The sequence below is a fragment of the Sebastes fasciatus genome, chromosome 23 (genome assembly GCF_043250625.1).
Source record: "Sebastes fasciatus isolate fSebFas1 chromosome 23, fSebFas1.pri, whole genome shotgun sequence".
NCBI classification, from domain to species: Eukaryota; Metazoa; Chordata; class Actinopteri; order Perciformes; family Sebastidae; genus Sebastes; species Sebastes fasciatus.
The window spans coordinates 1,724,779-1,796,867 of NC_133817.1; the positions used below are offsets into that span (position 1 = coordinate 1,724,779).

Here is a 72,089-nt window from a genome sequence, read left to right on the forward strand (position 1 = left end):
ATTTATAAATCCACAGGGAGCCTCTGGAGAGGAGCTGAAGACCTAAAGACCTAAAGACTCTGGACCCCCCTAAAGAAGACAAAAACGGGCCTCAGAAGGTTAAACTATTAGTTCTCCCCTAAGAGTGTATTATTTAGGAATCCAGTCGGAGTGAAACTTGAGTCATACGTGATTATTTATAGTGATCTTAAATATAACAAAGGGAGGGGCGGAGAGGAAGGATGAACTGTAGAAAAGGAGGAAAAGGAAAGGGAGGAGGAGGCTGGGCTGTGTGATGGGAGTCGCTCCTCAGACAGAAGATCGATGTGCTGCCATGAGTGTCTATTTGTCTGTCCGTCGAGGGACGCAGGACACCGAGCTGTTTATTCAAAGAGTCGGCGGCGGCTCAGGAAACAGCCAGGAGGAGGAACAGGGAGCTTCCCAGGGAAAAATGCCCGGGGCCGATCTCTGCGGAGGTTCTATAGGAGGAAATGAGCCACGTGGGCGTGGTGCGCCTGATGGAGACTATTTGCAGCCCATGGGCCCTGAGGTGGGGGCCACCCACAGGAAATATGCCATCTTACATTTACATTACACGTACATTGAGGTATTTAGCTTATCGAGATGACCGAGCACAATGAACGTCAGGGACTGACCGAGATTACAAGAAAAGAATGATAAGGAGAGAACGGTTCACGGGATGTGACCCCAAAATGGTTTTTAAAGTAAGATTAAAAAAAGACTGTTGAGAACAAGTTACACAAAGAAGATCAGAGCATGAGAAGGATGAGCTGGACCCACGAGGGACCTGCAAGGTCAGGGTCAGGTAACCGACAAATCCTCCTGGAGGTGTCAGGAGGCGACTAACAAGCTCAGCAACGGCATTTTCTAGGCTTTGTTTTAACCCTCTGAGACCCACAATAGAGCCGTTTTAGTCTTCTTTAGAGGGGTCAAGGGGGTAGTAAATAAGATAAATAAAATAAAAAGGTAAAGTAAGCTAAAAAACAGAAAAAGAAGCAATATTGCATGTGATGAGAACAGAAGTAGTATTGGACATGTTGGACATTATTATTGCACACAATGAACAGTGATGTTGCACATGATATTGATATTATATTTGTTGTCAGTGTGTCCGGTGTTTTCAGTTGTCCTTCCTGCAGAAGATGGAGGAGTTATAAAATCTGATGGCCGCTGGTAGGAAAGACCTCTCGTGGCGTTCTGTGGTGCACCTCGGTGGTCTCAGTCTACGGCTGAAGGTGCTCTGGTGTGACTCCAGTGTGGCGTGCAGAGGATGAGAGGCGTTGTCTCTAATACTGAGTAGTTTCCTCAGCATTCTCCTCTCCTCTCCGACACCTCCACCTCCACCAAAGACTCCAATTCAACTCCCGAGTCATAAAACATCTGCAGCATGGTTCTGCAGACGTTGAATATATATATATATATATATATATATCTGATGATCATTCCCATGCTCTATTATGTCTCATAAATTGTTGCAGCAATTTTTGCAGTTGATACCATTTGTTACACAGATTTATAGCTAAATGTAACCTTTTTTTCTCACTCAATAATTGATAAAAATGATCAATAATCACTCCAAAATACCACATTAAGACACCGACTTCTGACATTTGGAGATTTCTGCAAGAATTGCATTTTTCGTGTGATTGGATGGCGAGCACTTCTGTTGTGTAAACTGCTCAGAAAAAAAATTATTATAAAATTATTATTGTCAATCTACCTATCTAAAGCCATCCATCCTCTGAATGCTCTAGGTCTCTAGTTTGATCCATCCATCCTCTGAATGCTCTAGGTCTCTAGTTTGATCCATCCATCATCTGAATGCTCTAGGTCTCTAGTTTGATCCATCCATCCTGAATGCTCTAGGTCTCTAGCCTGATCCATCCATCCTCTGAATGCTCTAGGTCTCTAGTTTGATCCATCCATCCTCTGAATGCTCTAGGTCTCTAGCCTGATCCATCCATCCTCTGAATGCTCTAGGTCTCTAGCCTGATCCATCCATCCTCTGAATGCTCTAGGTCTCTAGTTTGATCCATCCATCCCCTGAATGCTCTAGGTCTCTAGTTTGATCCATCCATCCTCTGAATGCTCTAGGTCTCTAGTCTGATCCATCCATCCTCTGAATGTTCTAGGTCTCTAGTCTGATCCATCCATCCTCTGAATGCTCTAGGTCTCTAGTTTGATCCATCCATCCTCTGAATGCTCTAGGTCTCTAGTCTGATCCATCCATCCTCTGAATGCTCTAGGTCTCTAGTTTGATCCATCCATCCTCTGAATGCTCTAGGTCTCTAGTTTGATCCATCCATCCTCTGAATGCTCTAGGTCTCTAGTCTGATGGACAACATGCAAAGTGTCTCCTCAGAGCTTATGAAGAACTGAACTATATGATGCTGACCCCTAGAGCTACTATGGAAGAGTGCAGTCTTATATATTTATTTATTTATGCATTTCTTTTTTTTGTTCCTTTAATTATTTTCTACCATCTTTTATTTTTGTTATTATATAATTTTTTTCATAATTTAAGTTATCTTTCCTATCCAATTGTGCCTTGTATGTTAGAAGTATTGAGTTTAGATTATAATGCCTTAATGTTTGTAAATGAATTATCTTCAATACAAAAAAAAAATTAAAAAATGTAGTTATTCCCTTCCAAATACAACGTCTAATGATCTGTAATATTACTGTGTGGATAATAATAATCATAATAATAATCATAATTATTATAATTAAAAAGGTTGTTTGAAAAACTCCCTCTGAGGATGTTTGCAGGGTGCAGCTGTTGCCTAGCAACGGTTGCTGCGCTGCGGTAGCTGCTGGAATGGGCGGGGCCCTCATGGAACGCTGTGAAGTGATGACGCAATTCGAATGGCTTTAATGGCTTTATGACATCATAGGTGACGTCATGAAAATGGCTTTGATGTGTGAAATGAGAGCTTATGAATAGAAGCTGATTTGAACCTTTAGGACCAAACTAGACAGGAAGACATCCACAGAGAGAAGCAGGGAAGTCATCTCCAACTCCACGAGGCAGCGAATATAACTGAGGATAAATCAGTATCATTGAATCATCAAAATGTCTGACTTCAATGTACGTCCTGCCATTACCCAGCTGCTCCGCTCCTTTTTTGAAGGGATGACAGAAGAACAGTGGGTATCACTGAAAACCTGCCGACCCGATGATACCGCCATGACCATGATGGGAGAGTTGATGTTAGACATCGTAGCAACGGTGCTAAAGAACTTCATGAAGTCTCTCGGGAGTACAACCGCGGTGTCTGAGGAAGACGTGAAAACCCATCTGGGCGACACAATCGGGGAATGTTTTGCCGAAGCTCTGGGCGTGGACGCCTCGGTGTCGTGTCCCAGCTCACGAAGCTTGACGAGCTTGATCTCTCAAGAGGTTTCAGACAGCGTCCAAAGTGCCCTCTCCAGTCCCGAGGGCGTCATCCAGCGCTTCACTCCTCCCAGCAAACTCAATAGCATGATCCTGAATGCTTGCAAAGTGTGCCAGGCACTCATCAGCAAGATGCCCACTGTGTTTTCAGCTCGACCACGCAAGCACAGGGCAAGTCTGTCCACTGTCAAAGAACTGGTCCCGGAAGATATCGAGTCGTACGAAGAAGACGTTTCATCAGACGTTTCATCAGACGTTGTGACTGAGTTGAAAGAAACAAATTCGATCGAAGATATCATCAGACATGAGTTGAATGATATCACACAACGTCTCTTGGTTGACGTACCAGACTCTGAGTACACGCTGCTGCAGTCTCAAAACTCTCGGGAGATTGAAGACGTTGCAGAGGACATCACTCGGACCATCGCTGAAGATGCTGCAGACCCGACTCCGTCGGAACAGAGGAGCAAACGCTCTAAGAAAAGCATCTGGAGCAAAATCAAGAAGCTTTTGGGAAAGTGTTTTGCCAAAGCGTGGTTCCATCGAATCGTTGCACAAATAACGAAGAGTTTCCACCGCGGCAAGAAAGTTCCCAGCCAGGAGTCGGTGAATGCTCTCATAAAGAAGTTTAACTCTCTGCTTAAAAAGCAAGAGACATGCAAACTTCTGGGACTTGCTTCTCCGGGCTTAAACATTCCCGCCGATCGAGTATTGGTTTTCACAAACCTCTTGAGTGAACTCCTCTACACGCACATCGCAGACGGGCCAGAGATCATCCCCGAGCCGGTGATACGTGCAAACATTCTCGCTGACTTGAGGCGGAAGGTGCTCAACTTCCTGTCTCTGGCCAGATGGTGGCAGATCTTTCAGGCGGGCGACCTCGCCGACAAGGTGAAAGACGCCATAATGGCCGCTGAGTTCAGGGCCAACAAACCTGTCGCCATCGCTGCACCGCCTCGCCAAGTAACCATGACGATAAGTCGTGAAGACTTCGCACGGCAAGCGCGGGACAAACAAAACAAATTGTGCGTCGAGGTCCTCATGGAGAGGCTCGTGTCGAGGATCTTCAAGAAGGCCAAAGTCAGCTGGTCCCTTTCAAACGTCAAGGACCTCATCGAGGGTCTTCTTGAGAGAACGTGGGCCGAACTCGAGGGTATCGATTTTGATTGCGACCTGACAACGTTCGAAAACCTCGAAAAGACCATTTGCCGGGACCTTTGTAAGAAGTGGTGCAATATATCATGTGTAATGATGTCCTTGAAAACGGATGATCCAGGACTTGGAGACTATATTGCCCGCGCTGTCAAAGGTCACCTTAAGACACCGCAGAGAGAGTGTTGCTGCATGTGCAGGTTCTTCACCTCTATGTTCAACGCCGTCACGAGGCGTTAAGGTGCTTTATTGGGTTTTCTCCGGGAGCTCCGGTTTATCCCACATATAGTGAATAATCTGATTCATTATAGATAAAAAAAATCTCTTGAATTTGTCATTCATTTAGAAGGAAAAATTGACTTTTTCCTTCTAAATGAATGTGAATTCTTGAGCTCTCAGCGCCACCTCAGTAGTCAGTGTCGTCTATTATTGTGGTATAGATGTGCTTTATGGGTTTTCTCCGGGGGTTACGGTTTATCCCACATATAATGAACAATCTGATTTATTATAGATAAAAAAATCCGTTGAATGTGTCATTCATCTTGAAGAAAAAATTGACTTTTTCCTTCTAAATGACTGCGAGGGATCTGGGTGGTCCAGTTCTCCCACATTCAGTGCATAAGAAACATCTAATTAAATAAAAAAATAATAAAAAAATCTGCATATTAATATGTATTAATATATACATTTTATTTATTAATAAATAAAAATTAAACAATTAAAAGTGTGTTGTTTTGTAACAGTATTTTATCTCACCAAAGAAGAAGAAGCATTTCCGGATGTGGTTGTGGACATATTGGATGTAGGTGGACATAGACATATATATATATATATATATATATTAACATGTATTCATATATACATTTTTTATTTTATTTATAAATAAATAAAAAATATTATTTATTCTGCTCATTCTGCTCATTTCTCAACTCTTGAATGAATCAGCCTTAAAGTTCTAGTGACAACCCAGAACAGTGAGTAGATCTGTTAGGGTTAGGGCTGTTCAGATAACGTGTTTACAACACTCATTTAATTTCATTTTTACAGAACCAATCAACCTTCTGGAGCTCCCAGTTTGCTCCAATACTATTGCTTTATTGTTATAAAGTCACTCTCACTCCAATTGATCAAATAGATGTTGAAAAGTTGCATGAAAAGAATAAAAGGTTTGACCCGCTGGTGGCCCTCGAGAGAGAGATACAGGGCACCAAAGTCAGCAAGATTCATCCTCTGGGCAGCAGATCCATCCAACAGCTGCTGAGATATTTCAGTCTGAACTAAAGTACTCGACCAACTGAGGCCGACACCGACATCCATCGAGCTGCATCCATCGAGCTGCATCCATCAAGCTGCATCCACCGAGCTCCATCCACCGAGCTGCATCCATCGAGCTGCATCCATGGAGCTGCATCCATCGAGCTGCATCCACCGAGCTGCATCCAGCGAGCTGCATCCATCGAGCTGCATCCACTGAGCTCCATCCATCGAGCTGCATCCACTGAGCTCCATCCATCGAGCTGCATCCACTGAGCTCCATCCATCGAGCTGCATCCATCGAGCTGCATCCATGGCGTGGCTAAAAAAAGCTAAAATATCTTGTACCCTTGCTTTTCTAAACTATAAATGTTTGTTTTTGCAAAAAGATCAAGAATGCTCCTTTAATGTTCAGTTACGGGGAGACACCCGAGCTGAACGGAGGACATTTTTAACAAATAAATACCACCATCAAACTTCCTCAGTTGATTAATCATGTTTTTATATTACAAGTTTTCTGAAATCCTATGTTTAATTATGTATATGATGCATTATCTTATCATTTATGTGCTAATTTGTTGAACATTGACATATTAGAGTCAAAGGTTTTTACAGAGGGAATCTCTTTTTATCTCCATCTCCATTCCATAAATCAGAAAATACTGTCAACAGTCATAAAAAGATTCATTTTCACCATGTTTTTAGGAATAAAATATGTAAATCAGGCTGTGAATGATACATGAGCAAACCCCTCGGTGGAAACCTTCAGAGGTGAATTGAGGATAAATCTACAGAACAGACAAAGTAGTATATTACCAATGGATTCATTAGGTGTTCTAGTTTCATATGATACCAGTATCTTCACTCGAGCTTTAAAGCTGAGCTCGCTACAACCTCAAAATCACAAGTTGTGTTAATGCGTTAAAGAAGTTAGACTAATCAGACCACAGTGAACCAGACAACATGGTATTTAATTATGACTATTAGGGGGTTATTTCAGCTCGCTAACGTGTTAGAAGAATCCACACATCTGGATGTAGCAGGGTATGTGTACAAAGGCTTTATTTATTCATTGCCTTATATTTAATAACATCTCTTTACCGCCTAGACTGATGTAAGAATGTGCTGAAGTTCATGCAAACAAAGGTCAAACAAAGAAAACAAGGTGATCCAGAGAGTTACACCTAAACATGAACAATGAGAGGTCAGCTGACTGGAGGTCATCACAGCATCTCTTCTGGCTCCAAAAGCACTTTTATTATAAAATGTACAAAATCATATTTACAGTTGTTCCTATTAGTGTTGTCACGATACCAAAATACCCTGCCGACATATCTCCATACCAAATACTGAAAGGATACCACGGCAAAAATCTAACAAAAAGTAATGGAATAATAGATGACAGATCATGGAACTGAAAAATATTTTATTTTTATTAATTAAAAATGTGTAAATATAAAAAAATATTCATTAAAAAACTGAAATGGTATGCAGTAATCTGAAGTCCCCGATAATTAAAGCTTCAGAAGGCAAAACATTTTTTTGTCATCATTGGGCAAAAATTCCATAATAACCTTTCAGCATATTGTAATTCAAGTGTTCTTCTAGTCCCGTGACGGAAGATTTTGTGCAATCACAGGCCACTTCAGAGAGAGAGAGCGTTCCTATTGGCCTATTGTCAATCTACCTATCTAAAGCCATCCATCCTCTGAATGCTCTAGGTCTCTAGTTTTGTTGGAAAACATGCAAAGTGTCTCATCAGAGCTGATGAAGAACTGAACTATATGATGCTGACCCCTAGAGCTACTATGGAAGAGTGCAGTCATATTATTTATTTATTTATGCATTTTTTTTTTGTTCCTTTAATTATTTTCTACCATCTTTTATTTTTGTTATTATATTATTTTTGTATGATTTAAGTTATCTTTCCTATCCAATTGTGCCTTGTATGTTAGAAGTATTGAGTTTAGATTATAATGCCTTCATGTTTGTAAATGAATTATCTTCAATAACAAAAAAAATAAAAAATATTTAGTTATTCCCTTCCAAATACAACGTCTAATGATCTGTAATATTACTGTGTGGATAATAATAATCATAATAATAATCATAATTAAAGCTGCGAGCAGCAATGAACGGGCCCTCACACCTATAAACACGGCCTATAAAACGCTAAAAATGGGCGAAAATCGCACATTAAATTAAAAATGTCTGACTTCGGCACAATGGCATATTCGTGTGTCTCCACATGTTACATCTGTCTGCCAAATTTCATACATGTAGCTGAATTCGGAGCGGGGAGCTCAATTTTTCCAACTTTCTAGGGGGCGCTAGCGAGCACCCGAGACCCTTAAAATACTACATGTTTCACCGATAAGTGTGCCAAGTGAAACAACGTTTTGAGCATGTTGAGGTCCTCAAAAAGGCGATTCATTTCAAGAAAAAGAAAAATAATTCCTACAGTTTCAATCGGGCCTTCGCTGGCCCGACGTTGTCGCTGCTCGGGCCTGATAAAGGGCAAACTAATGCAGTTCAAGCAGTAGCTCTCTGCAGAAGGCCCTGCAGAGAGGGCTTCACTCTACTGTATTGTTCAGTGTGTTTGTCTGTCTGAGGCTGTGTAGTGGTGGTGTTGTAAGGGTTGTGAAAAATCAAACATCTCCATCCAAGACTGTTTTAATCATTTAGTCATGAAATTGAAAAATGTAAGTGGTTTAGTGTCCATGTGAATATTGCAAAAGCAAGATTGACTGTCCTGAACTATCCACACAGCAGAACAGCTTTATATAATGTCTGCGTTCCTCCAGCAGGAGGAGCCGTTATCTTGTCCCTGCAGGTTCAGTGTAGGAGGCTGATGATGAGAAGTCTCTGGGTCTTTCCCATTTGTTCTTTTATACGGCTTGACTCCTCTCCTCGACTCCTCTCCTCGCGTCTTAGTCCCGCCCACGGGAGATGCGAGCAGAGGAGGCGAGGAAAAGACTCGAGGAGAGAGGAAACGAGGAAATATGCTTTTAGAGACATGAGACGTCGTTTCCTTTTAAGCGTCACGTGAAGCGACGTCCGTTTCTGATGACAGCAGCAGCTGATCACATCTGGATCAGCTGTCAGTCAGCTTCAACAGCTGTAGAGACTTTAGATGGAGTTTGTGTCTGAACTGATCTAATACTAATAAAGAAACAGAGTTATCAGAGCAGCAGTGTTTCTCTCTGTAGCCTGTTATCTGTTTAACAAACACCTGCACATGAATAACAGCTGCAGTCTGTATTTATACTGTGGACTGAGTCCTGCTTAGAGGACCAGGAACCATCTCTACTGTGGACTGAGTCCTGCTTAGAGGACCAGGAACCATCTCTACTGTGAACTGAGTCCTGCTTAGAGGACCAGGAACCATCTCTACTGTGGACTGAGTCCTGCTTAGAGGACCAGGAACCATCTCTACTGTGAACTGAGTCCTGCTTAGAGGACCAGGAACCATCTCTACTGTGGACTGAGTCCTGCTTAGAGGACCAGGAACCATCTCTACTGTGGACTGAGTCCTGCTTAGAGGACCAGGAACCATCTCTACTGGATCAATATCTTTATATTATGTATTCATTATGAGCGTCTGTAGTTATTGATATTCTGACAGTAGAAGTTATGTATCAGGCTGAATGTTTCAGGGAAAATGTAAATGATGTAACTCATATCAAACCCGACGTTCAGGAATTATCAGCCTCAAGTGACTGAATGGAAATGACTTAAATGATGTAAAAGGTGTAAAAGACAAACTCTCCTTCTCTCTCTGACTTTAACTGGATCCTTAATAAAAGTGAATGAGTGAAATAACAGATCATCAAAAGAAAACTCTTTCTAATAAATGCAGAAAGTTGTTTGAGGTGTGTTAGTTGTCAGCTCTTATAAACCCCTTTCAGTGTCAGACTCCTTCAGTGACGGTGTGTGAAGCAGAGATCCTGCAGGTCCTCCTGCTGCTGGATCACTTCACCATCAACATGCTCCGTCTGCTGTTCACTCCTACAGTTAACACAGATTATAACTAGATGGTGAATCAGAAGACAACTAAACAATAAAACGTTTAATCTGTGATCTGTCTTCACTCTGGTATAAAACTCCAGTAATGTTGATGTATCAGATCAAACCGATCAGCAGAAGTGTGTTTCGTTCTCATTGAGGTAAGTCTGCTGGTTTGGGTATGGCGGGTGTTGAGGATTTTCTAAAAGCCCCATCAGAGGAGGTTTTGGAGCATTGTAGTCGAGAGCAGCTGTTGAAAATTGCAGAGCATTTTGAAGTGGACGCTGGTGACAAACGGAGCTAACTTGATTGAGGATGGCGTTTTCAAAGTCATGGTGCATCCTGTCAGGTCTGTTCCAGGTTTAGCTTGTGGCAGCTGCCAATTCTCTGGTGTTTGCTGTTGTTTCCCTTTTCCCTGGTGTTTTTCTGGTTGAGTTGCTGAGTGATTAGAGGGTTATTCAGTTCACCTGTTGCAGGGTGTGGGGACTGGCTCTTAAATGATAGTTGAGAGCAGCTTGGTGCATTCCCCTCTTGGCCAATCAGGGTGTAACGACGCCCTTTCTGTAGGGCTTAAAAGAGGAGGGAAACGGCACACCCAGGGTCATTCTGATCTCTCCTTCACTCAATGCAACATGTGTTATCAGCTTTACCAGAAACTCTGGTCTGTTTTGGGCCCTTTTGGGATTCTGTGATCTTTGTGTTTTGTTTGTTGAGAGTGTTGACTCCTAGTTGGGGAAACAAGTTAAGTGCCAACCAATTGGGTTACCTGCACTGGGACGATTAGGTGCTATTTGTGCAACAGCTGGCTTGCCTTACGATAGCCTAACGCCTGCAGGCTGTATTTTTGTATTCTATTCATTTGTTGATTTTCAATGAAACCCTTTATACCCATTTCTTTTAGTGTATTTTATTTGGGAAAACTTTAAAGGAGGGTAAAAGGAAAAACACAAACCAATATTTCAGTTTCCTTAATTGTTTGTTAATATAGAGGCATTTGTTCATTATTATTATTAAGAAGGCATGTTATTTTATATTATTATGTGGATGGGAACTGTTTTTCAGTCTTCTGACTGAACAACTAAAGTCTGGGGAACTCAGTACCGCCACAAGCTGAGTTGTCTGCTCCTGGTGTTGCTGGTCTAAGTCCTGGCGTAACTTTTGAGCAGCAAAAGGAAGTGCTGTTGTTACAGTTAGAGCATGGTAGGTTTCAGCAGCAAGTTGAAAGGGAGAAATTGGCTGTAGAAAAGGTTAAGCACGAGACAGAACTTAGAACCATTGAGTTGGAACAGTACAAGCTAAGTTTGATTCGGGATGGTCGGGTCACAGCGGACTCTGTTTTCAATGTTGCTCCTGTGTCTTCAGAGTGTTCACGGTTTGATGTGGCTGGCAATTTGCGCCTGCTTCCCAGGTTTTGTGAGAGTGATCCTGATACCTTTTTGTTGCTGTTTGAGCGGGTAGCTGACAGTAGAAATTGGCCTGATTCTGAGCGTACGCTGCTGCTGCAATGTGTCTTAACCGGCAAGGCTCAAGTAGCGTATTGTTCCCTTCCTGTAGGTGAAAGCCAAAATTACTCTTCAGTCAAGGCTGCTGTGTTAAAAGCATACGAGTTGGTGCCAGAAGCTTAAAGACAGAGGTTCAGAACGTGGGAAAAGTCGGACAGGCAGACACATATGGAGTTTGCCAGGGAGTTGGGTACTCACTTTAATCGGTGGTGTACGGCTCTTGAAGTCAAAACGTTTGATAACAATTTGATGGTCTTGGAGCAGTTTAAAAATTCTCTGCCGAGCAATGTGGCTATCTACATTAATGAACGTAAAGTCAAAACTGCTGCCGAGGCTGCTGCGCTTGCAGATGAGTATGTCCTGACGCACAAGGTTGACTTTGTGTCCCATGTCTATGATGTCTATGATGATATTAAAGTGCGTTCAGGGAAGTGGTCAGATGACTGGGCTGCTAGGCCAGAACGGTTGTCAGGGGGACAATCAGATGCTGAAGTATGTAATTATTGTAAGGAAAAGGGGCACTGGGAAGCTGAATGTCCTGCGCTTAGGGTAAAGAACAAGCGTAATAGAGATGTGAATGTTAGATCTACCGCGCTGACCGCATCTATTCGTACGGTGCCGAGTTCTTCTTTGTCTTGCGGCCGGGTAGATGTGAAAGCAGGTACTCAGGGTAAGCTTTCAGATTACCTTCCGTTTGTGTCTGCTGGGTTTTTGTGGTTGGTAGGGTGTCCTGCAAGAGTGCCAGTTAAAATCTTGAGGGATACTGGTTCCTTGGATTCCTTTGTTTTGGGCTCAGTTCTGCCGTTCTCTCAGGAGAGTAGTAATCAGATGATCAACGCACCACTTATACCCGGACATCTCAGACCCTCGTCGCCAGTTCGTTGATTCAACCCAAGTGGTGCGCTGCCTGTGTAGCACACAGCTCCTATCACTATAATTATACTGGACTAGAATCAGAAGATACCAAACTCGAACAGGAGGCAGAAAAAGTTATTTGCAATATCAAAAGACCACAATAGACAAAAAGCTATAAACTGGTACAACAAACAAAATGAATACCCATGAGTTCAGTAAAGAGATAAATTGCACAAAGATGCTTCAGTTTCAACTCAGCAACAAAATCTTTCTTTTGTCACACTCTGGGTTTGAACCACTGAGTTTTACCCACTATGTTCTCTGACTGGGTGCACCCTAATATCAATATCTCAAAATCTCAATTCTCAATATTTGGATCCAACATTCAATGAGTAACAATATTAAAACAATAACCCGGTTCAATATTAGCACTTCTCAGTTTGTTTCAACCTTACTGTCATGATATCACTTTGGCAGTCTGTCTTTCCTTGTGTTTCCTCTGTTTCCCTGCCCTTTTGTCTCCTGTGTGTTTTTCCCTGTTTGTTTAGTCTGTCAGTGTGTTGGGAGGTGTGGGCTTCCTCCTCCTCCTCCTTCTCCTGGGCGGGCACTGCTGGAGCAGCTGACAGCAATCAACCTATCATCACACACACCTGCAGTATATCTACCCCGGTCTTCCTGCCAGTCATTGCCAGATCGTTCTGTCGCCCTCAGTGGTGCATGACGTATTCAGGCTCTCCTTGTATTTTGCTTCTTGACTTTGCTCATGCTCGTTTTTGGATTTTTGGATTCATGCTGTTTTGGTCTCTGTTCAGTAGTGATGGCGAGATGAAGCCTCGTGAAGCTTTGAAGCTTTCCAGCAAATTGGTTCGAAAAAGGGTTCATTGCTCGAGGCTTCATGTGCTCACGAAACCACCTGGTGGTCAAAGAGTGTAAAACAGACAAATATGATCTTAACCATGTGATAAGATAAGATAACATATTCCTTTATTAGTCCCGCAGTGGGGAAATTTGCAATGTACAGCAGCAAAGGGGATAGTGCAAGAAACAAGATGCATAAGCTAACACAGTAAAAAAGAGCTAAACAAAGTGTAACAAAATATGAACCAAGTATAAAGATTGGAAGTATAAAAATAGGAGTCTATACAGTATTGACAATAAACAGACTATTAACAAAATTGCACAAGTGGAAAATGATATTGCACAGTGAGAATTAAATGAAAATCCACCTGAAAATATCAGGTTATTGTCAGTTTGTCAGTTTTTGGTGTGTAAGTGCTCTACTGGGATCAGTGCTGGTTGTGGTCTACTGGGAACACAGATCTGTGATATACTGTATTTTGCGCCAGTAAAGGCTTTTGGGAATGACTATAAACAATGAAAAAAAATCTATTACCATGTAATCAATTTATATATATACATATATATATCATATTTAATAAAATGTCTATTTAGTAAGTATATTATGAGTATATAAGATACATGTATAATAAACTGTAATGTTTTGTGAGTAATTCATCTTATGTGTGCAAACCAATCCTAAGTTAATAATTGTATTGTAGTGTAGTGTAATATAATATAATAATTGCAGGAGGGTTAATATTAGTGTTCTGTGTCACTTCTTGGTTGAACCAGTGAAGATCTGAAACACTTCATGAACCAGTGGGCGGTACGGCCGGGCAGCGAGGCTTCGGATGTCATCAATGACGTCATTGGTCTAAAACGAAACAAGCCTCGATACGCGCATCGCAGGAAACTTCCTGGATTACTCGACACACGCTCCGAAGCCTCGGCACAGCACGTAACATCACTACTGTTCAGGTCTGTTCAGCCGTCAGCTGTTGCTGCTTCCTGGTTCCAACCTGCCTGCTCACTCCTACACGCTCTCCTCCTCGACCTGGATCCTTACCTTAGTTACTACCATGCCTGTTCACTCTCCGACGTCATTCCACCTCTCGGAGCTCAAGTGGTTTCATCTGTTCCTCTGGAAGGATTCCTGGACACCCCCTCCCCGTGCCCCCCGTTCCGTGAGTTCAGTATTGACTCTATTACTGCCACGTTTCGGACCTCCAGGAACCCCAGCCCTGTTCACAGTTCCTTTAATATTATTGTAATAAATTATATTTGTTACACCTTTAAAAGACTTGTCTGCATTTGAGTCCACGCTTTTGTTGAACCAAACATAACACTTACAATAATTCTATATCAACTGTTCCAGTAATAGACATCGTTACCAAGGCATCACAATACACCATATCCATAATATGAATATTCAGTCCATTCACTTTAACCAGTGTGATGGTTAACACTCAGTCCTTTCACCGGCACAGGGAATGTGTTTCAGGGAGCATGAAGAGGGTAAATGTTTTCCAAGTCAAGTCAAAAAAAGGGGTTAAGTCAGAGTCTGGGGTTTGAGGTTGTGCACGATGCTGGGAGTTGGGTGTAAAGGGTGGTGTAGCCTTGTACAGGTTGTGATGTTTACCCTACCGCCGTGGCAGAAGAGGGGTAAGGTTGACAGCTCTTGGCTCAGGGATCTTCAACCCAGGATCTAGAGGTCTCGTCTGGGTTAGCTCGCCATCAACTTTGAATCACTCCAAACAAACCTGACCTGCAGTTATTGACATGGCCAGAATGGTTCATGAATCAATTGCATTTCTGATTAATCAGGAATTAATAATTCCTTTAACTTCTACAACACATATTCATATAATGTAGATTTTACAATCAACATATTATAAATAACCTTCACAGTACATGAGTTACAAATGAAACTATGGTAAAATGAGACTATCTTAACTTAACATACTTTTTAAATTAAAGCAAATGTTACATGAATTATAAATGATAGTGTAAACCTGACACATTACTATTTCCTTCTTCTATGTCTGTCTTTTTAGCGTTTGAGTAGGGTATGCTGTCTAGCCTGCCTTGGGTGCAGTAAACCTCCGTGTGTTAACTCTTTGTGACCTGGGTTACACCTGCCCTCTACAATATCTGCCTGCCTGGTTTAACCCCAGCCCCCTTTCTGCCTTGATCATTTCATCTGCACAATTTTTGGCAATAAAGCCTTTTAGTTAATTTTTCATCTGCCTCCTGTGTCTGCATCTGGGTCCGCTTCAACTGGTCTTTACATTTTAGGGACGCTCCAACAGGAATCGACAGCTCTGAAGAGACTTTTGGACTGTTGGACGGACAAAACAAGACATTTAAAGACGTCACCTTAGACTCTGACAGACTGTGCTGCACATGTTTCACTGTTTCCTGATGTTTCCCTTCCTCACTGATTGATTCCATGAATAACAGAACGGACAGGTTCATCAACTATTGGTATAACGGTTAGTTGCAGCTGTAGTTCAGTCTGCTCTGAACGACTCTCTGCTGAGGTCGACTTATTTAACCTGGAAACGATAAGAACACTCTGACAGCATTAATCTGACAGCAGCATCTCAGCCTGCCCTGGTTGTAACGGTAACAGAAACCACAGTGCTATAATTAGTAATCTGTCAGCAGCTTCTTATCAAAACATCAGTTCCTCAGACACGCAGCTCAGAGGAGTTAACGACTACTACTAGAGTTCACAGTCTGTAAAGATCATCTTTAATGGACAGAATTTAACAAACGCAAAGGCTGCGACAAAGAGACTCAAAACAACCTCAAAGACACTCAAAACAACCACAAAGACACTCAAAACAACCACAAAGAGACTCAAAACAACCTCAAAGACACTCAAAACAACCACAAAGACACTCAAAACAACCTCAAAGACACTCAAAACAACCTCAAAGACACTCAAAACAACCACAAAGAGACTCAAAACAACCACAAAGAGACTCAAACACAATAAGTAGCAGTGTTAGGGGTAGCCTATAGATTGAAAGCATGATTGCTGAAACGGAGGATGACATTTCATTATATTACATTATATTATATTATATTATATTACATTAGACTTCATTATATCATATTATACAGGGATATCTCTACAAGTATTAACCTTAAAGAGGGAAAATAAGTCAAAGCCATACTGGACAAACGTGAGTTTTAACAGTTCCTTCTGATAAATGAATTATTTTCTATCAGGTCAGTAATTCAGTTCATGTCAGCCTACGGTACACACTCGTCTCCTGAGCGTCTAGCAGCGATTAGAGATGAACTATCCAGATTCTAAGTAACTGGAGACTAAACTTTATTTTTCTACTCCTCGTACATCATAAACCCTTTAATATAATAACGACTGGTTGAAATCGGTTGAGGAATGTAGACGTTATAGTGCTTTTTATCCAGAAAAACGGCAGCTCCCCCATTCACTAGTACAGGGTTACAGCCCAGTCTGGCCAGGTCCATAAAGGCTACGTTGACGTATCACTGCAACGGCCTGAAGCGTCCAATGCGGCGTCTATGTATATAGTTCTATGGGAGATTTCATGACTCGCTGGGCGAGCCGACCCAGTGTGCCCGACCCTACTCTGCCTCTGTTTGGCTATACCCTTTGTGACGGCCCCTCTGTGTTTGGATCTTGTACTGTGTTTGCTTTCTCTCATCAGGGCTGCAGACCTGATGATGAGGCTAATCAGCAGCATGAGACACACCTGGGCCAGGTGTGCTACCTGCTTAAAGCCAGAGCCTGCAGCAGTCTGGGTCCGGCAGACCTCCTCATGCACATTTCACCTTTGTTAAATGGTTTTGGTTCTTTGTCTTTGTTTTACAGCACAACATCCATGCAGCACAATTTCACACATCCCCTCCCTACACTACTGACTCTACAGACTCCTCCCAGACATTCTTTTGACTTTTTACAGTTTTAGGTTAATAAATCTCTTTATGTATTCAGTATACCTGCGTGTCTCCCGTTTTGGTCACAGCTCTAGAGCCGGGCTGTGACACCTTCCAGACGTCTGCTAAACACTAACATCTATAAAAGATTCTTTTCTCACACACTATGAACATTGTTTTAACGTTTGTATAATGCTAACCAGAGCAATGAACTAGAAAGGCCCGAATATTGGCAGTTTTATGAAAATTGATGTTGAATCAGAGTGACTTTAATAATGAAATAGCATACGAAACGTTGGTCTGTTTCATTGCTGCTTTGGTGCTCGGCCCTCGGGTATCTTCAGACCGAGTACCTTTGGACTACAGGAACAAAACCGTGAGCTGCCGGGTCTAGCATGCTCTCTTTCTCCTTCTAAACACATAGACATGTAAACTGAGAGAGATTTACTCAGTGATGCGGCCTACATACAATTCTCTCCAATATTAGCTAATAGTTAGTTTAGATCAGGAAATGTCTCAGTTCATGTGGCCGGCCACCCACGTTTTCTTTTTTTCTAAAAGGTTTGCATACAGAGCCGGTCCTGACCTGATCACACACACACACATCAAGTTTTTATTCACAGCTCCAGACCCACTGAAACACTAAAATATCCTCCTGCACCATGTCGTATCTCAGCATCGTTTTACAGCTAACAGTTTTAGGGACGCTCCAACAGGAATCGACAGCTCTGAAGAGACTTTTGGACTGTTGGACGGACTAAACAAGACATTTAAAGACGTCACCTTAGACTCTGACAGACTGTGCTGCACATGTTTCACTGTTTCCTGATGTTTCCCTTCCTCACTGATTGATTCCATGAATAACAGAACGGACAGATTCATCAACTATTAATATAACGGTTAGTTGCAGCGGTAGTTCAGTCTGCTCTGAAGGACTCTCTGCTGAGGTCGACTCATTTACCTGGAAATGATAAGATCTCTCTGACAGCATTAATCTGACCGCAGCATCTCAGCCTGCCCTGGTTGTCACGGTAACAGAAAACCACAGTGCTATAATTAGTAATCTGTCAACAGCTTCTTATCAACACATCAGTTCCTCAGACACGCAGCTCAGAGGAGGATAAATATCATGTGTAAAACTAAAGAAGAGTAAATGATGAGTGAAGCTGCAGCTCTTCCAATGAGGACAGCACACACAGAGCAGAGAGACGGTCTACCTGGACATCATGGATCACCTGTTGGTGCTGCTGCTGCTGCTGCTGTGGAGCTCAGGTAGGACTCTGCTTTACACATCATGTGTTCTTATTCACACCTTTATATTGATCTTTAAATCAGTGAACCACCTGATCACACACACACCCTCATATTATACTATACTAGTAATACAACCTCATACTATACTAGCAGTACAACCTCATACTATACTAGCAGTACAACCTCATACTATACTAGCAGTACAACCTCATACTATACTAGCAGTACAACCTCATACTATACTAGTAATACAACCTCATACTATACTAGTAATACAACCTCATACTATACTAGCAGTACAACCTCATACTATACTAGTAATACAACCTCATACTATACTAGCAGTACAACCTCATACTATACTAGCAGTACAACCTCATACTATACTAGCAGTACAACCTCATACTATACTAGCAGTACAACCTCATACTATACTAGCAGTATGTATTAGTAAGATGTGATTTCCAATAATAAATATATTCATACATTTGCATAAAGCAGCATATTTGTCCACTCCCATGTTGGTAAGAGTATTAAATACTTGACAAATCTCCCTTTAAGGTTCATTTTGAACGGATAAAAAATGTGTGATTAGTTTGTGATTAATCATGATTAAATATTTAAATGCTTGACAGCCCTAATTTAAAGGAAAAAAAGGATTTGTGTGGCCCTACGCAGCTGCATATTCAGCGTATCGGGCGGGCCGACGCTGATCACCCCCACACACATCACATCACATCACATCACACACATCACATCACATCACATCACATCACATCACATCACATCACATCACATCACATCACATCACATCACATCACATCACATCACATCACATCACATCACATCACATCACATCACATCACATCAGATCACATCACATCACATCACATCACATCACATCACATCACATCACATCACATCACATCACATCACATCACATCACATCACATCACATCACATCACATCACATCACATCACATCACATCACCTACACACTCAAAGGAAGAAAAGACTAAAAGGGAACATGGATGCTGTAAAACCGTACACATTAAAGTTATAATTAGGGCTGTCAATCGATTAAAATAGTTCATCTGGATTAATCACAAATTAATCAAACATTTTTATATCCGTTCAAAGTGAACCTTAAAGGGAGATTTGTCAAGTATTTAATCCTCTTATCAACATGGGAGTGGACAAATTGTGCACATTTATTTATATATACATATGTATATATATGTATATATATACACTCACCGGCCACTTTATTAGGCACACCTGTTCAATTGCTTGTTAACACAAATAGCTAATCAGCCAATCACATGGCAGCAACTCAATGCATTACGTCATCTAGACGTGGTGAAGACGACTTGCTGAAGTTCAAACCGAGCATCAGAATGGGGAAGAAAGGGGATTTAAGTGACTTTGAACGTGGCATGGTTGTTGGTGCCAGACGGGCTGGTCTGAGTATTAAACTGCTGATCTACTGGGATTTTCACGCACAACCATCTCTAGGGTTTACAGAGAATGGTCCCAACAAGAGAACAGATCCAGTGAGCGGCAGTTGTGTGGACGGAAATGCCTTGTTGATGTCAGAGGTCAGAGGAGAATGGGCAGAGTGGTTGGAGATGATAGAAAGGCAACAGTAACTCAAATAACCACTCGTTACAACCAAGGTATGCAGAATACCATCTCTGAACGCACAACACGTCCAACCTTGAAGCAGATGAAGACCACCCGGTACTAGCAAGGTGTACCTAATAAAGTGGCCGGTGAGTGTATATATTATTGTAAATCAATTAACAACACAAAACAATGACAGATATTGTCCAGAATATTGTACTTATTTTCATTATGAAGTAGAAATGTATAAAGAAAAGAAAACAGAAATAAATAAGTTTGTGGAAATAAATAGGGAAGAAATTGCAAAGGGAAAATAAATAAATAAATACAATTTAATAATTTATAAATTAATTTATTAATTTAAAATAAATAGAAAATAAATAAATAAATTTAAATGTTAATGAAATGAATACATAAATACTACGGCTGTCAATCAATTAAAATAGTTAATCATGATTACTCACACATTTTTATATATCTGTGTTTTAAACTTGGGTCTCTTAAATATTCAGTCTTTATTTTATTTATCCTATTTCAACACTTAATGGTTCTTTTGTGTAAATTGTTTTAAGGTTGTATTATGATTGTTTTAACGTTTATGTGAAGCATAAAGTGCGCTATAAGTGTTCTATATGAATAAAATTCATTATTATTGTTATTATAACGGCGGCCTTATAAAATTATTTCTGGGGCCGGATCTGGCCCTGAAGCCAGTAGTCTGGGTTAAACTGTCACAGAGAGAACGGGAACGCGCTGCGTGCATTTTACTGACATTAAGCGTCATGATTTCTGGATTTCCTGTTAACTGATCGCTGATATTTTGATGCTTCCAAGTTGCCTGAAGTTTGTTTAAATCAACGGGTTTTTATCAACTGATAAGAGGTCACCTCAGCTGAACGATTAGACGTCACTGGAGAAGATGATCTGGCCTGATGTTTTTTACAGAGGTGTAGAACCGCTGGAAAGGGTGGACCCCACAAGGGAGGAAAACGTGTGTGTGTGTGTGTGTGTGTGTGTGTGTGTGTGTGTGTGTGTGTGTGTGTGTGTGTGTGTGTGTGTGTGTGTGTGTTGAATGCAATAAGAAAAGTGCTGATATAGAATATTAAAGGCAGAGTTCAACATTTGGCATCAGGACATGGTTAGCTTAGCTTAGCATAAAGAGTGGAAACAGGGGGAAACACCTAGCATGGCTCTGTCCAAAAAAACATTCATGGTTATTTAGTTTTAATCACACATTTTTATGTCTGTTCTAAATGAACCTTAAAGGGAGATTTGTCAGGTATTTAATACTCTTATCAACATGGGAGTGGACAAATATCCTGCTTTATGCAAATGTATGTATATATTTATTATTGCAAATCAATCAACACAAAACAATGACAGATATTATCCAGAATATTGTACTAATTTTCATAATGAATTAGAAATATATAAAGAAAAGAATACAGAAATATATAAGTTGGGGGAAATAAATAAGGAAGAAAATGCAAAGGGAAAATAAATAAATACAATTTAATAATGTATAAATTAATTTATTAATTTAAAATAAATAGAAAATAAATGCAAAGATAAATAAATACATTGAAATGTTAATAAAATGAATACATACATACTAGGGCTGTCAATCAATTAAAATAGTTAATCATGATTAATCACACATTTTTATATCCGTTCAAAATGAACCTTAAAGGGAGATTTGTCAGGTATTTAATACTCTTATCAACATGGGAGTGGACAAATATGCTGCTTTATGCAAATGTATGTATATATTTATTATTGTAAATCAATCAACACAAAACAATGACAGATATTATCCAGAATATTGTACTAATTTTCATAATGAAGTAGAAATGTATAAATCAAACCAAGTGTTTGATTCTATCTTTAGTCAGTTGTTATTGCTGTAGTCAGTGGAGCCGTATGTGTACTCAGTAATGATCTCTCTGGGCGGTGGGCTTCATGGTTAGTGACTGAGTCTGCCATAGATTCAGACTCATGACACATTGAGAGGAAACGATGCAGCACGTTATCAGTGATGCTGTTTGTAAGCTGCTCTGATTGATATCAGCCTCACTGTCTCCTGTTTACTCTCCTACAGCCGTATCTGAGCTGCATTCATTTACTGCTAATGCTAACACAACAATTCCTGCTGCTGCTGCTTCACATTAAAACACCTCAACTGGACAAACACAGTGGACTTTTATTGTGGAGCAGCAACAGGAAACCCAACGTATTCATCACTGAGGACCAAAACAGGAGAGACCATATATATATATATGTATATATGTATGTATATATACATATATACATATATATACATAGACATGTGTACATAGATATGTGTACATAGACATATACTGTGTATATAGACATGTATACATCGACATGTATATATAGACATAGATATATATATAGATATATATATAGACATGTATACTCAAACATATATATAAAAGACATATATATAGACATGCATACTTAGACATGTATACATAGATATATATACATTGACATGTATATATAGACATATATATATATATATATATATACACTCACCGGCCACTTTATTAGGTACAATGTGTACCTAATAAAGTGGCCGGTGCTAGTACCGGGTGGTCTTCATCTGCTTCAAGGTTTGACGTGTTGTGCGTTCAGAGATGGTATTCTGCATACCTTGGTTGTAACGAGTGGTTATTTGAGTTACTGTTGCCTTTCTATCATCTCCAACCACTCTGCCCATTCTCCTCTGACATCAACAAGGCATTTTCGTCCACACAACTGCCGCTCACTGGATCTGTTCTCTTGTTGGGACCATTCTCTGTAAACCCTAGAGATGGTTGTGCGTGAAAATCCCAGTAGATCAGCAGTTTAATACTCAGACCAGCCCGTCTGGCACCAACAACCATGCCACGTTCAAAGTCACTTAAATCCCCTTTCTTCCCCATTCTGATGCTCGGTTTGAACTTCAGCAAGTCGTCTTCACCACGTCTAGATGACGTAATGCATTGAGTTGCTGCCATGTGATTGGCTGATTAGCTATTTGTGTTAACAAGCAATTGAACAGGTGTGCCTAATAAAGTGGCCGGTGAGTGTATATATATATATATATATATATACATGTATACTCAGACATGTATATAATAGACATATATATAGACATATATATATAAAGACATGTATACATAGACATATATATATATATATATATACGTATATATATATATATACGTATATATAGAGACATATATACATAGACATGTATACAGACATACGTACATAGACGGGGTCCTAAAAATCAGGGAAAGGGCTCTAAATTCCCCAGCATTCACTAACAACAGTGCAACATTTATGCTGCAGAATGCTCGCTAAATTAACAATAAAGCACTCCTCATCCATGATATCATCATTGGCAGGAAAATCAACTTTCTCTGCCTAACTGAGACTTGGCAAAATCAGCAGGATTTCATGGCATTTAATCAAGCAACTCCCCCTGGATATGTCTACATACAGAAGCCTCGCTCCATGGGCCGAAAACTGGAGCTCTGGCCCTTTCCCCCGCGGAGTTATGATATTACAAAGTTTTTCCGAATTGTCTGCGCTCTCAGCGCAACCCTTCATCTGTCCACCAGATGGCAGGCTCTTTGGGTATTGCCATTGGACGGGGTTGTCCAAAGGCAATACCTTAATCACTCGGGTATTGCCATCGGACGACGCCCAAAATATGGCCTTAATTGGTTAAAGGTCAAGAAAGGTCAACGTGTCCACTGGCAATACATTAATATTGACATTTTCGGTGTTTATATTTCCAAAACCATTGATTTTTTCCTTTCCTGCAGGCGGAGCTTCCCGTGTGCCAAGTTTGAAGTAAATCAGAGAAATTTGATAAAATGGCTCAAAACACTCTGAGAGACAGAAATCCAATTCCAAGTCGCTACGATTGGCCGAGGTATTGCCATTGGACAAGGTCCACTCGGCATACCTGAAGCTCTGCAGTAAGGTATGGGAAGTGGACTTGATTTGTCCACTTCCCATACCATACTGCAGGGCCTCGGGTATGCCGAGTGGACAGAGGCCATATCTACAAAGTGCCTTGGGCAAGGAGGCTGAAAGCTACAGGGCTAGTTCCTGGAGGCCAAGGCACCAACATAGTCAAAGTCCAGCTCCCCAAACATAAAGATGTTAACAATATAGCCTCTGTCCAATTGGCTTACCGACTTGTTGAAATCGGTTGAGGAATGTAGACGTTATAGTGCTTTTTATCCAGAAAAACGGCAGCTCCCCCGTTCCCTAGTACAGGGTTACAGGCCAGTCTTGCCTGGTCCAATATGGTGCCCACGTTGACGTATCGCTGCAATGGGCTGAAGCGTCCAATGCAGCATCTATGTATATATTTCTATGGGAGATTTCATGACTCGCTGGGCGTGCCGACTCAGTATGCCCGCCCCTACTCTGCCTCTGTTTGGCTATACCCTTCCAGACGTTCCAGGCGTCTGCTAAACGCTAACATTAGCCTCGCTATAATGCTAACCAGCGCAATGAACTAGAAAGACTGAATATTGGCAGTTTTATGAAAATTGATGGTGAATCAAAGTGAATTTAATAATGAAATAGCATACGAAAATTGTAAAAAAAAACGTACCGTCGTTGGTTTGTAGTGGCCAAACGGCGGTACTACAACACCCGTGTCCGTCACGTGATGCAAATGGGACAATTTTTTGTATTTTTTTTCTATAAAACAACCTAGATATTGCTACTGATGGATAATACACATCAAGTCAAAGTTGTGACAAGCATTATTGTGTGATTAGTTGAAGAATCACACAAAATACCAGTTTTGCAGTGTTGTTTTGTGCACAATTTATTTGTGAAATTGGCAAGTTTCTGAGAAATAAAAAGGCAACTGGCCATAAATAACAAATTATTTATATAACATGCAGCATTTTAATTTTTTTTATAACTTCAACTTGTTATTCTTGAAGTCACTGAGAATTGAGAAATACTAAACACTTTTTAGTAAAATGTGTTTATTTGCAAGTTTAGCATGAATAAATGTTACCGTTTGCCTTTGTGTTTACATTCTTTGATATAACTTTTTTAAATAATAAATAATAATCTTATACACACTTTATTCTGCTTTCATGACATAATTTACCACACCGCCTTTATTAGTGCTCAGCGGACTGGAGTAGATCCTGAAATTAGCACCGCTATGTACTGAATCCACAATCGTGAAATACTGAAAGATTCACTTATTGTTCTGCGTACTGCCGACTAAATGAAGGATTAAGTTTGCAGACTGTAAACACTGAAGTATACTCAAGCAAAACGTGTCACATGACTGACGGCCGGGCCGGTCTCAAGGCACCCTGTCAGCGGCTCCGTCACACCTCCAAAACCGTTGCAAGACATTTCCAAACAGCCGTTATTTGGATAAACTGAACACATATTGGGAATCTAAGTTTACTTTCTCGCATTAGTACTGTAGCGCTCGCGGCTCCGTAGCACGGCTGGCTAGCTAGCTAAATGATGAGGACAAGGTGGCTGAAGTTTAACCGGAGAACCGGGTTTTATTACCCTATGATACAGGCTAACCCCGGGGTTGGAAGAGTGCCCAAAACAACAAAAGGGTGGTAGCCTAAACTAGCTAATCAGCTAAACTCCGTAACATACGTGGCGTGCTCCTGCTGCCTTTCTTCTTCTGCCCCTCCTCCTTCTCCCACACTCCTTTGCTCTCTCTGCGCCCTCCCCTCTTAATGAACCTGACCTATCCAGCTTAACTAGGGCAACATCTCCCCCCCATGAACTCCCCAAGTGTCTCTCTTATGTTAGTCCTGCAGGGTCGCTACATGGCCCCCCCCCCTCTAATTCCTCGTCCCCGAGGAAGAGCAAAGTCTTGAAAGCGACCTGGCAATCGCCGTTCCCTCTGCGACCTCCGGACTCCATGATCCCCCAGAGGAGCTCTGGGTGTGGCAGAGGCATTCCTTGGCACTACGGCACCAAGCGGTGTCACCACTTCTTCTTGAAGAACATCCTGCTGCTGCATGGGTGGGTCTCTCCGGCGGCGAGGTGGCCTGGCTTGCGCTCTGGTAGGTGTCCCTGGGAAGGCTGGCTGCTGGTCTCCCCGGTACGGTGCCATCCTGTCCCGGTGCAGTACCACTGTGCGTCCTCTGGGTGCCAGTTTGACACGATAGACAACCTGCCCCACTCTCTCGACCACGTAGCAGGGACCAATCCATGCACTGTCCAACTTGGGGCAGCGGCCCTTCACTCTCTTGGGTCCATACACCCAGGCAAGGTCCCCAGCCTGGAAGTCCTGACCTTTGACATGGGCGTCATAGCCGCGTTTTTGACGGACCCCGGCCTGTTGTAATTGATGCCGGGCAAAGCTGTGGGCCGTTTCCAATCGGCCCTGTAACTGGCTGGCATATTCTGGCCCAGCCATGGCGTCCGGTGCATCGGGCGGTCGACCATAGGCCAGCTCGGGTGGCGTTCTTAGCTCCCTGCCCAACATCAACAATGCAGGAGTACAGCCGGTGGATTCCTGGACTGCACTGCGGCATGCCATGAGGATGAGGGGTATCTGTAGGTCCCAATCACCCTGGTCTGGGGCAGTGGTGAGGGCCAGCTGGGCACTCAAGGTCCGCATGAACCGTTCCACTAATCCGTCGCTTTGTGGATGAAGCGGGGTGGTCCTTGTCTTCTGGATGCCGAGCTGGCTACACATCGCAGTGAACACCTGTGATTCAAAGTTCCGCCCTTGGTCCGAGTGGAGCAGTGAGGGCGTTCCAAAGCGGCTGAACATTCCTTGCACCAAGGCCTCAGCCACGGTCGTCGCCTCTTGGTCAGGAAGGGGGTAGGCTTCGGGCCACTTTGTAAAGTAGTCAATGGCGACGAGCACGTACCGGTTCCCTCTACTGGTACGGGGTAGTGGTCCCAACACATCGACTGCCACTCTGTCCATTGGTGCCCCTACACGATGCTGCTGTAAGGGTGCGCGAGACTGACCTTGGGGGCCTTTACGGGCAGTACAGGCATCGCAGCGGCGGCAGTAGTCCTCAACATCCCTCCTGCTCTGGCCCCAATAGAATGTCTGTCTCAGCCGTCTCAATGTCTTTGTCACTCCAAAGTGACCAACTCCAGGGGATCCATGATGCATCTAAAGAACTCCCTTGCAGAGATTTTTGGGTACAACCACTTGCCATCGTGGCTCTCCGGTGGCGGGCTCACGCCAGCACCTCTTCAGGACTCCTTCCTGCAGTTCCACTCCAGGCCATTGAGACCAGAGTCCTCTGACAGTGGCAGACTGGGCAACCACATCATCCCAGGGTGGCCGGATGTCTTTCTCCAGCCACGTTATGACCATTTCAAGATCAGGGTCCTCGAGCTGCAGTTCTCTCCACCCTCTCTCATTGTCGGGTAACAGAGCCCGACAGATCACCTTTCCAGTGTGTAGGTTTGCCGCTTCACGTTCTTCGGCCTGGTTGCAGTGGTGACAGCCCGGGGCACACGGTCGACGGGAGAGACTGTCTGCATTTGTGTGGCTTTCACCAGCTCTGTGCTGTATGGTGAACTGAAAGGCCTGGAGTTGTTCGATCCATCTGGCTACTTGCCCTTCCGGCTCTTTGAATGACATGAGCCACTTCAAGGCAGCGTGATCCGTACGGATGGTGAACGGAAGACCACAGAGGATGTGTTTGAAATGGTTCACTGCGTCAATCACCACTAACAGTTCTCTGCGAGTGACACAGTAGTTCTTCTCTGGCTTATCGAGGGTGCGGCTATGGTAAGCAACAACACGCTCGCCCTCCGGGGTCAGCTGCGAGAGTACAGCGCCAAGGCCCGTGTCGCTGGCATCTGTGTCAAGGATAAATGGCAGCTCTGGGTCGGGTGCAACCAGCACCGGGTCTTTACATAAGGCCTGCTTCAGCTGGTGGAAGGCCGCATCCTGATCTGGTCCCCACTTGTAGGGTGTGTCCTTGCGCAGTAAGTTGAACATGGGCGCAGCCACAGTAGAGAATCCAGCCACAAACCGCCTGTAGTAGGACGCTAATCCTAAGAAGGATCTCAGCCGGTGGACATCAGTGGGGGTAGGCCAGTCTCGGACAGCCGCCACCTTGTCAGGCTCTGTCATAATGCCAGCTCCACTGACTCTGTGACCCAGAAAGGAGACCTCCCGCTGCAGAAGGCGGCACTTCCCGGGATGAAGCTTCAGGCCCGCACACTTGATCCGCTCCAGTACCTCTCCTAGGCTCTCGAGTGCAGCATCAAAACTGGGCCCATGGACAAGGAGATCATCGAGGTAGACGAGGCAGCGCTCGGGGGGCACACCAACAAGGACCTTTTCCATCAGCCTCTCGAATGTTGCTGGCGCGTTGCACAGCCCGAACGGCATGGTGGTGAACTGCCACAGGCCACGTCCCATGGTAAAGGCGGTCTTGGCCTTGTCCTCTGGAGCCATGGCCACCTGCCAATATCCACTCCGGAGGTCCAACGACGAAAACCATGCTGAGCCAGCCACATAGTCCAGAGACTCGTCTATCCGCGGCAGTGGATAGGAGTCTTTCACTGTTTTGTCATTCAGGGGTCGGAAGTCGACACAAAACCTCAATTTCCCATCCTTCCTAGGGGCCATAACGACTGGTGACACCCACGGACTTTCTGATGGCTCGATAATGCCAGCATCCTTCATCTCTTGTAGCATCTGGTTCGCTGCAGCTTGGCGGGCATAGGGAAGTCGCCTAGGCCGCTGGCGGATTGGCTGTGCATCCCCAGTATTGATGGAGTGCTGTACCAAGTGTGTGCGACCCACATCGTTTGGGTTGGTGGAGAAACTGTGTCGATACTCATGAAGGAGGTTCCAGAGCCTATGCTGCTGCTCCGAGTGCAGACCCTCACGATTCTTCTCCCACAGGTCTTTGACAGTCGTAATGGCCACTGACTCTTTCTCAGACATGGGGGCCACAGTTGCGGCCTGTACGACTGCAGGTAAATGTGGCTTGGTGTGAACCGCTGTGTCTGTGGTTGTGAGGTTGTCTTCGGACAGTGGCAAAAGGCTTTCTGTGAAAGGGGCCTCCCACTGAGGAGGTTCAGGAGAACATGGTGGGTCCCATTCCATTCCGTCGTCCCCAACTACCTTCTCAGTCATTTCAGGAATGAGGGAATCGTTCAGAAAGGGGATGGACGTCCCGTCCGGGAACGTAATGGTCCGTTTGTTGAAGTCCGGTACTGCCTTTGCACTACGCAGAAAGTCTAGTCCAATTAAACAGTCCTCTTTAACTTCGGCGACCCAGACTGGCTGGCAGACTGAATAGGCCCCCAATTGTATCTGTGCTTCACACCTCCCCAGCATGGGAGCTTCTCCCCCGGTGACTGTAATTAGCGGAAGATTGGTGGCTTGGGGCTGAGTTCCAGTCGGCAGGAGATCAGGGTGAAGGAGAGTTGCAGTCGAGCCTGTGTCGAGCAGGGCGTGAGTCAACCGACCATTAACCAAGGCGGGTACTCGGCAGCCATCAGTGTTGGATGTGTTAGGGGGGAAAAGGGCGTGAGTGACAGGGAGGTGGAGCGCTTTTATCACCGGTTGAGTGTCATAACCTGTGGGGAGTGAAGGGTGGCTCGGGTCGCTCCCCTCTAAACCGAGCCTCGAGCGTTTCCCGGCGCCGATGCACCCAAGGCGGAATCAGGGACTGGACAAAAGCGCCGTGAGTGGCCTCCCTGGTTGCACCTCCAGCAGATTTGGCTCCGTCGATCTTCTGGTGACATTGGTGGGCGTCCTGGGCCCATCGGCACGGAGGTTGGTCCAGGAAGCTGAAAGGCTTGAGTCTTGGGGCGTGTCGACACCTGTCTGGGGTGAGGCTCGAAACCCTCTATGAGGATGTCTTCCACTGCCAGTGCTTTCTCTAGAGCTGCTTCCAGGGTCTGAGGGTCAGCCAGCCGGATCTGTTGCCGTAATGGGAGGGGTAGAAGGCCACGAATGAATGCCTCCTTGGTTAGCACCAAGCGTGTTGCATCATCAAAATCAGGGAATCCTCTTTGGGCGAGGTAGCGCAGCTCTGCCGCAAACACTCCCAGCTTTTCTCCAGGTGCCCGCACTCGTTCGTTGAACCTCTGCCGCATCACAACTGCGGGGGTGGTGTTCCCAAAGCGTCTCTCCAGGGCCCTAGATATAGCTTGTGGGTTCTCCAGGTCGGCCACAGTCACATCCAGCAGTACTTTCCTAGCCTCACCCTCTAATGCCGAGATTAAATGGACAGCTCTCTTTTCAGGGGACCAGCCATTGGCTGTTGCTAGAAGACAGAATTGAGCCCAGTACGTCTCCCATGAAGTGAGTCCATCATAGCGCCCAACGCTCAGGAGGCTGTCTCTGAGGGATGGGGCCGGGGCCATTTCTTTAACACTCATCAAGGCCGTAGTAAGCGCAGTAGTCAGAGCAGGTATCAGGTCAACTGGCTGGTTGACGGCAGCAGGCGAAGTAACTGAAGCCGAGGTAAGGGAGCTACACTTGCCAAGTCTCCCCACAGGGTGGGTATCCACAGTGGCGCCCTCACCGGGAGGTTGGGTAGTTTTTGAACCCGGAACGTCAACAGGAACATTAGCGTCACGGATGTTAGCAACAGTAGTATACTCATCCTTGGCTCTGACAGTTTTGGTACGGGCTTGGTTGGTGCCCACATATGCATTATTTGTGTTAGCCGGGTTAGCATGGCTCTCTGACTCGAGAGGACTAGTCACACGACTCTTTGGTTCTCCTCCCATCCTGGACATAAGGCTGCCTCTAGAATTATTCAGGAAATGTCCAAAAGCACGCTCCATTGCAGTGCTCATTCTCTGCATAAAGCCTTCCTCAATTGTAGCTGTAATGTCTTTCTCTAACTCTGGGATAGACTTTGGTTGGCCACCTCTTTTACCTTCGGGAGCCGTCAGAGTGGTGACGTCATCGCTTTCTGATTGGCCGATGCGCGGTCTGCATGCGGCTGCATTGTTTACATTTGCTCCTCCAGAGCATGGTCCGGGATTTGCGGCCAACTGGAACGGACTGTTTTCCATCACAGCAGGGACGTCAGTCAGCAGTGTAGCGAGGTGAGTGAGTTATCTTCACCACTTTTCTCCTTACAACCGGGCCATCATCTGTTGGCTCTCTCATTGGTGTTTCCGGGGCGTAGAAGTCCGACTTTTCCATCTGTTCAGCCATCCCGTTCCTCCGGCGGTAGCTAGCGGTGGTAGCCAGCTGTAGTGCGGGGAGTGGGGGCGGGGAATCCCCCTTCTGACACCACTGTAGCGCTCGCGGCTCCGTAGCACGGCTAGCTAGCTAAATGATGAGGACAAGGTGGCTGAAGTTTAACCGGAGAACCGGGTTTTATTACCCTATGATACAGGCTAACCCCGGGGTTGGAAGAGTGCCCAAAACAACAAAAGGCTGGTAGCATAAACTAGCTAATCAGCTAAACTCCGTAACATACGTGGCGTGCTCCTGCTGCCCCTCCCCTCTTAATGAACCTGACCTATCCAGCTTAACTAGGGCAACATCTCCCCCCCATGAACTCCCCAAGTGTCTCTCCTATGTTAGTCCTGCAGGGTCGCTACATGGCATATTAAAACTAAATAAAGTGACATATTAACAGCTTTTATCTCACATGACCGACGGCCGGTCTCAAGGCACCGCGCCAGCGGCTCCGTCACGTCTCCACAAATATACTTAAAACAATACATATTTGTGTTTCTACAGGACTCCAGGCTGAAGAAAATCACAACTCAACAGGTAAATACAAAAAGAGAAATAAAGAAATAAAGTCAAGTCTCAGTTTAATCTTTTCTTAAATTCACCTCTTTTACTGACGACTCTCTTGTTTCTGTTCAGAGCCTGATGATGTCAGGTTGGTGGGAGGAGACAGTCGCTGTGCAGGAACACTGGAGCTGAAACATCAGGGAGACTGGAGACCAGTGAGGGGCTATTACTCTGACTGGACCCTGAAGGATGCAGCTGCTGCCTGCAGAGACTTGGACTGTGGCTCTGCTGTTTCTGTAGAAGAGAGAGAGGAGTCCTCAGACAGATCTGTGTGGAGGATCTGGTCTGACTGTGTTCAGTCTGGATCTGCTCTGAGGGAGTGTGCAACATCAGGTTCCTCTAACTCCATCATGAATCTCACCTGCTCAGGTAAGCCCATCAGTGACATCATCTATGACATCATCTATGACAGTAATGTTTCCAGTATGTTCCTTCCTCCGTCACAGTGACAGTCGGTGGTTTCCATTGGACTGAACTGTAAAGTTATCCAGGACAATGACATCCTAAAGTGTAGAGAAGTGTATGGAGAGCTGTTTTAACATTTAATAAATCAGCTTGACTATCAAGAATTAACATTAGAGATATCTACAACTACATTCTGACTAGTCGTAATCACATTGTGACTAGTCAGAGTTCTTATTCCAGATATCTATAACCTCATTGTGACTAGTCAAAACTACATTTAGAGATATCTGTAATTCAGTTCTGACTATCCTAAATAACAGTTACAGATATCTCAAACCTCATTATGACTAGTCAGAATTAAATTGTAGATATCTGAAACTGGAGTTACGACTAGTCATAATTCAGTTGTGGATATCTGTAATGAGAAACCCCATACACATGAATGGTAAAAGTAGTTTTAATCGTACTAGTCTAAATGTAATTACAGATGTATAGAATTAGAGTTATGACTAGTCTAAATGTAATTACAGACATATATAATTAGAGTTATGACTAGTCTAAACAGCGTTGCAGATATCTCTGATGAATCTCCTGTCCAGCTATTAAATGTTGAAACAGTTTGCCATAGAAGTGGGCTTGTTTCTGAAAGCTTCAAACTCTCCACAGACTGCTGAGCTTCACCTGACAGGACACACCTGTCTGTCTGGAGGCCTTTCCCATTTCACAGTTCCTACATCCTCCATTCCTTTCCTCGCCTCCTCTCCTCACGTCTTAGTCCCGCCCACCAGAGATGTGAGCTGAGGAGGCGAGGAAGAGACGCGAGGAGAGAGGAGTTGAGGCAACAGGCTTTTAACAAAATGAGACCTCCTCTCCTCAGAGCCGTCATTTTAAAGCCACATCAATTAAATATGACATGTGGCCTCTTTGATACGTCACAGGTGTCTCTGTTCACATTTCTATTTCATCAATTTGTGTGTTATTTTAACTAAATTCTATATTCACCCAGCAGCAGCTCATTTTATATGAATGTTCCCTTTAAACCAGAAGGCTGGATTTATTCTATTACATCAGGGCTGTGTATTGGAAAGAATCTGGTGATACGATACGTATCATGATACAGGGGTTACCATTCAGTATATCACCATATATTGTAATTCTTTTTTAATTTAATTTTAGGAAAACTGTCTTAGTATAAAGAACACAACATCATATGCATAAAATCTGATTAAAAAAAGTTACTTTTAATGCAATTAGCATTTATCACAGTCCCTGTAACATCCAACATCATAGCACTACGTTGGCTAACACTTCATTTTACAGCTCCTCAACTTCCATGGTGATTAGGTGATAATAAGCAAGTAACCTATTTGATATTTCTTTGGAATTACTGCCAAATTACCCCAATATTTACCTCAAAATCTATCTACAACTACTTTATTATAAACATTATTTACTAATTATCTGCTCAAATATCATGTAAAGGTTAAAATAGGGCCCTGAGGCTTGAGAAGAGGCTGTGTGCTGCTAGATAATCGATGGCAGGGACCGCTCTGAACTCCTCCAGTTGGAATCACTGAATTGTTGTTAATGACATCTTTTTATTGAGTGTCTGGTGTCTTTTATCTCTCTCTATTTCATCTTCTATCATCTCTCCAGACTCTGTCAGGCTGGTGAATGGGACTAGTCTGTGCTCAGGCAGACTGGAGGTGAAGACTAACCCCTCTAACCAGTGGTGGTCCTCAGTGTGTGAAGCTGACTTTGACCAGCAGGATGCAGAGGTGGTCTGTAGGGAGCTTGGCTGTGGGGCTCCTTCAGTCCTCCAGGGGGCGCTCTATGGAGACGTGGAGGCTTCAATGTGGACCAAAGAGTTCCAGTGTGGAGGAACTGAGTCTGCTCTCCTGGACTGTAGAAGCTCAGGCTCAGAGAGAAACACCTGCTCACCTGGCAAAGCTGTTGGACTCACCTGCTCAGGTAGAAGAGGAGCTGCAGCTCTGATCTGGTTCATTTCTGTTCTAATGAAACTCACTTTATTCTTTTACTGACGACTCTCTTGTTTCTGTTCAGAGCCTGTCAGGTTGGTGGGAGGAGACAGTCGCTGTGCAGGAACACTGGAGCTGAAACATCAGGGAGACTGGAGACCAGTGAGGGGCCGTTACTCTAGCTGGACCCTGAAGAAAACAGCTGCTGCCTGCAGAGACTTGGACTGTGGCTCTGCTGTTTCTGTAGAAGAGAGAAAGGAGTCCTCAGAGAGATCTTTGTGGTGGATCTGGTCTGACTGTGTTCAGTCTGGATCTGCTCTGAGGGAGTGTGCAACATCATATTCCTCTAACTCCATCATGAATCTCACCTGCTCAGGTAAGCCCATCAGTGACATCGTCTATGACATCATCTATGACAGTAATGTCTCCAGTATGTTCCTTCCTCCGTCACAGTGACAGTCGGTGGTTTCCATTGGACTGAACTGTAAAGTTATCCAGGACAATGACATCCTAAAGTGTAGAGAAGTGTATGGAGAGCTGTTTTAACATTTAATAGCTCAGCTTAACTATCAAGAATTAACATTAGAGATATCTACAACTACATTCTGACTAGTCGTAACCTCATTGTGACTAGTCAGAGTTCTTATTCCAGATATCTATAACCTCATTGTGACTAGTCAGAGTTCTTATTCCAGATATATATAACCTCATTGTGACTAGTCAAAACTACATTTAGAGATATCTGTAATTCAGTTCTGACTATCCTAAATAACAGTTACAGATATCTCAAACCTCATTATGACCAGTCAGAATTAAATTGTAGATATCTGAAACTGGAGTTACGACTAGTCATAATTCAGTTGTGGATATCTGTAATGAGAAACCCCATACACATGAATGGTAAAAATAGTTTTGATCGTACTAGTCTAAATGTAATTACAGATATCTAGAATTAGAGTTATGACTAGTCTAAATGTAATTACAGATGTATAGAATTAGAGTTATGACTAGTCTAAACAGCGTTGCAGATATCTCTGATGAATCTTCTGTCCAGCTATTAAATGTTGAAACAGTTTGCCATAGAAGTGGGCTTGTTTCTGAAAGCTTCAAACTCTCCACAGACTGCTGAGCTTCACCTGACAGGACACACCTGTCTGTCTGGAGGCCTTTTCCATTTCACAGTTCCTACATCCTCCATTCCTTTCCTCGCCTCCTCTCCTCACGTCTTAGTCCCGCCCACCAGAGATGTGAGCTGAGGAGGCGAGGAAGAGACGCGAGGAGAGAGGAGTTGAGGCAACAGGCTTTTAACAAAATGAGCCCTCCTCTCCTCAGAGCCGTCATTTTAAAGCCACATCAATTAAATATGACATGTGGCCTCTTTGATACGTCACAGGTGTCTCTGTTCACATTTCTATTTCATCAATTTGTGTGTTATTTTAACTAAATTCTATATTCACCCACCAGCAGCTCATTTTATATGAATGTTCCCTTTAAACCAGAAGGCTGGATTTATTCTATTACATCAGGGCTGTGTATTGGAAAGAATCTGGTGATACGATGCGTATCATGATACAGGGGTTACCATTCAGTATATCACCATATATTGTAATTCTTTTAATTTAATTTTAGGAAAACTGTCATAGTATAAAGAACACAACATCATATGCATAAAATCTGAATAAAAAAAGTTATTTTTTTATGCAATTAACATTTATCACAGTCCCTGTAACATCCAACATCATAGCACTACGTTGGCTAACACTTCATTTTACAGCTCCGCAACTCTCATGGTGATTAGGTGATAATTAGCAAATAAGCAAATAACCTATTTGATATTTCTTTGGAATTACTGCCAAATTACCCCAATATTTACCTCAAAATCTATCTAAGACTACTTTATTATAAACATTATTTACTAATTATCTGCTCAAATATCATGTAAAGGTTAAAATAGGGCCCTGAGGCTTGAGAAGAGGCTGTGTGCTGCTAGATAATCGATGGCAGGGACCGCTCTGAACTCCTCCAGTTGGAATCACTGAATTGTTGTTAATGACATCTTTTTATTGAGTGTCTGGTGTCTTTTATCTCTCTCTATTTCATCTTCTATCATCTCTCCAGACTCTGTCAGGCTGGTGAATGGGACTAGTCTGTGCTCAGGCAGACTGGAGGTGAAGACTAACCCCTCTAACCAGTGGTGGTCCTCAGTGTGTGAAGCTGACTTTGACCAGCAGGATGCAGAGGTGGTCTGTAGGGAGCTTGGCTGTGGGGCTCCTTCAGTCCTCCAGGGGGCGCTCTATGGAGACGTGGAGGCTTCAATGTGGACCAAAGAGTTCCAGTGTGGAGGAACTGAGTCTGCTCTCCTGGACTGTAGAAGCTCAGGCTCAGAGAGAAACACCTGCTCACCTGGCAAAGCTGTTGGACTCACCTGCTCAGGTAGAAGAGGAGCTGCAGCTCTGATCTGGTTCATTTCTGTTCTAATGAAACTCACTTTATTCTTTTACTGACGACTCTCTTGTTTCTGTTCAGAGCCTGATGATGTCAGGTTGGTGGGAGGAGACAGTCGCTGTGCAGGAACACTGGAGCTGAAACATCAGGGAGACTGGAGATCAGTGAGTGACCGTGACTCTGTCTGGACCCTGAAGGCAGCAGCAGCTGCCTGCAGAGACTTGGACTGTGGCTCTGCTGTTTCTGTAGAACAGAGAGAGGAGTCCTCATGGAGATCTGTGTTGTGGATCATGCCTGACTGTGTTCAGTCTGGATCTGCTCTGAGGGAGTGTGCAACATCAGGTTCCTCTAACTCCATCATGAATCTCACCTGCTCAGGTAAGCCCATCAGTGACATCATCTATGACATCATCTATGACAGTAATGTTTCCAGTATGTTCCTTCCTCCGTCACAGTGACAGTCGGTGGTTTCCATTGGACTGAACTGTAAAGTTATCCAGGACAATGACATCCTAAAGTGTAGAGAAGTGTATGGAGAGCTGTTTTAACATTTAATAGCTCAGCTTGACTATCAAGAATTAACATTAGAGATATCTACAACTACATTCTGACTAGTCGTAATCACATTGTGACTAGTCAGAGTTCTTATTCCAGATATATATAACCTCATTGTGACTAGTCAAAACTACATTTAGAGATATCTGTAATTCAGTTCTGACTATCCTAAATAACAGTTACAGATATCTCAAACCTCATTATGACCAGTCAGAATTAAATTGTAGATATCTGTAATGAGAAACCCCATACACATGAATGGTAAAAGTAGTTTTGATCGTACTAGTCTAAATGTAATTACAGATATCTAGAATTAGAGTTATGACTAGTCTAAATGTAATTACAGACATATAGAATTAGAGTTACGACTAGTCTAAATGTAATTACAGATGTATAGAATTAGAGTTATGACTAGTCTAAACAGCGTTGCAGATATCTCTGATGAATCTCCTGTCCAGCTATTAAATGTTGAAACAGTTTGCCATAGAAGTGGGCTTGTTTCTGAAAGCTTCAAACTCTCCACAGACTGCTGAGCTTCACCTGACAGGACACACCTGTCTGTCTGGAGGCCTTTTCCATTTCACAGTTCCTACATCCTCCATTCCTTTCCTCGCCTCCTCTCCTCACGTCTTAGTCACGCCCACCAGAGATGTGAGCTGAGGAGGCGAGGAAGAGACGCGAGGAGAGAGGAGTTGAGGCAACAGGCTTTTAACAAAATGAGACCTCCTCTCCTCAGAGCCGTCATTTTAAAGCCACATCAATTAAATATGACATGTGGCCTCTTTGATACGTCACAGGTGTCTCTGTTCACATTTCTATTTCATCAATTTGTGTGTTATTTTAACTAAATTCTATATTCACCCACCAGCAGCTCATTTTATATGAATGTTCCCTTTAAACCAGAAGGCTGGATTTATTCTATTACATCAGGGCTGTGTATTGGAAAGAATCTGGTGATACGATGCGTATCATGATACAGGGGTTATCATTCAGTATATCACCATATATTGTAATTCTTTTTTAATTTAATTTTAGGAAAACTGTCATAGTATAAAGAACACAACATCATATGCATAAAATCTGATTAAAAAAAGTTACTTTTAATGCAATTAACATTTATCACAGTCCCTGTAACATCCAACATCATAGCACTACGTTGGCTAACACTTCATTTTACAGCTCCTCAACGTCCATGGTGATTAGGTGATAATAAGCAAGTAACCTATTTGATATTTCTTTGGAATTACTGCCAAATTACCCCAATATTTACCTCAAAATCTATCTAAGACTACTTTATTATAAACATTATTTAGTAATTATCTGCTCAAATATCATGTAAAGGTTAAAATAGGGCCCTGAGGCTTGAGAAGAGGCTGTGTGCTGCTAGATAATCGATGGCAGGGACCGCTCTGAACTCCTCCAGTTGGAATCACTGAATTGTTGTTAATGACATCTTTTTATTGAGTGTCTGGTGTCTTTTATCTCTCTCTATTTCATCTTCTATCATCTCTCCAGACTCTGTCAGGGTGGTGAATGGGACTAGACTGTGCTCAGGCAGACTGGAGGTGAAGACTAACCCCTCTAACCAGTGGTGGTCCTCAGTGTGTGAAGCTGACTTTGACCAGCAGGATGCAGAGGTGGTCTGTAGGGAGCTTGGCTGTGGGGCTCCTTCAGTCCTCCAGGGGGCGCTCTATGGAGACGTGGAGGCTTCAATGTGGACCAAAGAGTTCCAGTGTGGAGGAACTGAGTCTGCTCTCCTGGACTGTAGAAGCTCAGGCTCAGATAGAAACACCTGCTCACCTGGCAAAGCTGTTGGACTCACCTGCTCAGGTAGAAGAGGAGCTGCAGCTCTGATCTGGTTCATTTCTGTTCTAATGAAACTCACTTTATTCTTTTACTGACGACTCTCTTGTTTCTGTTCAGAGCCTGTCAGGTTGGTGGGAGGAGACAGTCGCTGTGCAGGAACACTGGAGCTGAAACAAGGAGACTGGAGACCAGTGGAGGGCTATTACTCTGACTGGACCCTGAAGGATGCAGCTGCTGCCTGCAGAGACTTGGACTGTGGCTCTGCTGTTTCTGTAGAAGAGAGAGAGGAGTCCTCAGAGAGATCTGTGTGGAGGATCTGGTCTGACTGTGTTCAGTCTGGATCTGCTCTGAGGGAGTGTGCAACATCAGGTTCCTCTAACTCCATCATGAATCTCACCTGCTCAGGTAAGCCCATCAGTGACATCATCTATGACATCATCTATGACAGTAATGTTTCCAGTATGTTCCTTCCTCCGTCACAGTGACAGTCGGTGGTTTCCATTGGACTGAACTGTAAAGTTATCCAGGACAATGACATCCTAAAGTGTAGAGAAGTGTATGGAGAGCTGTTTTAACATTTAATAGCTCAGCTTAACTATCAAGAATCAACATTAGAGATATCTACAACTACATTCTGACTAGTCGTAATCACATTGTGACTAGTCAGAGTTCTTATTCCAGATGTCTATAACCTCATTGTGACTAGTCAAAACTACATTTAGAGATATCTGTAATTCAGTTCTGACTATCCTCAATAACAGTTACAGATATCTCAAACCTCATTATGACCAGTCAGAATTAAATTGTAGATATCTGAAACTGGAGTTACGACTAGTCATAATTCAGTTGTGGATATCCGTAATGAGAAACCCCATACACATGAATGGTAAAAGTAGTTTTGATTGTACTAGTCTAAATGTAATTACAGATATCTAGAATTAGAGTTATGATTAGTCTAAATGTAATTACAGACATATAGAATTAGAGTTACGACTAGTCTAAATGTAATTACAGACATATAGAATTAGAGTTATGACTAGTCTAAACAGCGCTGCAGATATCTCTGATGAATCTCCTGTCCAGCTATTAAATGTTTAAACAGTTTGCCATAGAAGTGGGCTTGTTTCTGAAAGCTTCAAACTCTCCACAGACTGCTGAGCTTCACCTGACAGGACACACCTGTCTGTCTGGTGGCCTTTTCCATTTCACAGTTCCTACATCCTCCATTCCTTTCCTCGCCTCCTCTCCTCACGTCTTAGTCCCGCCCACCAGAGATGTGAGCTGAGGAGGCGAGGAAGAGACGCGAGGAGAGAGGAGTTGAGGCAACAGGCTTTTAACAGAATGAGCCCTCCTCTCCTCGGAGCCGTCATTTTAAAGCCACATCAATTAAATATGACATGTGGCCTCTTTGATACGTCACAGGTGTCTCTGTTCACATTTCTATTTCATCAATTTGTGTGTTATTTTAACTAAATTCTATATTCACCCACCAGCAGCTCATTTTATATGAATGTTCCCTTTAAACCAGAAGGCTGGATTTATTCTATTACATCAGGGCTGTGTATTGGAAAGAATCTGGTGATATGATGCGTATCATGATACAGGGGTTACCATTCAGTATATCACCATATATTGTAATTCTTTTTTAATTTAATTTTAGGAAAACTGTCATAGTATAAAGAACACAACATCATATGCATAAAATCTGAGTAAAAAAAGTTACTTTTAATGCAATTAACATTTATCACAGTCCCTGTAACATCCAACATCATAGCACTACGTTGGCTAACACTTCATTTTACAGCTCCTCAACTCTCATGGTGATTAGGTGATAATAAGCAAGTAACCTATTTGATATTTCTTTGGAATTACTGCCAAATTACCCCAATATTTACCTCAAAATCTATCTAAGACTACTTTATTATAAACATTATTTACTAATTATCTGCTCAAATATCATGTAAAGGTTAAAATAGGGCCCTGAGGCTTGAGAAGAGGCTGTGTGCTGCTAGATAATCGATGGCAGGGACCGCTCTGAACTCCTCCAGTTGGAATCACTGAATTGTTGTTTCATGACATCTTTTTATTGAGTGTCTGGTGTCTTTTATCTCTCTCTATTTCATCTTCTATCATCTCTCCAGACTCTGTCAGGCTGGTGAATGGGACTAGTCTGTGCTCAGGCAGACTGGAGGTGAAGACTAACCCCTCTAACCAGTGGTGGTCCTCAGTGTGTGAAGCTGACTTTGACCAGCAGGATGCAGAGGTGGTCTGTAGGGAGCTTGGCTGTGGGGCTCCTTCAGTCCTCCAGGGGGCGCTCTATGGAGACGTGGAGGCTTCAATGTGGACCAAAGAGTTCCAGTGTGGAGGAACTGAGTCTGCTCTCCTGGACTGTAGAAGCTCAGGCTCAGAGAGAAACACCTGCTCACCTGGCAAAGCTGTTGGACTCACCTGCTCAGGTAGAAGAGGAGCTGCAGCTCTGATCTGGTTCATTTCTGTTCTAATGAAACTCACTTTATTCTTTTACTGACGACTCTCTTGTTTCTGTTCAGAGCCTGTCAGGTTGGTGGGAGGAGACAGTCGCTGTGCAGGAACACTGGAGCTGAAACAGGGAGACTGGAGACCAGTGAGTGACTCTGAGTGGACCCTGAAGGAAGCAGCAGCTGCCTGCAGAGACTTGGACTGTGGCTCTGCTGTTTCTGTAGAACAGAGAGAGGAGTCCTCAGACAGATCTGTGTGGGAGATCAGGTCTGACTGTGTTCAGTCTGGATCTGCTCTGAGGGAGTGTGCAACATCAGGTTCCTCTAACTCCATCATGAATCTCACCTGCTCAGGTAAGCCCATCAGTGACATCATCTATGACATCATCTATGACAGTAATGTTTCCAGTATGTTCCTTCCTCCGTCACAGTGACAGTCGGTGGTTTCCATTGGACTGAACTGTAAAGTTATCCAGGACAATGACATCCTAAAGTGTAGAGAAGTGTATGGAGAGCTGTTTTAACATTTAATAGCTCAGCTTAACTATCAAGAATTAACATTAGAGATATCTACAACTACATTCTGACTAGTCGTAATCACATTGTGACTAGTCAGAGTTCTTATTCCAGATATCTATAACCTCATTGTGACTAGTCAAAACGACATTTAGAGATATCTGTAATTCAGTTCTGACTATCCTAAATAACAGTTACAGATATCTCAAACCTCATTATGACCAGTCAGAATTAAATTGTAGATATCTGAAACTGGAGTTACGACTAGTCATAATTCAGTTGTGGATATCTGTAATGAGAAACCCCATACACATGAATGGTAAAAGTAGTTTTGATCGTACTAGTCTAAATGTAATTACAGACATATAGAATTAGAGTTATGACTAGTCTAAATGTAATTACAGATGTATAGAATTAGAGTTATGACTAGTCTAAACAGCGTTGCAGATGTCTATAACTACATTCTGACTAGTCAGTTCTTATTCCAGTAATCTATAACCTCCAAATGAGTTCAAATGATAGTTAGAGATATCTGTAATTCAGTTCTGACTATCCTAAATAACAGTTACAGATAAACGTTTAAACGTAAACGGCGGTGCATTGAACACTCTGTTGTGCTACGCGAATGCACTGCCTTTATAATACGGCGGGGTTCGTGCACGTCGCGGCTGATTGGGTAACACCTCTGACACACCCACCAAATGAGAGGAAACGCACCTCAAAGCCTGTTGTGCACCATTTCCAGGAAACACGCCGTTCAACCCAGAAACCGTAGCAAACCAGTGCACGCTGTTTTCAGACTGAACGTGCTCCGGCTCTCAGCCAATCATCTCTTTGTGTTTACAGACCTGCTGCTTCAGCCCAACATCTCTGGGTCCTCCTCCGTGGACCGGGTCTCCGAGGCCCAGCAGCAGGGGTTTCACGTGCTCAGGGGCTCCACCTTCACCATCAGCTGCTCCGTCCAGCCACAGTACCCAGGAGGCTCCTTCCATCTCACCTTCACCTCCTCCACCTCAGCACTCAACTACACCCAGCCAGCTGCCAATCACTCCGCCCACTTCCTGTTTCCTGCTGCAGAGCCCGCCCACCAAGGAAGCTACAGATGTGTTTATCACGTCTATGTTTTTTCTCACGACTTCTTCTCTGAGAGCCGTCTGATCTCTCTCACCGTCGCAGGTAAGCTGACTGTTTACATGCAGGTTTGGAAAATGTGGAAATGATCAGCTGACAACAGAGAAGCTTTCATTCTGTAATCAAGGATTGGGCTTATTTTAATAATTAAGGACTTTTCTTATTTCATAAGAAGTTTACTTAATTTTGTATTTTAATATTTTCTTTTTTCATAAGAATTTAACTTAATTTTGTAATTAAGGAATTTACATAATTTTGTCATTATGAATTTTGCTTATTTTTTATAATTAAGGATTTTACTTAATTTGTAATGAAGGAATTTTTTTTATTTCATTATAATTTTCCTATCTTTGTATTTAAGAAGTTTGATGAATTTTGTCGGAGCCTTCAGAGATCATAGCGATTAAAACATGAATAAAAGTTAGAGGTTTATTCTACGTGGAGATGACGTCACTTTAGGACGTCTGCTCACAACCGATTACAGAGAGAGATGTAGTACTAGTAGTACTTCATTTAAGTAGTACTAGTAGTACTTCATCAAAGTACTTTAAGGGTTATGACATGTTCAGTCATAATAAGTCTGTGCATGTTGTTGTTTGTGGAATGACACTGTGACTGCTGTCATTGTGTTCCACATGTCATATAGTAACCACACTTGTACAAAGTGGATGAATGTCAACAGCAAACAGTCTGCTGGAGGACGGAGCATGTTTGGTTGTAAACATATCAAAGTCTCACTAAAGTCACGTCAGTTGTATTTCTACAGATTAATCTCAGAGGACTTTCTAATCTGTCCAACAAAGAACAGTCTCCGTCCTCAGAGCCTGGATTCACATAAAGAGGATTGAAGAAGTGCTTTTAGATTTCAGGTCACTACAGTTTGTGTTTAATGGGAGCTGTTGGACTCATGATGTCATGTGATGTGATGTGATGACTGTCCATGTGTTTGATCAGATCTAAGGCCTTTCATCATCAGAGCGATCGTCCTGCCGCTGATTCTGCTGTTGGCGAACATTGGCCTTTACTTCTACTATAAGGTACTGACACACGTCTGTTGTTCAGACCGCTGACTGACATGAAGCACTCAGTCTGTGTTTATTGAAGTGAAGAGAGAGGAGTGATGCAGGAAGTCACATCTGTGTGCTGTCATGTGTCTCCAGGGCAAGAGGGGGCAGAGGCCGAGCAGACGGGAGAAGGCTGAGCCGGATTATTATAACCTGGGTGTTCCTGCAGCTGAAGAGGAAGGAGCTCAGGGAGCAGAGTAGCACCTCCAAGGAGCTCATCTCACATCCAGATGGATTTATAACACACAACCCAGCAGCAGCTCATTTTAGACGCATGTTCCCTTTAAACAAGAAGGCTGCTTCTATTCTATTACATCATATACTATCATTTGTTTCACTCTCAACATGAAAACCAACAATGTGTTAGTCTCTTGTAGCCCATTGGTTCCTCCTGAAGATGTAAATCTCTAAAAACACCTCACAAACATAAAGTGTCATTGAAAACTAGACTTGAAAGCAGGAATACCGGAGTCCGACCCAGGCCGATCGGGAACAATGCTTTATATTAAATTAAGATAAATGTAGAACATTGATATATATCCTCTAAAGTCTGTATTACCTGTCAAATCTGAAGACAATTGAAGAATGAAATCCTGAGATCAGAGTAAAAACATGTCACAGAGCCACCGACTGTTGGATCTGTAGATCTGGAGCACATCCAGGGTTGGTGAAGCACATCTGCTGCCACGTTGACAATCTGTTGGTGTTTGTGATTCAACAATATCTATAATGAATGAATGAATCAAAGTCATGTAGCCAGCAAACAAAGTAGAGGATTAAAAACCAGAGGCTGTTTTCACATCAGTTTCATCTGGTTAGTGACACATGAACTTTATGAGCTCACTTTAGCGCTCCCTTGTGGTTCACATGGCTCATTTATTGTTGTGAGCAGGACCACATTTAGCTTATAAAATAACCATAATAATACCATTGGGAGCAAAAATATAAGAGTATTAACATCTTATAGTGTGATGAAGGAATTTTAGTATTTCATTAGAATTTAGCTTAATTTTGTACATAAGGAACATTTGTAATTGAAGATTTTACTTTTTGCTTATTTCATAAGAATTTCACTTAATGTTGTAATAAAGGATTTGATGATTTTTATTATTAAGTAATTTACTTATTTTTTTAAGAATTTTACTTAATTGTTTTAATTAAGGAATTTTCTTATTACATAAGTATTTTACTTAATTTTATTTCAGTAGAATTTGGCTAAATTCTGTAAATAAGGTGTTTACTTAATTTTGCACTTAAAGAATGTGCTTAATTTCTATGAATTTTACTTTTGTATTTAAGGAATTTACCAAATTTTGTACTTTGGGAATTTTGTTGATGTTGTACTTAACAAATTTACACAAATTTCTAATTGAGGATTTTACTTTTATTACTTTTTTTCAAATGAAGGATTTTGCTAATTTCATAAGAATTTCACTTAATGCTGTAATATAGGATTTGATCTTTTTTATAATTAAGTAATTTACTTATTTTTTAAGAATTTTACTTAATTTCTTTAATTAAGGATTTTTTTATTATATAAGAATTTTACTTTATTTTATTTCAGTAGAATTTGGCTAATTTTTGTACATAAGGAGTTTACTTAATTTCGCACTTAAAGAATGTGCTTAATTTCTATGAATTTTACTTTTGCATTTAAGGAATTTATTGAATTTTGTACTCTAGGAATTGTCTTGATATTGTACTTAACAAATTTACGCAAATTTATAATTGAGGATTTTACTTTTACTACTTTATTTCTAATGAAGGATTTTACTCATTTCATAAGAATTTCACTTAATGTTGTAATAAAGGATTTTGCAAATTTTCATGATTAAGTACTTATTTTTTTTAAGAATTTTACTTAATGCTGTAATAAAGGATTTGACGATTTTTATAATTAAGTAATTTACTTATTTTTTAAGAATCTTACTTAATTTTGTAATTAAGGGATTTTCTTATTACATAAGTATTTTAGTTTGAAGTATATGTATAAAGAAAATACAGAAATAAATAGGTGAACGGCTCATACAGTCATTACAGTAAGTAAGTTTGGGGAAATAAATAAGGAGTGAAATGCAAAAGGAAAATCGTGCAGGAATAAATAAATAAATAATAATGCAAAATAAATAAATAAATGTAAAAATGAATGAAAATAGATTAATGAATAAATAAAAGGAGTAAATAAATAAGGGAATAAATACAAATATAAATAAATATGACAGAAATATCAATTTATGTCACATTTTATCAATTGATTAATAGCTACATTTATTCTTGATATTATTTTTGCTATATTTAGTGGCATATTTATTTATTAATCGAGTCATTTATTTATTTTTTATTTTGCCAGGTTTGATCCTCCAGAATCGGACTATGTAAAGTCAAGTTCCAACAGCATCCTGTGTCATGGCGAAACATCAAAATTCGTATGCATAAAATACATGAAAAACGCACATATTCCATGATGGCCGACTTCCCGTTGGGCGTAGCTAATGAAACCCGATGAGGAATATGTCTGAAATAATGAGCAGGATGTACCTACCAAATTTCATGAATATAGGATCAACTTTGACCAAACTATGGCCTTCCACGCGTTAGGGGGCGCTATAGAGCTGGCTAAACATGCTGAACCCAATAACTGTACATTTACATAAAGTTCACAGGTGTCCATCATTTTGCCAAGTTTCATGAGTTTTCGAGTACCTCAAGGTATGTTCAAAATCTAAAAGACATAAGGGGGCGCTAGAGAGCCAACATGCCGCGCCCAAGCAAATTTTCACCACTAAATCAAAGTAATTATGAGTTTGGATGTGCGTGTAAAGTTTGATGAGTTTTTGTGCATCCTAAAGTCTTCAAACGTGTTCGTAAATTTTAAAATCACGCAGGAAATCCAAGTTGGCTGACTTCCTGTTGGCCGAAAAACCGAACTTCAAGACGTATGCAATGACATACTTGAATTTCGTGAAGATCGAAGAAACTTTCCCTGAAAAACTGCCTACATTAGGGGGCGCTATCTCGCCCGCTGGCGACACCCGAGCCGAATCACTACAGAACTTTGAACTTCGTGCCACTTCTGACGCATATTCCACTTTTGGTGAGTTTTTGGGGATGGAAAAGGTCCCAAAAACGCGATATTCCAGCAGAAAAAGAATAATAATACTTAGAAAAACAATAGGTTTCCTTGTACTTTCGTGCCAGGACACCGTTGGGTCCTGGCACTTTCGTGCTCGGGCCCTAATTATTATATATATTATAATCTTATTATTTATCTATTTATGCATTTCTTTTTTTTGTTCCTTTAATTATTTTCTACCTCTTTTATTTTTGTTATTATATAATTTTTTTCATAATTTAAGTTATCTTTCCTATCCAATTGTGCCTTGTATGTTAGAAGTATTGAGTTTAGATTATAATGCCTTAATGTTTGTAAATGAATTATCTTCAATACAAAAAAAAATAAAAAAATTTAGTTATTCCCTTCCAAATACAACGTCTAATGATCTGTAATATTACTGTGTGGATAATAATAATTGTAACCCACGTGCTGGAGCCTCTCTGCACACCCTGGGACTCTGCGTTGTGTTTATAGTTGTGTTATGGGGTGTGGTGCAGATTAAGGGAAACACCGGCACAGTCTTTTTGATTGTGGTTGAGACCGGGAAGACTTTATTTGTCCACAACATCTGCTGTCATCTCATTGTTCGTCCACAACCTTACGAAGTAATAAAGAAAAGAGTATAAACTCCATGAGAATAGAATATATTCTATTACAAAAATAAACACTAAACACTAACATGGAAGTAAATTACAACACATAAAATGATATAAGGCACTCTTAACGTAAAATCTAATGTAAAAATAATTTAAATGAAACAACAACAAGACAGCTAGCAAACAATAAGTCAACAGGCTAATTCTCCCGCCTGTATTAGAGCGGCTGCTCTGCTCTGCACGGTAACATGCCAACATTACGGCCACTATATACATATAAAACATATCTATAATAATAATAAGTGAAAGGCAACATCTCAATTATAAATTTAGTAGAAAAAGATGAACAGGAAGGGTGTTTTTAATTAATGTATTGTACTACGATGCGGGCCGCCACGCTGACCTTACGAAGTAATAAAGAAAAGTAAACAGGAAAAAAGATGGCGTCCCCACGTAACTTTTAACTACGGTGTCCTGTAAGGGACAAACATGTCTATTGTGCAATTCTGGATGGGAATTACAGCGCACCAGCGACACCTGGTGGCTGATTTAGGCTACTGCCTTACATCTACCCCCTCTTTAATTGATGGCGTCCCAGCCATCAGACCAAACAAAATAAAACAAAGAACATCCACCAAACACAAGAAACTTGAACAGAGTGATGAATATGATGAATGAATGACTGTGTTGCATAGAGACTGTGTGTGTGTGTGTGTGTGTGTGTGTGTGTGTGTGTGTGTGTGTGTGTGTGTGTGTGTGCGCGTCTTATCAAGGTGGATGTACTAGCTTTGTCGTGTTACATATGTCCTGCTGCTCGTCTTGCTTTGGCCTTTTGCCACAACTTCCACCCCCTTTCTATCTTCTGCTGGTCCTCTTCCGATGTCACAACTTGTGACTCATAGGATAGTCTCTTTGGGGGACGTCGACTTCTCAACGGGTTTCTCCTTGGAGAACTGGGCCTGTGAGGTGAGTTGGCACCACTGACATTTTCCTCCCCTCCTTCACTCATTTGTCCTGTCTCTACATCCACTTCATCCAGTCTTGTGTGTTCATCCTGCCCAGTTGTTGTCTCAGGTAGGACTCTCTCCACAATCTCCTCTGTGTCGTCCATTTCCCCGTCCTCTGCTGTATCTGACTCACTCTCCTCTCTGATCGCTTCATCGGCCTGTTCCACTGGTAGAAACATACACTGTGTAAGGAGGTTGCGGTGGACCACTTTTTCTCTTCCGCCATCCTCTGATCGTACCACGTACACAGGTATGCTGGGTTGCTTCTTCACCACAATGTATGGGCGCGACTCCCATCTGTCTCCCAGTTTCTGCCTCCCCTCCACATGACATACTTTGATCAGGACTCTGTCCCCTGGGCTGAAGACTTGACTTTTTGCTTTTTGGTCGTAGTATTTTTTCTGTTGCCCCTTAGCATGTTGAGAAGTCTGATTGGCCTGGGCATAGGCCTGCGACAGGCAGTCGTGCAGAGTTTGGACATACTCGCTGTACTCACATGACTCACTGGTGGTAGGAAGCCCAAAGATCAGGTCGACTGGGAGCCTGGGATGTCTACCAAACATAAGGTAGTATGGGGTGTATCCAGTTGAGTCATGTCGTGTGCAGTTGTAGGCATGCGTCATTGCATCCACGTATTCATGCCAGCGTGGCTTCAAATGAGGCTCTAATGTCCCCAGCATGTTCATGAGGGTCCGGTTGAACCTTTCGGTTGTCCCGTTGCCCTGGGGGTGGTAGGGGGTTGTGTGGGTCTTAGTGATGCCAGTGCACTTACACAGCTCCTTCACTATTGCACTTTCGAAATTGCGCCCTTGGTCTGCATGCAATTTCGCTGGAAAGCCAAAGCGACAGAAAAAGTTTTTCCACAGTACCTTAGCCACTGTGCAGGCCTTTTGGTCTTTAGTGGGGTAGGCTTGGGCGTAGCGGGAGAAGTGGTCTGTAACAATGAGAACATTTTCTATGCCACCCTTTGATTTCTCCAGGGTCAAAAAGTCAACACACACGAGCTCCATGGGGGCACTGCTGTGAATACTGACCAGAGGAGCCCTGAGGCCTGCAGTTGGGGTCTTTCTGAGGCAGCACCTCTCACACTGCTCGCACCAAGCTTTGATTTCCTGGAACATCCTCGGCCAATAAAATCTCTCCCTTATCATCTGCAGTGTTCTCTCCAATCCTAGGTGCCCTGAGTCATCATGGAGAGCAGCCTTGACTGATGTATGCAGCTTCACTGGCAATACTAACTGCTCCACTACTCCCCTTTGGCCATCTTGGATGCGGCGGTACATGACACCATCCCTTATCACTAACCTCCTCCACTCCTTTAAGAGAAGCCGTACTTGCTCGCCACTACTGATCCTCTCACCACGGCTTGGTTTTTGGTTCAGGCTTTTAAAGTGCAAGACAGGGCCGATGACAGGATCCTCCTTCTGCCCTGCCCGGAGCTCGTTTTGTCATGGCAGGCAGGGACTCCGTCCCGACATCTCTGTAGGGCTCACTTGACCTGAGCAATCGAGGTTCTTGTGGTTCAGGTTCCTCGGAGGCCGCACTGTTCACGCCTGGGAAGCTTTCCTGTTCTGGGGTGGGCTGTTTGTCCTCATGCCCCTTTTCACTGGCCCTCACACGCTGAGGGCAGGTTTGCAGGACCTGGGTGACCTCCTGGTTGGACATACGTGAGAGGGCATCGGCATTTGCATTACTCTTTCCCCTTCGATACTGGATGTCAAAGTCAAACGTAGACAGCCGAGACACCCACCGTTGGCCTGTGGCATCCAGCTTCGCTGAGGACATCACATATTTAAGGGGGTTATTGTCCGTCAGCACTGAGAATTTACGCCCATAGAGATGGTCATAGAACTTATCCGTCACTGCCCACTTGAGAGCGAGGAACTCGAGTTTGTGTGCAGGATACCTCGTCTCAGCTGGGCTCAATCCTCTGCTGGCGTAGGCTATGACCCTCTCTTCTCCAGCCTGGACTTGAACCAAGACGGCGCCAAGCCCCTCTCCTGAGGCATCAGTCTGGAGCACAAAAGGCAGGCTGTAATCTGGATAGCCCAGCACTGGAGCAGTCGTCAGCTTTTCTTTGAGGGACTGAAAGGCCTGTTCACTCTCATTAGTCCACAAAAAGGGTGGGTCGGGACCCGGGTTTTTCCTTCCCCCTTTCTTTTTCTTTCTGGGGTCACCAGAGGTGAGGCGGTACAAGGGAGCAGCTAAGGCGGAGTAGTCTCTAACGTACCGCCTGTAATATCCAGCGAATCCCAAGAACCGCAGCACTTCCTTCCGATTTGTAGGCCTCGCCCAATCCTTTACTCTGCTGATCTTCTCAGGGTCTGTCCTGATCCCCTCTGCGGACACCACATGGCCCAGATAGTGCACCTCTTTTCTCACGAGCTGGCACTTGGAGGGCTTTAACTTCAGGCCATGCTCCTTAAGCCGATCAAACACGAGCTGCAACCTCTCCACATGCTCATCAAAAGTTTTGGAGAAAATGATGAGATCGTCCAGATAAATCAGGAGATGGGTGAAATTCATATCCCCAAAGCAGCAGGTCATGAGTCTCTGAAAGGTGGATGGAGCGTTTTGCAGACCGAAGGGCATTCTGTTGGCCTCGAACAGCCCCATGGGAGTGCTGAACGTGGTCTTGTGCTTGTCGTGCTCTGCCACTTCCACCTGCCAGTAACCAGACGTGAGGTCCAGTGTGGAGAAGTATTTTGCTTGTCCCAGAGCTTCAAGGGCCTCCTCTATTCTGGGCAGGGGGAATGCGTCTCTTGTGCTGCAGGAGTTCAGCTTTCTGTAGTCGATGCATAACCTTAGTGAACCGTCCTTCTTGGTTACGATCACTACTGGTGAAGCATACGGGCTCTTACTAGGCCTGATGACTCCAGCTGTCTCCATCTCCGTCAACAGCTTCCTCACGTCCTGCCACTGCGATGGAGGAATCCTGCGATATGGCAGCCGAAAGGGCTCAGAGTCCACCAGTGGAATGTCATGTGTCACTGTTTTTGTGTGGCCATGGTCCATGGGATACTGGGAGAACACACTTGTGTTCCTTCCCACAAGCTCTTGGAGGAGAGAGCGTTGGTGCTCATTCTCCACTGCTGCTTCACTTAAGTCCACCCCGCCTGCCACCACTTGATCCAGACTGAAGCATGTCTCTTCACTCCCATCATTATGCTGTCCTCCCTGCGTTTTGTCTGGAAACTCCACAACATTTTCAACAAGGAAAGCATTGGCCAGGTGAGTGTGTGGCTTGATTATAATAGTGTGCTGGGACAGGTTCATCACTCTGACAGGGGCACAGCCCCGCTTTACATCAGCCAGAACTTTTGCCACCAAGAGGTCTTGTGGAAGCTGCAGGGAGGGGTGGCCTTCTATCAGCGTTGTATAGGTCTTTCTTTGTGGGCCTTCTTTGATCTTACACCTTAGATCCATCTCTTTTCCTGCAGGAATGCGTATTTTCCGGCCAGTGTATACAGCAGGACCCACCAGATCATCCATCTCACTTTGTTCTGTGCTCCCAATTTCAAGTAGAGCGGTGTACCACTCTGGATGGTTTTCTTTCACTTGATGAAGAAATTGCTGACCATAAGCTGCCTGGAGGTGGCTCTTGGAGGCACGAATGACATTAGTTCCCACGAGCAGAGGGACAGAGGAGCGATACTCAGAATCAGGGACAACAAAAGCCGGCACAGTCTTGAACTCTTTCCCCAGCACTTTCAAGTTAATGCTCAGGACACCATAGTAGGATACACTCTGACCTGCTGCACCCTCTATTGGTATTTTAGAGGACCGTAGTTTTTGTTTTTGAAGGACAGGGTGGTTGCACCAGTAGCCATGGGTAATGCTGGTTATCTGAGCGCCAGAGTCGATGAGAGCCCTGCACTTTTCTCCATTGACTTCCACCTCCCCCTCATTTCTGGGACCCACCAAGGGGGTGTCCTCTCCTCCATCACGCGTTGTGCTCATCTGCAGTGGGGGGTCTTGCTGCTTGCCCATGGTTGCCCCGGTAACCATGGACTCTAGTCGTTTAAATGCTGAGCTGAGTGGGATGTGTTCCCCTCTGCAGGGGTCATAGGCTGCGGTTGGCCAGCCCAAGCCGGCCTGGACTCGGGGAACATCGCTCTGCAGACCCGAGCCATATGTCCTTGCTTTCCACACCGGTGGCATGTAACGCTGGAGCTCTGGGTTGTAGTTCCAGGAGATGGCCGAAATCTAGGCGGGGGAACAGGAGGTGAAGCAGCCATTCTCGATTCAAGGTTAGACAACTTGGCTATCTGTTCCTCTTGGCTAAGAGCTAATTTCTTGACCATCTCTGTCAGCTCTGACAACTCAGAGGTATGTTTTGTCCTTTCTGTCTTTACATTTGTACCACACTCGGATGTGACATGCACTTGGGCATATGTTTTCTTTGCCTTGTGTTGTGACTGGAACTTCTTTGTTTCTTTTGCTAGATTTCTGAGCTCAGCTTGCAGTTCTCGGAAGCTCAAAAACCTGGGCCTCATTGGTGAAATCCTTGCATACACCTCCTCATCATTAAGTCCCCTTAAGAACTGCCGGGTGAGTTTATTATCACGGTCAGGGAAAGGCTTGCCCCCTCTTTGGCTTTCCACAGCTCGCAATGTTGCCTCCAATGCTATAGCATAAGAGCACGGAGACTCTCCTGGCCTCTGGCTGCGTTCATAGAAGTCGGCCAGTGGATCTAGGGAGCCCTGTGCATCACTGTACTCTGCCCTCAGTTCCTCGAAAGCCTTCTCAGGGGTTTGGTCATGGGGAGGTAGGTTCAGAACCAACTTTCTTGGCTCACCACTCAGGTGTCGCACAACAGTGGAAAAGCGGAGGTGCATGGGGAGCTCTATTGCCTCTAGGAGATACTGCACATCACGGATCCAGTCCTCCACGAGCATCTTGCTATCTGCATTACCAGTGAAGACTTGGACATTCTTCACCTGATGAGTCTGCATGAACCCACCATAGGCAGCCAGGGGAGGGTTTGGGTTGGCTATGGCTCTGCCAGGAGTCTTTAATGGTGGCTCGGACTGATATGGGTGCATTTGTGGGGTGGAGTATGGAGGTAGTGGTGCAGGTGGTGGTAGAGCATTTGGATACATACTAACTTGTGGGTCTGAAGCAGGCATCCAGAGGTGTACTGGAGCAGGGGCGTGGGGAGGCGCTGTGTGATTGAAGACTGCATAAGTTGCATTCAGGGGGCTGGGCACCGGTGTGTTGGAGCCCCATGCACCGGTGGCAGATGGGAGCACAGGGGCCGCTTCACCACGGTCCAGGTCCTGTGAGTAGTGAACAACAGCTGGTGACATAGGCAGCTGGGAGGTTGGTCCGTACTCTGAGCCTTGGGGGGTCTGCACAGCAGGGGGATTATTCATAATGTTCATTGCATGTGGTGGTTGAAAACTTGGCATGGGGGCCTGAGGCGCATGAGTGGAATGTGCATAGCTGGTGTAGACCTGGGAGCTAGGTTGAACAACCTGAGTTGGATTAGGGGAGGTAGCTGGACAGTTCATGGGGGAGTAGTGAAGCAGGGACGGGGTGGGGCGCTGTACAGTTTGTGCCTCCTGGAAGATGGGCCGTGGGAGACTTTGAGGCGGCCGGGTTGCTGTTGGACCGTGCACGTCTGTGGGCCTGTGCATGCTAACTTGGGATGGGGGGGCAGAGACCACTGTTGTCTGCGCAGCCAGCTGGGCTACTGGACCAGTTGTACTTGGTATGTTGTGATCTGACCTGTCTGTCTGGTAGCATGGTCTCGAGGCTGGGCTGGTGGCAAAGCGAGGCAAGGGTGTCTGCATTGGAGCTCCAAAGCCTGGTATAGACACATGATCAGGAGTATGATGGTGCTCAGTATAAGGTGACAGCATCGAAGGTGGGGTAAGCTGTGAGCCTAGTCCTGAGTCAGTGGGCTGCCTGCCTGTCTGATGGCCTTGAGTGGGGTACTGCAATTGAGTGCCAGTGAACCTGCTGAACCATTTGGTAGGCTTCGGCCTCACTGGTTGCTGCCGGCTCGCTGTGTTGTTGTCAGCTGTTGCCCCCTCACTCATATGGTGGGTTGGTGTCTCATTTGGAGAGTCATAAGTGTGGTTTGTTGAAGGCCCAGGGGGGAATTGGAGGCCTGGTGCCACAGCAGCGGCGCCCTCCAGCTTCGATAGAGAATCTGTGTAGTCACTCAACATTTTTTATTTTTTTTTTCAGATTAATTGATGCCAAAGACTTAAGCTTTGAAGTGGATGGTTGTGTGTGTTGATGTTATGTGCTACTAGAATACTAAAATGTAATGAAAAACAGAAATGTGTAACACAAATATCAACTCACATTAAGCCTGAATTAAATGCAGATCCCTGCCTAACTCAAAGAATTTGAATGAGATAAACACTTTAGTCACAGAATGTTTCAATGGAAAGTCTCACACAGAATATATATATACCACTCAAGTAGCAGTTCAGTCTATAAAAAAAAACATGAAAAGTCCTCACATGAACACACAAGTTATACTACAGTCTTCAAAGGATACGTTGGAAAAGGTGAATATCCTGCAAACACCGCTTTGCAGGCGATACCAGCTCAGTTCCACGTATAGATGGCAACACAGTTCAAAGCAGCAGCACAGTTGTGGATGATGCCGTCAGTCTCTCTTTCTCTTCAGTCTCGGACACCACAATCCGGGTCACGGCACCAAAGATGTTAGGGTTAGGGTTTTACCGTGCTGCTCTGCTCTGCACGGTAAAATGCCAACATTACGGCCACTATTTACATATAAAACATATCTATAATAATAATAAGTGAAAGGCAACATCTCAATTATAAATTTAGTAGAAAAAGATGAACAGGAAGGGTGTTTTTAATTAATATATTGTACTACGATGCGGGCCGCCACGCTGACCTTACGAAGTAATAAAGAAAAGTAAACGGGAAAAAAGATGGCGTCCCCACGTAACTTTTAACTACGGTGTCCTGTAAGGGACAACCATGTCTATTGTGCAATTCTGGATGGGAATTACAGCGCACCAGCGACACCTGGTGGCTGATTTAGGCTACTGCCTTACATAATCATAATAATAATCAGAATTATTATAATTAAAAAGGTTGTTTGAAAAACTCCCTCTGAGGATGTTTGCAGGGTTACGCTAAAATTGGGCGAAAATCGCACATTAAATTAAAAATGTCTGACTTCGGCACAATGGCATATTCGTGTGTCTCCACATGTTACATCTGTCTGCCAAATTTCATACATGTAGCTGAATTCGGAGCGGGGAGCTCAATTTTTCCAACTTTCTAGGGGGCGCTAGCGAGCACCCGAGACCCTTAAAATACTACATGTTTCACCGATAAGTGTGCCAAGTGAAACAACGTTTTGAGCATGTTGAGGTCCTCAAAAAGGCGATTCATTTCAAGAAAAAGAAAAATAATTCCTACAGTTTCAATCGGGCCTTCGCTGGCCCGACGTTGTCGCTGCTCGGGCCTGATAAAGGGCAAACTAATGCAGTTCAAGCAGTAGCTCTCTGCAGAAGGCCCTGCAGAGAGGGCTTCACTCTACTGTATTGTTCAGTGTGTTTGTCTGTCTGAGGCTGTGTAGTGGTGGTGTTGTAAGGGTTGTGAAAAATCAAACATCTCCATCCAAGACTGTTTTAATCATTTAGTCATGAAATTGAAAAATGTAAGTGGTTTAGTGTCCATGTGAATATTGCAAAAGCAAGATTGACTGTCCTGAACTATCCACACAGCAGAACAGCTTTATATAATGTCTGCGTTCCTCCAGCAGGAGGAGCCGTTATCTTGTCCCTGCAGGTTCAGTGTAGGAGGCTGATGATGAGAAGTCTCTGGGTCTTTCCCATTTGTTCTTTTATACGGCTTGACTCCTCTCCTCGACTCCTCTCCTCGACTCCTCTCCTCGACTCCTCTCCTCGACTCCTCTCCTCGCGTCTTAGTCCCGCCCACGGGAGATGCTAGCAGAGGAGGCGAGGAAAAGACTCGAGGAGAGAGGAAACGAGGAAATATGCTTTTAGAGACATGAGACGTCGTTTCCTTTTAAGCGTCACGTGAAGCGACGTCCGTTTCTGATGACAGCAGCAGCTGATCACATCTGGATCAGCTGTCAGTCAGCTTCAACAGCTGTGGAGACTTTAGATGGAGTTTGTGTCTGAACTGATCTAATACTAATAAAGAAACAGAGTTATCAGAGCAGCAGTGTTTCTCTCTGTAGCCTGTTATCTGTTTAACAAACACCTGCACATGAATAACAGCTGCAGTCTGTATTTCTACTGAGGACTGAGTCCTGCTTAGAGGACCAGGAACCATCTCTACTGTGGACTGAGTCCTGCTTAGAGGACCAGGAACCATCTCTACTGAGGACTGAGTCCTGCTTAGAGGACCAGGAATCATCTCTACTGTGGACTGAGTCCTGCTTAGAGGACCAGGAACCATCTCTACTGAGGACTGAGTCCTGCTTAGAGGACCAGGAACCATCTCTACTGTGAACTGAGTCCTGCTTAGAGGACCAGGAACCATCTCTACTGTGGACTGAGTCCTGCTTAGAGGACCAGGAACCATCTCTACTGTGGACTGAGTCCTGCTTAGAGGACCAGGAACCATCTCTACTGTGAACTGAGTCCTGCTTAGAGGACCAGGAACCATCTCTACTGTGGACTGAGTCCTGCTTAGAGGACCAGGAACCATCTCTACTGTGGACTGAGTCCTGCTTAGAGGACCAGGAACCATCTCTACTGGATCAATATCTTTATATTATTGATTCATTATTAGCATCTGTAGTTATTGATATTCTGACAGTAGAAGTTATGTATCAGGCTGAATGTTTCAGGGAAAATGTAAATGATGTAACTCATATCAAACCCGACGCTCAGGAATTATCAGCCTCAAGTGACTGAATGGAAATGACTTAAATGATGTAAAAGGTGTAAAAGACAAACTCTCCTTCTCTCTCTGACTTTAACTGGATCCTTAATAAAAGTGAATGAGTGAAATAACAGATCATCAAAAGAAAACTCTTTCTAATAAATGCAGAAAGTTGTTTGAGGTGTGTTAGTTGTCAGCTGTTATAAACCCCTTTCAGTGTCAGACTCCTTCAGTGACGGTGTGTGAAGCAGAGATCCTGCAGGTCCTCCTGCTGCTGGATCACTTCACCATCAACATGCTCCGTCTGCTGTTCACTCCTACAGTTAACACAGATTATAACTAGATGGTGAATCAGAAGACAACTAAACAATAAAACGTTTAATCTGTGATCTGTCTTCACTCTGGTATGAAACTCCAGTAATGTTGATGTATCAGATCAAACCGATCAGCAGAAGTGTGTTTCGTTCTCATTGAGGTAAGTCTGCTGGTTTGGGTATGGCGGGTGTTGAGGATTTTCTAAAAGCCCCATCAGAGGAGGTTTTGGAGCATTGTAGTCGAGAGCAGCTGTTGAAAATTGCGGAGCATTTTGAAGTGGACGCTGGTGACAAACGGAGCTAACTTGTTTGAGGATGGCGTTTTCAAAGTCATGGTGCATCCTGTCAGGTCTGTTCCAGGTTTAGCTTGTGGCAGCTGCCAATTCTCTGGTGTTTGCTGTTGTTTCCCTTTTCCCTGGTGTTTTTCTGGTTGAGTTGCTGAGTGATTAGAGGGTTATTCAGTTCACCTGTTGCAGGGTGTGGGGACTGGCTCTTAAATGATAGTTGAGAGCAGCTTGGTGGTTCCCCTCTTGGCCAATCAGGGTGTAACGACGCCCTTTCTGTAGGGCTTAAAAGAGGAGGGAAACGGCACACCCAGGGTCATTCTGATCTCTCCTTCACTCAATGCAACATGTGTTATCAGCTTTACCAGAAACGCTGGTCTGTTTTGGGCCCTTTTGGGATTCTGTGATCTTTGTGTTTTGTTTGTTGAGAGTGTTGACTCCTAGTTGGGGAAACAAGTTAAGTGCCAACCAATTGGGTTACCTGCACTGGGACAATTAGGTGCTATTTGTGCAACAGCTGGCTTGCCTTACGATAGCCTAACGCCTGCAGGCTGTATTTTTGTATTCTATTCATTTGTTGATTTTCAATGAAACCCTTTATACCCATTTCTTTTAGTGTATTTTATTTGGGAAAACTTTAAAGGAGGGTAAAAGGAAAAACACAAACCAATATTTCAGTTTCCTTAATTGTTTGTTAATATCGAGGCATTTGTTCATTATTATTATTAAGAAGGCATGTTATTTTATATTATTATGTGGATGGGAACTGTTTTTCAGTCTTCTGACTGAACAACTAAAGTCTGGGGAACTCAGTACCGCCACAAGCTGAGTTGTCTGCTCCTGGTGTTGCTGGTCTAAGTCCTGGCGTAACTTTTGAGCAGCAAAAGGAACTGCTGTTGTTACAGTTAGAGCATGGTAGGCTTCAGCAGCAAGTTGAAAGGGAGAAACTGGCTATAGAAAAGGTTAAGCACGAGACAGAACTTAGAACCATTGAGTTGGAACAGTACAAGCTAAATTTGATTCGGGATGGTCGGGTCACAGCGGACTCTGTTTTCAATGTTGCTCCTGTGTCTTCAGAGTGTTCACGGTTTGATGTGGCTGGCAATTTGCGCCTGCTTCCCAGGTTTTGTGAGAGTGATCCTGATACCTTTTTGTTGCTGTTTGAGCGGGTAGCTGACAGTAGAAATTGGCCTGATTCTGAGCGTACGCTGCTGCTGCAATGTGTCTTAACCGGCAAGGCTCAAGTAGCGTATTGTTCCCTTCCTGTAGGTGAAAGCCAAAATGACTCTTCAGTCAAGGCTGCTGTGTTAAAAGCATACGAGTTGGTGCCAGAAGCTTAAAGACAGAGGTTCAGAACGTGGGAAAAGTCGGACAGGCAGACACATATGGAGTTTGCCAGGGAGTTGGGTACTCACTTTAATCGGTGGTGTACGGCTCTTGAAGTCAAAACCTTTGATAACAATTTGATGGTCTTGGAGCAGTTTAAAAATTCTCTGCCGAGCAATGTGGCTACCTACATTAATGAACGTAAAGTCAAAACTGCTGCCGAGGCTGCTGCGCTTGCAGATGAGTATGTCCTGACGCACAAGGTTGACTTTGTGTCCCATGTCTATGATGTCTATGATGATATTAAAGTGCGTTCAGGGAAGTGGTCAGATGACTGGGCTGCTAGGCCAGAACGGTTGTCAGGGGGACAATCAGATGCTGAAGTATGTAATTATTGTAAGGAAAAGGGGCACTGGGAAGCTGAATGTCCTGCGCTTAGGGTAAAGAACAAGCGTAATAGAGATGTGAATGTTAGATCTACCGCGCTGACCGCATCTATTCGTACGGTGCCGAGTTCTTCTTTGTCTTGCGGCCGGGTAGATGTGAAAGCAGGTACTCGGGGTAAGCTTTCAGATTACCTTCCGTTTGTGTCTGCTGGGTTTTTGTGGTTGGTAGGGTGTCCTGCAAGAGTGCCAGTTAAAATCTTGAGGGATACTGGTTCCTTGGATTCCTTTGTTTTGGGCTCAGTTCTGCCGTTCTCTCAGGAGAGTAGTAATCAGATGATCAACGCACCACTTATACCCGGACATCTCAGACCCTCGTCGCCAGTTCGTTGATTCAACCCAAGTGGTGCGCTGCCTGTGTAGCACACAGCTCCTATCACTATAATTATACTGGACTAGAATCAGAAGATACCAAACTCGAACAGGAGGCAGAAAAAGTTATTTGCAATATCAAAAGACCACAATAGACAAAAAGCTATAAACTGGTACCTTGTATTTTAGAAAATAACAAACAAACAAAATGAATACCCATGAGTTCAGTAAAGAGATCAATTGCACAAAGATGCTTCAGTTTCAACTCAGCAACAAAATCTTTCTTTTGTCACACTCTGGGTTTGAACCACTGAGTTTTACCCACTATGTTCTCTGACTGGGTGCACCCTAATATCAATATCTCAAAATCTCAATTCTCAATATTTGGATCCAACATTCAATGAGTAACAATATTAAAACAATAACCCGGTTCAATATTAGCACTTCTCAGTTTGTTTCAACCTTACTGTCATGATATCACTTTGGCAGTCTGTCTTTCCTTGTGTTTCCTCTGTTTCCCTGCCCTTTTGTCTCCTGTGTGTTTTTCCCTGTTTGTTTAGTCTGTCAGTGTGTTGGGAGGTGTGGCCTTCCTCCTCCTCCTCCTTCTCCTGGGCGGGCACTGCTGGAGCAGCTGACAGCAATCAACCTATCATCACACACACCTGCAGTATATCTACCCCGGTCTTCCTGCCAGTCATTGCCAGATCGTTCCGTCACCCTCAGTGGTGCATGACGTATTCAGGCTCTCCTTGTATTTTGCTTCTTGACTTTGCTCATGCTCGTTTTTGGATTTTTGGATTCATGCTGTTTTGTTCTCTGTTCAGGTCTGTTCAGCCGTCAGCTGTTGCTGCTTCCTGGTTCCAACCTGCCTGCTCACTCCTACACGCTCTCCTCCTCGACCTGGATCCTTACCTTAGTTACTACCATGCCTGTTCACTCTCCGACGTCATTCCACCTCTCGGAGCTCAAGTGGTTTCATCTGTTCCTCTGGAAGGATTCCTGGACACCCCCTCCCCGTGCCCCCCGTTCCGTGAGTTCAGTATTGACTATTACTGCCACGTTTCGGACCTCCAGGAACCCCAGCCCTGTTCACAGTTCCTTTAATATTATTGTAATATATTATATTTGTTACACCTTTTAAAAGACTTGTCTGCATTTGAGTCCACGCTTTTGTTGAACCAAACATAACACTTACAATAATTCTATATCAACTGTTCCAGTAATAGACATCGTTACCAAGGCATCACAATACACCATATCCATAATATGAATATTCAGTCCATTCACTTTAACCAGTGTGATGGTTAACACTCAGTCCTTTCACCGGCACAGGGAATGTGTTTCAGGGAGCATGAAGAGGGTAAATGTTTTCCAAGTCAAGTCAAAAAAAGGGGTTAAGTCAGAGTCTGGGGTTTGAGGTTGTGCACGATGCTGGGAGTTGAGTGTAAAGGGTGGTGTAGCCTTGTACAGGTTGTGATGTTAACCCTACCGCCGTGGCAGAAGAGCGGTAAGGTTGACAGCTCTTGGCTCAGGGATCTTCAACCCAGGATCTAGAGGTCTCGTCTGGGTTAGCTCGCCATCAACTTTGAATCACTCCAAACAAACCTGACCTGCAGTTATTGACATGGCCAGAATGGTTCATGAATCAATTGCATTTCTGATTCATCAGGAATTAATAATTCCTTTAACTTCTACAACACATATTCATATAATGTAGATTTTACAATCAACATATTATAAATAACCTTCACAGTACATGAGTTACAAATGAAACTGTGTTAAAATGAGACTATCTTAACTTAACATACTTTTTAAATTAAAGCAAATGTTACATGAATTATAAATGATAGTGTAAACCTGACACATTACTATTTCCTTCTTCTATGTCTGTCTTTTTAGCGTTTGAGTAGGGTATGCTGTCTAGCCTGCCTTGGGTGCAGTAAACCTCCGTGTGTTAACTCTTTGTGACCTGGGTTACACCTGCCCTCTACAATATCTGCCTGCCTGGTTTAACCCCAGCCCCCTTTCTGCCTTGATCATTTCATCTGCACAATTTTTGGCAATAAAGCCTTTTAGTTAATTTTTCATCTGCCTCCTGTGTCTGCATCTGGGTCCGCTTCAACTGGTCTTTACATTTTAGGGACGCTCCAACAGGAATCGACAGCTCTGAAGAGACTTTTGGACTGTTGGACGGACAAAACAAGACATTTAAAGACGTCACCTTAGACTCTGACAGACTGTGCTGCACATGTTTCACTGTTTCCTGATGTTTCCCTTCCTCACTGATTGATTCCATGAATAACAGAACGGACAGATTCATCAACTATTGGTATAACGGTTAGTTGCAGCTGTAGTTCAGTCTGCTCTGAACGACTCTCTGCTGAGGTCGACTTATTTAACCTGGAAACGATAAGAACACTCTGACAGCATTAATCTGACAGCAGCATCTCAGCCTGCCCTGGTTGTAACGGTAACAGAAACCACAGTGCTATAATTAGTAATCTGTCAGCAGCTTCTTATCAACACATCAGTTCCACAGAAATGCAGCTCAGAGGAGTTAACGACTACTACTAGAGTTCACAGTCTGTAAAGATCATCTTTAATGGACAGAATTTAACAAACGCAAAGGCTGCGACAAAGAGACTCAAAACAACCTCAAAGACACTCAAAACAACCACAAAGAGACTCAAAACAACCACAAAGAGACTCAAAACAACCTCAAAGAGACTCAAAACAACCACAAAGAGAATCAAAACAACCACAAAGAGACTCAAACACAATAAGTAGCAGTGTTAGAGGTAGCCTATAGATTGAAAGCATGATTGCTGAAACGGAGGATGACATTTCATTATATTACATTATATTATATTATATTACATTAGACTTCATTATATCATATTATACAGGGATATCTCTACAAGTATTAACCTTAAAGAGGGAAAATAAGTCAAAGCCATACTGGACAAACGTGAGTTTTAACAGTTCCTTCTGATAAATGAATTATTTTCTATCAGGTCAGTAATTCAGTTCATGTCAGCCTACGGTACACACTCGTCTCCTGAGCGTCTAGCAGCGATTAGAGATGAACTATCCAGATTCTAAGTAACTGGAGACTAAACTTTATTTTTCTACTCCTCGTACATCATAAACCCTTTAATATAATAACGACTGGTTGAAATCGGTTGAGGAATGTAGACGTTATAGTGCTTTTTATCCAGAAAAACGGCAGCTCCCCCGTTCACTAGTACAGGGTTACAGGCCAGTCTGGCCAGGTCCATAAAGGCTACGTTGACGTATCACTGCAACGGCCTGAAGCGTCCAATGCGGCGTCTATGTATATAGTTCTATGGGAGATTTCATGACTCGCTGGGCGAGCCGACCCAGTGTGCCCGACCCTACTCTGCCTCTGTTTGGCTATACCCTTTGTGACGGCCCCTCTGTGTTTGGATCTTGTACTGTGTTTGCTTTCTCTCATCAGGGCTGCAGACCTGATGAGGCTAATCAGCAGCATGAGACACACCTGGGCCAGGTGTGCTACCTGCTTAAAGCCAGAGCCTGCAGCAGTCTGGGTCCGGCAGACCTCCTCATGCACATTTCACCTTTGTTAAATGGTTTTGGTTCTTTGTCTTTGTTTTACAGCACAACATCCATGCAGCACAATTTCACACATCCCCTCCCTACACTACTGACTCTACAGACTCCTCCCAGACATTCTTTTGACTTTTTACAGTTTTAGGTTAATAAATCTCTTTATGTATTCAGTATACCTGCGTGTCTCCCGTTTTGGTCACAGCTCTAGAGCCGGGCTGTGACACCTTCCAGACGTCTGCTAAACGCTAACATCTATAAACGATTCTTTTCTCACACACTATGAACATTGTTTTAACGTTTGTATAATGCTAACCAGAGCAATGAACTAGAAAGGCCCGAATATTGGCAGTTTTATGAAAATTGATGTTGAATCAAAGTGACTTTAATAATGAAATAGCATACGAAACGTTGGTCTGTTTCATTGCTGCTTTGGTGCTCGGCCCTCGGGTATCTTCGGACCGAGTACCTTTGGACTACGGGAACAAAACCGTGAGCTGCCGGGTCTAGCATGCTCTCTTTCTCCTTCTAAACACATAGACATGTAAACTGAGAGAGATTTACTCAGTGATGCGGCCTACATACAATTCTCTCCAATATTAGCTAATAGTTAATTTAGATCAGGAAATGTCTCAGTTCATGTGGCCGGCCACCCACGTTTTCTTTTTTTCTAAAAGGTTTGCATACAGAGCCGGTCCTGACCTGATCACACACACACACACATCAAGTTTTTATTCACAGCTCCAGACCCACTGAAACACTAAAATATCCTCCTGCACCATGTCGTATCTCAGCATCGTTTTACAGCTAACAGTTTTAGGGACGCTCCAACAGGAATCGACAGCTCTGAAGAGACTTTTGGACTGTTGGACGGACTAAACAAGACATTTAAAGACGTCACCTTAGACTCTGACAGACTGTGCTGCACATGTTTCACTGTTTCCTGATGTTTCCCTTCCTCACTGATTGATTCCATGAATAACAGAACGGACAGATTCATCAACTATTAATATAACGGTTAGTTGCAGCGGTAGTTCAGTCTGCTCTGAACGACTCTCTGCTGAGGTCGACTCATTTACCTGGAAATGATAAGATCTCTCTGACAGCATTAATCTGACAGCAGCATCTCAGCCTGCCCTGGTTGTCACGGTAACAGAAAACCACAGTGCTATAATTAGTAATCTGTCAACAGCTTCTTATCAACACATCAGTTCCTCAGACACGCAGCTCAGAGGAGGATAAATATCATGTGTAAAACTAAAGAAGAGTAAATGATGAGTGAAGCTGCAGCTCTTCCAGTGAGGACAGCACACACAGAGCAGAGAGACGGTCTACCTGGACATCATGGATCACCTGTTGGTGCTGCTGCTGCTGCTGCTGCTGTGGAGCTCAGGTAGGACTCTGCTTTACACATCATGTGTTCTTATTCACACCTTTATATTGATCTTTAAATCAGTGAACCACCTGATCACACACACACCCTCATATTATACTATACTAGTAATACAACCTCATACTATACTAGCAGTACAACCTCATACTATACTAGCAGTACAACCTCATACTATACTAGCAGTACAACCTCATACTATACTAGCAGTACAACCTCATACTATACTAGCAGTACAACCTCATACTATACTAGCAGTACAACCTCATACTATACTAGCAGTATGTATTAGTAAGATGTGATTTCCAATAATAAATATATTCATACATTTGCATAAAGCAGCATATTTGTCCACTCCCATGTTGGTAAGAGTATTAAATACTTGACAAATCTCCCTTTAAGGTTCATTTTGAACGGATAAAAAATGTGTGATTAGTTTGTGATTAATCATGATTAAATATTTAAATGCTTGACAGCCCTAATTTAAAGGAAAAAAAGGATTTGTGTGGCCCTACGCAGCTGCATATTCAGCGTATCGGGCGGGCCGACGCTGATCACCCCCACACACATCACATCACATCACATCACACACATCACATCACATCACATCACATCACATCACATCACATCACATCACATCACATCACATCACATCACATCACATCACATCACATCACATCACATCACATCACATCACATCACCTACACACTCAAAGGAAGAAAAGACTAAAAGGGAACATGGATGCTGTAAAACCGTACACATTAAAGTTATAATTAGGGCTGTCAATCGATTAAAATAGTTCATCTGGATTAATCACAAATTAATCAAACATTTTTATATCCGTTCAAAGTGAACCTTAAAGGGAGATTTGTCAAGTATTTAATCCTCTTATCAACATGGGAGTGGACAAATTGTGCACATTTATTTATATATACATATGTATATATATGTATATATATACACTCACCGGCCACTTTATTAGGCACACCTGTTCAATTGCTTGTTAACACAAATAGCTAATCAGCCAATCACATGGCAGCAACTCAATGCATTACGTCATCTAGACGTGGTGAAGACGACTTGCTGAAGTTCAAACCGAGCATCAGAATGGGGAAGAAAGGGGATTTAAGTGACTTTGAACGTGGCATGGTTGTTGGTGCCAGACGGGCTGGTCTGAGTATTAAACTGCTGATCTACTGGGATTTTCACGCACAACCATCTCTAGGGTTTACAGAGAATGGTCCCAACAAGAGAACAGATCCAGTGAGCGGCAGTTGTGTGGACGGAAATGCCTTGTTGATGTCAGAGGTCAGAGGAGAATGGGCAGAGTGGTTGGAGATGATAGAAAGGCAACAGTAACTCAAATAACCACTCGTTACAACCAAGGTATGCAGAATACCATCTCTGAACGCACAACACGTCCAACCTTGAAGCAGATGAAGACCACCCGGTACTAGCAAGGTGTACCTAATAAAGTGGCCGGTGAGTGTATATATTATTGTAAATCAATTAACAACACAAAACAATGACAGATATTGTCCAGAATATTGTACTTATTTTCATTATGAAGTAGAAATGTATAAAGAAAAGAAAACAGAAATAAATAAGTTTGTGGAAATAAATAGGGAAGAAATTGCAAAGGGAAAATAAATAAATAAATACAATTTAATAATTTATAAATTAATTTATTAATTTAAAATAAATAGAAAATAAATAAATAAATTTAAATGTTAATGAAATGAATACATAAATACTACGGCTGTCAATCAATTAAAATAGTTAATCATGATTACTCACACATTTTTATATATCTGTGTTTTAAACTTGGGTCTCTTAAATATTCAGTCTTTATTTTATTTATCCTATTTCAACACTTTTAATGGTTCTTTTGTGTAAATTGTTTTAAGGTTGTATTATGATTGTTTTAACGTTTATGTGAAGCATATAGTGCGCTATAAGTGTTCTATATGAATAAAATTCATTATTATTGTTATTATAACGGCGGCCTTATAAAATTATTTCTGGGGCCGGATCTGGCCCTGAAGCCAGTAGTCTGGGTTAAACTGTCACAGAGAGAACGGGAACGCGCTGCGTGCATTTTACTGACATTAAGCGTCATGATTTCTGGATTTCCTGTTAACTGATCGCTGATATTTTGATGCTTCCAAGTTGCCTGAAGTTTGTTTAAATCAACGGGTTTTTATCAACTGATAAGAGGTCACCTCAGCTGAACGATTAGACGTCACTGGAGAAGATGATCTGGCCTGATGTTTTTTACAGAGGTGTAGAACCGCTGGAAAGGGTGGACCCCACAAGGGAGGAAAACGTGTGTGTGTGTGTGTGTGTGTGTGTGTGTGTGTGTGTGTGTGTGTGTGTGTGTGTGTGTGTGTGTGTGTGTGTGTGTGTGTGTGTGTGTGTGTGTGTGTGTGTTGAATGCAATAAGAAAAGTGCTGATATAGAATATTAAAGGCAGAGTTCAACATTTGGCATCAGGACATGGTTAGCTTAGCTTAGCATAAAGAGTGGAAACAGGGGGAAACACCTAGCATGGCTCTGTCCAAAAAAACATTCATGGTTATTTAGTTTTAATCACACATTTTTATGTCTGTTCTAAATGAACCTTAAAGGGAGATTTGTCAGGTATTTAATACTCTTATCAACATGGGAGTGGACAAATATGCTGCTTTATGCAAATGTATGTATATATTTATTATTGCAAATCAATCAACACAAAACAATGACAGATATTATCCAGAATATTGTACTAATTTTCATAATGAATTAGAAATATATAAAGAAAAGAATACAGAAATATATAAGTTGGGGGAAATAAATAAGGAAGAAAATGCAAAGGGAAAATAAATAAATACAATTTAATAATGTATAAATTAATTTATTAATTTAAAATAAATAGAAAATAAATGCAAAGATAAATAAATACATTTAAATGTTAATAAAATGAATACATACATACTAGGGCTGTCAATCAATTAAAATAGTTAATCATGATTAATCACACATTTTTATATCCGTTCAAAATGAACCTTAAAGGGAGATTTGTCAGGTATTTAATACTCTTATCAACATGGGAGTGGACAAATATGATGCTTTATGCAAATGTATGTATATATTTATTATTGTAAATCAATCAACACAAAACAATGACAGATATTATCCAGAATATTGTACTAATTTTCATAATGAAGTAGAAATGTATAAATCAAACCAAGTGTTTGATTCTATCTTTAGTCAGTTGTTATTGCTGTAGTCAGTGGAGCCGTATGTGTACTCAGTAATGATCTCTCTGGGCGGTGGGCTTCATGGTTAGTGACTGAGTCTGCCATAGATTCAGACTCATGACACATTGAGAGGAAACGATGCAGCACGTTATCAGTGATGCTGTTTGTAAGCTGCTCTGATTGATATCAGCCTCACTGTCTCCTGTTTACTCTCCTACAGCCGTATCTGAGCTGCATTCATTTACTGCTAATGCTAACACAACAATTCCTGCTGCTGCTGCTTCACATTAAAACACCTCAACTGGACAAACACAGTGGACTTTTATTGTGGAGCAGCAACAGGAAACCCAACGTATTCATCACTGAGGACCAAAACAGGAGAGACCATATATATATATATGTATATATGTATGTATATATACATATATACATATATATACATAGACATGTGTACATAGATATGTGTACATAGACATATACTGTGTATATAGACATGTATACATCGACATGTATATATAGACATAGATATATATATAGATATATATATAGACATGTATACTCAAACATATATATAAAAGACATATATATAGACATGCATACTTAGACATGTATACATAGATATATATACATTGACATGTATATATAGACATATATATATATATATATATACACTCACCGGCCACTTTATTAGGTACAATGTGTACCTAATAAAGTGGCCGGTGCTAGTACCGGGTGGTCTTCATCTGCTTCAAGGTTTGACGTGTTGTGCGTTCAGAGATGGTATTCTGCATACCTTGGTTGTAACGAGTGGTTATTTGAGTTACTGTTGCCTTTCTATCATCTCCAACCACTCTGCCCATTCTCCTCTGACATCAACAAGGCATTTTCGTCCACACAACTGCCGCTCACTGGATCTGTTCTCTTGTTGGGACCATTCTCTGTAAACCCTAGAGATGGTTGTGCGTGAAAATCCCAGTAGATCAGCAGTTTAATACTCAGACCAGCCCGTCTGGCACCAACAACCATGCCACGTTCAAAGTCACTTAAATCCCCTTTCTTCCCCATTCTGATGCTCGGTTTGAACTTCAGCAAGTCGTCTTCACCACGTCTAGATGACGTAATGCATTGAGTTGCTGCCATGTGATTGGCTGATTAGCTATTTGTGTTAACAAGCAATTGAACAGGTGTGCCTAATAAAGTGGCCGGTGAGTGTATATATATATATATATATATACATGTATACTCAGACATGTATATAATAGACATATATATAGACATATATATATAAAGACATGTATACATAGACATATATATATATATATATATACGTATATATATATATATATACGTATATATAGAGACATATATACATAGACATGTATACAGACATACGTACATAGACGGGGTCCTAAAAATCAGGGAAAGGGCTCTAAATTCCCCAGCATTCACTAACAACAGTGCAACATTTATGCTGCAGAATGCTCGCTAAATTAACAATAAAGCACTCCTCATCCATGATATCATCATTGGCAGCCTAACTGCCTAACTGAGACTTGGCAAAATCAGCAGGATTTCATGGCATTTAATCAAGCAACTCCCCCTGGATATGTCTACATACAGAAGCCTCGCTCCATGGGCCGAAAACTGGAGCTCTGGCCCTTTCCCCCGCGGAGTTATGATATTACAAAGTTTTTCCGAATTGTCTGCGCTCTCAGCGCAACCCTTCATCTGTCCACCAGATGGCAGGCTCTTTGGGTATTGCCATTGGACGGGGTTGTCCAAAGGCAATACCTTAATCACTCGGGTATTGCCATCGGACGACGCCCAAAATATGGCCTTAATTGGTTAAAGGTCAAGAAAGGTCAACGTGTCCACTGGCAATACATTAATATTGACATTTTCGGTGTTTATATTTCCAAAACCATTGATTTTTTCCTTTCCTGCAGGCGGAGCTTCCCGTGTGCCAAGTTTGAAGTAAATCAGAGAAATTTGATAAAATGGCTCAAAACACTCTGAGAGACAGAAATCCAATTCCAAGTCGCTACGATTGGCCGAGGTATTGCCATTGGACAAGGTCCACTCGGCATACCTGAAGCTCTGCAGTAAGGTATGTGAAGTGGACTTGATTTGTCCACTTCCCATACCATACTGCAGGGCCTCGGGTATGCCGAGTGGACAGAGGCCATATCTACAAAGTGCCTTGGGCAAGGAGGCTGAAAGCTACAGGGCTAGTTCCTGGAGGCCAAGGCACCAACATAGTCAAAGTCCAGCTCCCCAAACATAAAGATGTTAACAATATAGCCTCTGTCCAATTGGCTTACCGACTTGTTGAAATCGGTTGAGGAATGTAGACGTTATAGTGCTTTTTATCCAGAAAAACGGCAGCTCCCCCGTTCCCTAGTACAGGGTTACAGGCCAGTCTTGCCTGGTCCAATATGGTGCCCACGTTGACGTATCGCTGCAATGGGCTGAAGCGTCCAATGCAGCATCTATGTATATATTTCTATGGGAGATTTCATGACTCGCTGGGCGTGCCGACTCAGTATGCCCGCCCCTACTCTGCCTCTGTTTGGCTATACCCTTCCAGACGTTCCAGGCGTCTGCTAAACGCTAACATTAGCCTCGCTATAATGCTAACCAGCGCAATGAACTAGAAAGACTGAATATTGGCAGTTTTATGAAAATTGATGGTGAATCAAAGTGAATTTAATAATGAAATAGCATACGAAAATTGTAAAAAAAAACGTACCGTCGTTGGTTTGTAGTGGCCAAACGGCGGTACTACAACACCCGTGTCCGTCACGTGATGCAAATGGGACAATTTTTTGTATTTTTTTTCTATAAAACAACCTAGATATTGCTACTGATGGATAATACACATCAAGTCAAAGTTGTGACAAGCATTATTGTGTGATTAGTTGAAGAATCACACAAAATACCAGTTTTGCAGTGTTGTTTTGTGCACAATTTATTTGTGAAATTGGCAAGTTTCTGAGAAATAAAAAGGCAACTGGCCATAAATAACAAATTATTTATATAACATGCAGCATTTTAATTTTTTTTATAACTTCAACTTGTTATTCTTGAAGTCACTGAGAATTGAGAAATACTAAACACTTTTTAGTAAAATGTGTTTATTTGCAAGTTTAGCATGAATAAATGTTACCGTTTGCCTTTGTGTTTACATTCTTTGATATAACTTTTTTAAATAATAAATAATAATCTTATACACACTTTATTCTGCTTTCATGACATAATTTACCACACCGCCTTTATTAGTGCTCAGCGGACTGGAGTAGATCCTGAAATTAGCACCGCTATGTACTGAATCCACAATCGTGAAATACTGAAAGATTCACTTATTGTTCTGCGTACTGCCGACTAAATGAAGGATTAAGTTTGCAGACTGTAAACACTGAAGTATACTCAAGCAAAACGTGTCACATGACTGACGGCCGGGCCGGTCTCAAGGCACCCTGTCAGCGGCTCCGTCACACCTCCAAAACCGTTGCAAGACATTTCCAAACAGCCGTTATTTGGATAAACTGAACACATATTGGGAATCTAAGTTTACTTTCTCGCATTAGTACTGTAGCGCTCGCGGCTCCGTAGCACGGCTGGCTAGCTAGCTAAATGATGAGGACAAGGTGGC

At 42.8% G+C, this 72,089-nt stretch overlaps 1 protein-coding gene across 1 annotated transcript; it reads left to right on the forward strand.

Annotated features, from left to right (window-relative positions):
* Positions 1 to 18,023: 18,023 nt before the first annotated feature.
* LOC141762209 (scavenger receptor cysteine-rich type 1 protein M160-like) lies at positions 18,024 to 45,795 on the forward strand. Its single transcript, XM_074626197.1, has 14 exons — positions 18,024 to 18,204; positions 31,532 to 31,564; positions 31,664 to 31,960; positions 33,653 to 33,967; positions 34,061 to 34,351; positions 36,094 to 36,408; positions 36,502 to 36,798; positions 38,491 to 38,805; positions 38,899 to 39,186; positions 40,923 to 41,237; positions 41,331 to 41,612; positions 42,621 to 42,950; positions 43,860 to 43,942; positions 44,066 to 45,795. The coding sequence occupies exons 1-14, from the start codon at positions 18,159 to 18,161 to the stop codon at positions 44,168 to 44,170; spliced, it is 3,312 nt and encodes a 1,103-aa protein (XP_074482298.1). The 5' UTR covers positions 18,024 to 18,158; the 3' UTR covers positions 44,171 to 45,795.
* The last annotated feature ends 26,294 nt before the right edge of the window (positions 45,796 to 72,089 follow it).

Excerpts from the sequence above, each read along its gene's own strand:
- LOC141762209 (XM_074626197.1), top strand. The coding sequence starts at position 18,159 with ATGGATCACCTGTTGGTGCTGCTGCTGCTGCTGCTGTGGAGCTCAG. Across the intron at positions 18,205-31,531 it reads GCTGCTGCTGTGGAGCTCAG|GACTCCAGGCTGAAGAAAAT; the intron begins GTAGGACTCTGC and ends GTGTTTCTACAG. Across the intron at positions 36,799-38,490 it reads CATGAATCTCACCTGCTCAG|ACTCTGTCAGGGTGGTGAAT; the intron begins GTAAGCCCATCA and ends TCATCTCTCCAG.